The sequence below is a fragment of the Peromyscus californicus genome, unplaced genomic scaffold (genome assembly GCF_007827085.1).
Source record: "Peromyscus californicus insignis strain IS unplaced genomic scaffold, ASM782708v3 Scaffold_6__1_contigs__length_162567912, whole genome shotgun sequence".
Taxonomy (NCBI): Eukaryota; Metazoa; Chordata; class Mammalia; order Rodentia; family Cricetidae; genus Peromyscus; species Peromyscus californicus.
This window is the reverse complement of record NW_026294584.1, coordinates 55353737-55414684: the sequence shown is the minus strand read 5'-3', so window position 1 is coordinate 55414684 and position 60948 is coordinate 55353737. Positions and strand designations below refer to the sequence as shown.

At 41.4% G+C, this 60948-nt stretch overlaps 2 protein-coding genes across 2 annotated transcripts; both read left to right on the top strand.

Moving 5' to 3' along the window:
- The first annotated feature begins 342 nt into the window (after positions 1-342).
- Positions 343-20941, top strand: Tcaf2 (TRPM8 channel associated factor 2). The gene is made up of 8 exons (XM_052721327.1): positions 343-538; positions 2198-2834; positions 13559-14550; positions 14833-14930; positions 15904-16117; positions 16530-16769; positions 17612-17949; positions 19178-20941. The coding sequence occupies exons 2-8, from the start codon at positions 2212-2214 to the stop codon at positions 19430-19432; spliced, it is 2760 nt and encodes a 919-aa protein (XP_052577287.1). The 5' UTR covers positions 343-538; positions 2198-2211; the 3' UTR covers positions 19433-20941.
- Positions 20942-37424: 16483 nt separating this feature from the next.
- LOC128099531 (TRPM8 channel-associated factor 3-like) lies at positions 37425-44858 on the top strand. Its single transcript, XM_052721495.1, has 7 exons — positions 37425-38047; positions 38719-39683; positions 39953-40050; positions 40798-41011; positions 41293-41532; positions 42222-42559; positions 44589-44858. Exons 1-7 carry the CDS (start codon positions 37425-37427, stop codon positions 44856-44858), a joined length of 2748 nt encoding a protein of 915 aa, XP_052577455.1.
- The last annotated feature ends 16090 nt before the right edge of the window (positions 44859-60948 follow it).

Below are 60948 nucleotides of genomic sequence, written 5' to 3'. Positions count from 1 at the left end.
CTCTCTCTCTCTCCAGGTAGGGTGGGGTCTAGAATCAGGCAGATCTGCATCAAGGTGAGGTTCCCATCAAGGTTGCAGCCAACCCGCCGGGTTACGGTAATAGCTCAGCTTCCCAAGGGCCTCGCCTCCGGGACAGCCCCACACCTACCCAGCCCAGTTCCCAACTAGCCCACCCCACTGGACAGCCCTGCCCCTAACCACCCCAGTTCCCTGGTAGCAGGGCTCCTGGAGAAGCTCCGCTCTCCAGACCCAACCAGGTGCCCTTCTGCATGACAGCCTGCTTCCGTGATAGCCCCGCCCTCTACAGCCCCGCCCAAGGGAGGCCCCGCCCCTAGGCAGAACTTCATTCTGACTGCACTCCTCTCGTCTGCCCCTACAGTCGGCAGGCACAGCGACCTTCTTGGCGTGAGATTTTTGGTTCTGGTGTGCTCTAGGGTGAGGCTGGGTGTTCCAGCAGCTGGGCTACGCTGGGAGGAAACCCCTAAAGTGTCAGAAGGCTACCGGACGTCATTTCCGAGAGTCAGTGTATCTTCCACAGGTCTGTGTTTCTTTTAGTTTCGTTTATCTGGTACAATTTTCTAGTTAACTCAGAACTGATTTATCTCCGCTCTTTGAACTTGAGTCGCGAATTTGATGAAGGTGTGTGTTCGCGTGTGCAAGAACATTTAGTTACAGAGTGGTGGGCCTGTCGTTTCAGGACAGATTACCCACGTGGCTTTTGTTTACTTTTCCTGCCAAGCTAGGGAAAAGTAAGAGAACTTTCTTCTCAGGCAAACTTAACAAGAGATTGAGCTTGGGGTTCCTGGTCTATCTGCGGCCTTTTTCTACCCCAGACCACTAAGCGGAATTTCCCACTGTTCACTTTCCTGGGAGCAGTGCCTTGAAGTGGGATGGGAAAGTGGGGTTGGTGGAGCACATACGGACATGCCAAGACCCATACTTCCACCACACGGGGAGTGGTTGAAATGTGAGGGCGCTATAGAGTTCTTAGTCAAGCAAGATGAAGGTGGGAATGCGTTCTGCAGGCTCAGACCAGGTCAGTTCAGCCTGGTCGTGGCCGAGAGCTAAGCGGACTGGACTATGAGGACAGATGAGAGGAGACTGGCAACATGAGCTATTGACAGTTCATAAGAACAGGAGGAACAAAGGAGGCAAGAGGCACAAGGGTCTGATATGCTCGGGTTCTCCCCTGAAGCTTATTTCGGAAGAGAGCCCTGAAAACCCTAAGTGAAGAATCTGGGTCAGACAGGAAAGGAGGGAGCCGAGCAAGGGTGAGTGCTGGCTGTCTAGAACTGAGTCTGCAGAGCTCAGTCCTTCCAGGGACCCTCCTAGGATGCACCTCAGGGAGGCCCTGAGCGTGTATCCATGGTTCCCTCCAGTACCTGAAACTAACTTAAGATATCAGTCACAGCCAATGGAGGGCTGTCCTGTTAGTCATGGGAATGGACAGAAAGTCCCCAGTGGTGAGCTACTCAGATGTGGGGATAGAGAAGTTGTGTGGGACACCTGCTATGATCCATGGCACTTGGAGAAGGGGAAGAAGAGAGAGGGGAAAAACTGAAGGAATACTGGAATGAGCTCAGCTGTCAGCATACAGGCTTCAGAAGAATTTGAAAAGACCTCTGACCAGACAGTTGGGGGTGGGGGCTTGCTTCCCATTAGGGCAGATTTGATCATTTGGAAGCCATTTCCAACAGTAAGGAAAGCTGTCAGAACTAATGCAGTTTCTGACAGGTCATGTTACTCTTTTGTCCGACCGAATACAACAAACACTAAGTCAACTCTTGCATTTGATCCACCAGGCCATTTAGGAACCTGCACTTCCTTATCTACCTCAGGTCCTGTTCGCCTTTCCCTGACTCTACTGCTGCCCTGGTGGGCCTCTTACCAGCATGTTCTTCCCATAGCACTTCAGGTTTCAGCTTCAAGGCCACATTCTTGGGTGGTCTTTTCTGTCATTCAATCTAAAGCAGTCTTCCAATTGACTGGTCTGTATCTCATCATCACATAGCAACTGGAAATTGCTGCACTTTTATTTATAAGCCTACTTATTTATCATCTTTACTCTTCTTATATATTGGAGTCATAAAAGTGGGGTCCTAATAATTTGCAGACTAAATACATTTAGTTGCTTGCCTTTTTTTTTCTAGTTCCTCAATTTATTTTGACCAACATGGGTCTTTGTGTCCTCTTGCAGCATCTGGAAGAACCATGGCAACAGCTCCTGATGCTGCTTTTGAGACCCTCATGAATGGAGTGACCAGCTGGGATCTTCCTAAAGAATCCATTCCCAGTGAACTCCTTCTTACTGGGGAGGCCGCCTTCCCAGTGATGGTGAACGACAAGGGCCAGGTGCTCATTGCTGCCTCTTCCTATGGCCAAGGCCGCCTGGTTGTCATATCCCATGAGGGCTACTTGTTGCATGCTGGCTTTACCCCATTTCTTCTCAATGCAGTGAGCTGGCTCTGCCCCTCCCCAGGGGCTCCCATTGTAGTGCATCCCTCCTTGGCATCACTAGTAAACATCCTAGGTGACTCTGGCATAGAGGCGCTGGTTCAGCCTGAACCTGGAGAGACTCTGGGTGTTTACTGCACGGATGCCTACAATGACAGTTTGACTGAGAAGCTGGTCCAGTTTGTGAAGCGTGGTGGGGGCTTGCTCATTGGAGGCCAGGCCTGGTACTGGGCCAGTCAACACGGCAGTGACAAGGTGCTATTCAGTTTCCCTGGGAACCAGGTGACAAGTGTGGCTGGAGTGTATTTCACAGATGTCTATGGGGATGGTGATAGGTTCAAGATCTCCAAGAAGGTACCCAAGATCCCACTCCATGTCAGGTGAGTGTGCCACTACAACCCCTAATAGATTCTAACACTTTTTAATAGTGCTGATGTTCCTTTTCCAGTGAGTATCCATTTCAATGCAAGTGATTATTGTTATTCAGTTTTCTAACTGCTGCAAAATCAAAAACACGGTCACTAAAATGCCTCAAGGCACAAGAAAAGCTGGTCCTACTGGCCACTCCCTTCTATCCACTTACGAGAAAAGCTTGCTCTATTGCCATTGTTTCTCCACATGGAGTATCTGAAACAGACTGCTTATCAGTGTCCTAAATGAGTCAGAAAACACTGGCATATCTACATGAACATCTACGATTGGGCCCAGCCCTATGCTGTACACTAGGAACGTAGCAGGAATCAAAACAGACACTGTGTGCTACCATGAAGCTTACGAATCAGTGGAAAAAATAAGCAGGTAAGCAAACCAATAGACAAGAAGTCCATCAAATGTTGATAGGAGCCACAAGAAGGGAAGAAGGCATGACTTGAGATATAACAATGAGGAGGAGAATAAAGGCTGTTTAACCTCTTCAGGGAAGGTATATCAGTCCAGTTTGGTTGGAATTCTATGGTGTTTCAAGCAGAAGAAATTTAGCATACAGAACCCATAGTTCAGGTGAGAGAATATTAGAAAACCACATAGGACTGGACCTCAGCCCAAATAGCAGGGCAGATTGAAGAAAATGGTGGCACTACTGGGGCCCAGGTGTGGTGATCACCATATGGATGCTGAACTCATGATCAGTCTGCCAAGCAGCAGTAAGACTCCCGATAAGAGGTCAGTCTAGTGTTAACTGGAGTCCTGGAGAAGACCTGGTGTTCAATAGAGATAAAACCCAAAAAAACCACCAACCTTGGGGCCTTCTTCCTTCCTGCTTCACTGGCTAGATAACCTCTGCCTCTCCTAGCTGAACTCACCAGGGTTAGGGTAAGGGAGCCCGGCAAACACAACACAGAAGACGGCAGAGTACAAACAATGGCCATAAGTGCGAATAAGCCAATGGCCAGCAAAAGGAACCCTATGGTTGGTGAACAGACGGTAGGGTGCAATGGAGAGGAGGACACCCATAAGAGGCCACTGAAACAGACCATGTGAGAGCTGCTGATGACATGTCTAGGATGATGGAATAGAGCTACTGGAAAGAGGTATGGCTGTGTCTTTGCTCCCAAGGTAGGATCCAGCAGGCTGGGTCAATGGACTGGATATGGAGCAAGAAATGAAAAAGAGAAATTGATAATATTGATCATAAGGATTAAAGATGATGTCATTTAATGAGAGTAGAAGGGATTGAGAGTTTAATCTTAGATTTTTGGGGTTTTGAGATATTAATGACTAATTGTGCTTTTTCCATATGTAAAAAAGTTACCGTAGTGGTTTAACAATTTCTGATTTTATATATCTTATGAAGCCCAGGTAGCCAGTCCAGGGTTATGGCAGTTTCTCCATGATGTCCCCAGCTACATGCTTCCCTCTCTGTCCCCATTTTCACTGTGGTTTGTTGCTTTCACCTTTTGTGATGATGACTAGCACTGCCCCAGCTCTCTAGTTACACCCAGGCGTGATTCCTTGAGTAGACACACTAGCTGAGTCTATCTGGTTTTCTTTTTTGTAACTTAGAAAATAATCTATTTTCTTGCAGTCTTGACATGGATCTCCATTGATATTTTAGTGAATAAAACTTAATCAAGTGGTCAAATTTAACCACCAAAGGGTCTGAGGATATTTTTAAAGGGGCATCTCTGAAGAAATCAAAGTCCTTCCCTAACGGAGAAAGGGAATGTCAGTGTTGAGTGAGCAGTTAGCAGTGCCCATGGCCCTCAGCCCCAGGGAAGGAGTGTGAGAGTCCTTCCCTACAGAGAGGGTTGGGTTAACCAGTCACAGAGAGGTGAATCTGATTTGCTCTAAGCTGGCTCTGATTCTCTAGCCAATTGACAAGCTCAGGCCTATGGGCCAGCCCCCTGTTTTTGTAAATAGGGTTTTTACTGGAGCAAGGCCATGACCATGTATTCCCAAATTGCTTGTGGTGCTTTCCAAGTTACAGTAGTCCTTCCAGGAGAAACCATGAACCCCTAAGTGTTGACCTGGCCCTTTAAATGTCTCCTGACCTTAAGTCTCAGCACCATAGTTCTCTCGGTTGCCTCAAAGAATTCTCCCTTTCAACAAAGGAAAGCTGTTTTTCCTCATCTCCACCTACATTTTCCATCTCTACTACTAAACCTGAAGTTTCTTGGTTTTCTTGTTTTAAGTTTCATTTTCTATGGAACTTTAAGTATACGAAGAAATAGAGAGAGCAGTACAATATTCCTCTGGGCAATTGTGGCCCAGTACTGAGAATGGTCAACTCATGCTCAGTCTCATTCGTCTACTGCAAGAAACTAGTTAGCAGAGGAAAATGGAAGAGTAGATGCAGTTCAACCTCAAAATAGTAAGGGCAGACTTGATTGGCTCAGTACTGGAAGGTCCAGGAGAATGTGCTGTGTAGAGTCTGAGAGTCAGCTCTTTTTCCCCATTTTGTAAGATACCAACATAATGAACTACTTGCTTTACTGTAATATACACCCAACAGTTGCAAAATTCAAATGACAGTACTACCAATAGCAAAATGACTGTAGGATTGCTGACTGATGGGAACTGCAAGGAATATTTACTAACATTGCCAAGTTAGCTGTATCAGTTGGCTTCCTAAGAAGAAATATATATATATAGAGTTCCCCTTTGGAGGTTGGGTTTCCCAAGAAGCTGACTTGGACAGAGTCATGGAGTGTGGGGAGTTCCTTAAAAACTGCTCTCAGTGGGGAAAAAGAAGGAAGGAAGGTGGGGCAGAGGGAAAAGGTAGGCAAATAGCAGCAAACATTCCTTAGCAATAAATAGCAGTGATTATTTCCTGTGCCTTTCATCCTCCTAGCATATTTTCCTAGGGATATTATATGAAGTTAGATCAGTGAACTTTGATGCCCTTTAGAACAGTTCCCTTTTTTTGTGCTTATACCACTGGGTACCTGGAAATGTCCGGTTACTTGTTTATTTGCTTTTGCTATTTAACTTTTAGAATTATGCCAAATAGTTCTGTAGTAGCTGAAAAATAAAATTTTAAACCTGTATTCTCTTCCCACATGTAATGCCTTTCTCCCCTCACTGTTTAAATTCATTAATGCTGCATTATTTCTTTATGTACATGAGCAGACATATGCATACATATCAGTATTCTCTTTGAGAAAGCAGTGGCACACTATGAGCTTTTCTTCACTTACTCTTTCTGCTCAATAGTATTCTGAATTATCAAACTAGGTATGGCTACATAACAGAATGCTAAGACGCCCTGTTGTTCTGTTGTGCTTCCGTGTGTAGATATCATATAATCTATTAAGTTCCTTAATGGCAGACATTTGAATTGCCAGTATGAATTTTAATTTTTCCAGTATTTTTACTATTACAGATGGGCTGCAATGAATGTCCTGATAGATGCATCTTTATAACCTCGCTGTGTCTGTAGAATTGGGATAGCTGGCTGATGGGGCATGAGTGTGTAATTTTGTTAGCATTACCATGTTACCCCTATTACAGATTGGGTAAGAAGCTTCCTCAGAGACAAAGACGGGTATGCAGAGTCCTCATCAAGAAGCAACCTCAATGGGGGAAAAGAACAAATACAGGACAGAGGCAGAAAGTGACCTATGAGGCAATATTCAGTACATATTTCTTAGTGATACTGTCACTATTAAGTGAAACACAGTAAGACACATATTGTCTGCAATAGAAGATCTTGAATAATGTATGGTATATACTACAGTTGCAGAGTGAATAATTATGTGGCCATTAAAAATCACATGTTCAGAGACCTCAAAAGGAAAGCAATATACTCACAATACAGTAAACAACATTAAGATACACAATTCTGTTAAAATGATGCCAAATTCATGGAATGGTACATATGCAGGTAGGAATATGAACATGAGAAAACAAATGTGATAACAGGCAGTATATAACTGAGGTGAGTTGATAATGATTATTTTAACGTGTTAAATCCTCACCAAATTCCCTATAATTACAACATTATAATTACATTTCAAATAACTTTATCTTATTAAACCCATTAACATTAGGAAAACGATTCTTGATCACATTAAGATGTCATCCTTTTACCTATGTCATGCTGTTACTTGAATATGAAATGTCCATCACAGGTGTATGCATTAAAGGCCTGGGTTTTTGGTTCATGAGGACTCTGACCTTGCCAGTGCGTTAATCAGCTGACGGAGTCATAATTTGATGGCCTTGTTGGGAGGCGGTAGAAATTAGAATATGGACCACAGCCAAGGAAGTAGAACACTGAAGACATTCCCTGGAAGGGCGTATCTTGTTCCCTGCCTTTTTCTTTCTTTTTTTTGTACCTTCTGCTTCCAGGCATCCATGAGATGAGCAGGGTTGCGTCACAGCATTCTCCCAGCTTGGATGTTCTGCCTCAGCACAGCCTCAAACAGTGGAGCCTGCTGACCTGAGCTGAAACCAAGAGCTAAAATGAACATTCCTCTTTTAAATTAGTTTCTTCAGGTATTTTGTCATAATGACAAAAAGCTGGCTAACACAATTTATGTTGAGTTTTCTATTTAAAATTTGTTATATATATAAATATATATATATATGAGTACAATATGAAGCCTTGATGCATACACACATTATATACATACAGGATGCTTAAGTTAAAAGAATCGACATATCCATTACCTCACATATTTATTATTACTTGTAGTGAGGACATTTACAATTTCCTTTCGGCAATTTTGAAATACACAGCAGTATTTATAATCATTACCAAGGTGTGTGATAGACCACTAGAATCGACTCTTCCTGTCTAATCTAAACTTTTACCCTTTGGCTAACAAAGATATGACTAGATAGTTTTAATCTGTTTAAGACAGTCCAAAGTGACATTTGAAAGCACTGATATGCAAAAAATGCAGGTTGCCAAATAATCAAAGAATATGTTATAATTTCTGTTAATATAAAATCCATATATATTTTATATATGTCCATAGAAAATACGAAAACATTAAAATACCCACTAATTTTTATTAATTGAATTCTAATATGTTAATAAATACTTTCGGAAATAAAAATGACATTAGGTATTATCTTTATAATTTTAGAGAAAAAACAAGACTTTGAAAAGTGGTTTTAATAGGTTTAAGTAATAAACCATTGGTAGTCAGTAGATCTCGATCTAATTTTTTGTTATGCTGGCAAAAATAAGATTTTCTTTTGCAAAGAACTTTAGGTGTAAGTTATTTTCTAATTCATTTCATAAAGATCAATTAATATTAGTAGAATTTTAGTTTTTTCACTCTGGGCTTGCATAATTTTATGCTTTGATATGAAGGATACGTTTGCAGACGTGTTACTGCCTAGCTATTTACTTAACTTTTGGTAGTACTTCTGATAGAGCCAAGAAACACTTGACTGAAGTCATAGTGCCTGAGTCAGAGAGGCCTGGGTCTGAGTCCCAGTTTTTCACTTTTCTTTGCCTGTGTCCATGAGCAAGTTACTTAACCTCATTAAGCATCATTTACGCAATTGGCTGAGTGATGCCATGTATTTGAGTGCCCAAAGCAATAAAAGGAACAACCAAAAATGGGTTTTCTTATTGCTCCTTTTCTCCACTATACAATATTCTCTTACTTGGCTCACATGTAGGTTGTCGAATGCCTGTTAAACCCTACCCATCATTCTTGGCAATGGTATTTAGACCTTAACACAGACAACCACTACAAAAATGATTTTTCACATTGCTGCTTTTCATAACCTAAAAAAAAACAACTAAAAAAAAGCAATGTGACACTAAAGTAATTGAATATTTGGAGTTTTCATTAATGTTCTCACAAAGTATTTACTTGCATGTATCTTTAATCACTGTGCAACCAATTATTGGTGTCATTATACACTCTTACTTTGTGTTCTGTTTAAAAATAATTTGATGTTTGAAAAGAATCTTCTTAATGAGAACTTTTAGCCACAATATAATATCAAAACTTTCCATAACTAATTAATTATTTTCTTTTGTTGAGTGTGCAGAATTTTAATAGTTTTGTACTTTGAGGGAGAAAAAAAAACCCTATAATCATTAGTTTGGCATTCTCTACCAAGGCAAACACTATAACATGTAGCATTAAATGTCTTGTTTTATTAAAAAAAAAATAGGTATCAAGGCATTTGGAAATCTGGCTATTAAAAAAAATCTAAGCAATTAATATCCAGCACTTGACTTTCAAGTTGCTTTCTCTGTCATACAACTCTCAGCTCTTGAGACGCAGGTCCTCCTTATACAAACTGACACTGACATGCTGAAGACAGGAGCCCTCTCCCAGCCCTATTAAATCAGAACTATGTTGGAGTTTCACTTTACCATACTTCCCAACTCCTGGGCACATCACCTGGCACCGTCTCCATGTTAGTCACCCGGCCACCTGCTAATGTCTCTAGCCTACCAGAATGTACAGCTTAGACAAGGTCTGGATGTCTTCTGTCCTGCCCAACGTTTCATTCTGTTACTACCTTGGGATCTTGATTGGTTTTGTTTTCTCTGTCAGTTAAAAATTAAAAGGCAGGACAAATCTCTAGGATGGCAGCTAGCAGCAGGGAAAAATCCCAAACACAGCTGATTGCAGCAGACGGACTCAGCTGGGAAAGGAAGGCTTTTGTTAGGGGTGAAAAAACACACTCATGCCCAGAAATACACAGAAAGAAAGACCCTCCACAGAGCAGAGCAAGGAGGCATCTCCTGGGGGCCTGGGGGTTTTTGAACTCTTTGAAGGATCTTCTTCCCTAGCATAGGGTTGGTCAGTTTGAAGAAAGATACACTAGCAGATCTGCCCACAGCTGCTGTGGATCATACCCAGATCATACCGTGAACTTGCTGAGCCAGTTCCTCAGCAGGGCCACTACTGATGGGAGGGAAAGCCCACAAGGCCTTTGTTTGAAACTGGCATGCCTTTGTCTCTGGTCAGGAGGGTGAGGAAGAAACCAGCCATCTTGGAATTTCAGTATCTTTATTACCTAGTTATAGCTCCTGTCCTAACTGTCTGCCTACCAGGGAAACTAAATCCTAGTCCCTCAATTCTAAGTGCTCAAAATGTGAAAAAGGAGAGGCTAACAAACATTCGTAAACTACATAAATTAATGAAAAACATGAGGCAGAACTATCTATCACAAGAGAAAGGGTGGCCTGTGCCCCGAGTGTTAGCTCTGCAGAGAACTTTGCATTATGGAAGGCAGTATGAAACTGAGTTTCAGGAAACAGAGGAGGACGGACTACACCTTCAAACTCTAAACTCTGAAAAGATCCCTAGCTTAGATTCTGCTGTACTTCTTCTTTCTGCCTTCCAGTTGAGGTTTTCATGAATTTTCCGGCTAACAAGTCTTGGCCAACCACCCCCGCCCCACTCCACCAACCTGACAGGTTCCTTAACTGCAAATCATTGCTGAAAGGTCCTAAAAGCAAGGTGATTGTCCTCTGCACCACCCAGCTTTATCTGCCTAAAGGAAGGGAGGGTCATAAATCCACAAAGGTCTCTCCCCTCCTAGCACCAAGAGCAGCTGATGTACCTGTTTGTAGAAATTCACCCTCACCACAGTCTTGTGGTGTAGAAAGATCTTCACCCAAGGACCTCAGCTTGGTTCTTAGTTCATAGTTTTGTATTTCATATGCTCCATAAACATTGACCATTTCCAGGTAAGAATTTGTGTGAAATGAATGAACCAAGGTACTATAAAAAGCCTCACAACCAACTGTAGGTAATGGAAAATTAAAAACTGTGAATGTGAAATAGCACATAAGCAGGCAGACATGGAAGGTTTTGCTAATGATGCTGTACATGGCTAAGGTACAAGCTGTACCTAGCTAAAGACTGTATTAGCTTGCTAGAGCTGCTATAACAAAGTGCCGCACATTTCTGGCGCAATAGAAATTGATCATCTGATAGATTTTAGAGGCTATTATCTGAGATAAAATATTTCTAGGTTAATCCTGCCTGGTCATGTGGGAAAAACTGTACAGTGCCTTTCTCTGATTCGTGTATTTTGATGGCAATCTTTGCTGGCCTGTCCCTTGGCATCTAGAGGCATCATCTTAGTGACGTCATTGACACTTGGTATTCTTGAATGCATGTTCAGTGTTCTGGTCTCCATGCTTTATAAGGACTGGCCATAATGAGACACCCTACTTGAATATGGTTTTATAGCTAGCTATGCTGCCATTTTCCCTCAAGGTCACATTCTGAGGTGCTGCAGTCTACACTACAACATATGAATTTGGGGTGGGACAGAATTCAGACCATAGCAATGATCAGTATTATGTTCCTTGTTTACCAGGTACAGAGTCCCTAAAAAAATCAGATCTTCTTAGTGTATTTGTATTTGTTAAATAATCACTAACATGTTCAAGGCTTACCGGTATATATCAGACACTGTATTAGCTAATGCATTAGTGATCTCTTTAAACTCCCAGAAGTAGATGAGAAATGATGGCTTGGAGAAGGAGAGTAGTTTGCACATGATTGTCTAGTTACTTGCCAGAATACAATGATTACACTTTGACAAGTCAAAATACTGGGTGACCCACTTCCTGGATCATAGCAGCTGTGTCCAAGCAAAAAACTCCATACCTTCATGTAGCTGATTTCTGTCATTCCCACTCCTTATGCCGAAAGCTTTCTGCCCGCAGCTGAGATTTCACAGAGCATGACCTGTTTTATTATTAGTTCTTGTTGCTCAGGCTCAGAATAAGCCTTGGGCCTCTAAAAGAAAAACAAAAACAAAAACCTGAATCCTGAGTCCACATGACACTTGTGTTTGTTTGAAAATGAGATGATGAAATTGAGACACAATTTTTGCTTTGTTTTGCACTGATATGGAATTAAGGAGAAACAGCACAAGATGTACTTTCTTCTGTAGACTAATTTCTGAATGGTCTTATTAAATAAAAAAACACAGAGCCAAATATAGGGGTGAAAGCCTTAGAGATCAGGGATATAGGGAGAGCCACCAGCCAACCTTAACTCACCAATCCTGCAGCTCCTAAATGCGAGTTACTTCCTGTCTACCCACACCTTTATATGCCTTGCTTTTCTGCCCTCTCATTGGCTCTTAACCCAGCTACCTCACTTCCTTGTCACTGCCTGTCTGTACAGATCTCCAGGTCTCTATGGTTGGTACTGGGATTAAAGGCGTGTGTCACCACACTTGGCTCTGTTCCCTAGTAAACACACAGAGACCCTGCCTGCTAAGTGATCAGATTAAGGACATGTGCTGCCTGACTTTGTTTACTTAAAATGGCTGGCCTTTCCCCCTGATCTCCAGGCAAGCTTTATTTATCAAAGCACAAATAAAATATCACCACATCCTTACAGTAATTAAATGAGCTAACTAATTTTACTTTTAGAAATATTGTACTTTTATTTAAAAGTATGTTGTTTTTAAAGTTGAAATGATAAAATGATACAAAAATGATTTAAATGACCTATAACTCTAATAGTCAAGATGATCCCAGAAGACAAATTTTGACAAATATGGGGTAGATTCTGTTTCAATGTCTAGTTTATGATTTTTGGATCTTAGCATTTTTAAAATTTGACTTAGTCTCTTGAGGGTCTAATTTTTACATTCCATTAATCCTCTCCCAATACTGTCTAATTACTGACTTACTATATAATGTTAACATGATTTATTTAATCCATTTCTTATTGTTTGATGCTTAATGTATCTAGAAATTGTGCTTTTTAATTTTTGAAATAAAAAAAACTTTAAAAAATTTGTTTTTTATGTTGACCACTTCTAAGTAAAAAATGGTAAATACTATCAGATTTAAATAAGAATTTTTAAATATTTTTTGTACTTATTCAATGAGTGTGTGTGTGTGTGTGTGATGTAATTGAATGTGTGTGTGTGTGTGCATGAGTCTAATGTGCATGTATGTGTGTGGGGTTGGGTGCACATGTCTTGGTCAGAGGACTTTCAGGCGTTGGTTCTCTTCTTCCAGGGATTGAACTCAGGTCATCAGGCTTTGTGACAAGAGCCTTTACCCTCTAAGCCATCTCACCTGCCCTAAGTAAGAATTTCTAAAAGATATATGGCTGTATAAATTAAGTAGAAGTTTAAAAAAATTACTTGTAACATATCCCTGTTTCTGAGCAAACCTGTGGAGAGTCCAGTGTGATGTTTCTACAGTCTTATTTCTGATCTTGTATCTGAAGACTTACTCCAGGGGAAGCATTGGAGGAGTGCTGTCTCCATCCAATATGCTAGATTTTCCAGCTTTGTTTACATGCTTTGATAATGTTCAAGACATGAAATTTGAGCTAGAATATTCACTGGTTGACTAATGTCAAGAATTCTTGGAGGGGTTCATCTGGAGAATGTGGATTTGGGTATGTATGAACAAGATCACTGCCTCTCTTTTCTTCACATCTGTGATAACCTCAGTTATGAGAAACACTGGTGTTTTGTGTGTTGCTAAGCAAGAGCAAACATGAACAATGATATGTGATTAATGGTGAGACAAAGAAAAAAATGCATTATGTTGATAAGACACACATTATTAAACCCCATAATACTATTGGTAAGAAAGGAAAATTGGTGTGAACTATGTCATCTTTCTCTCCTTGGTGGGCTATAGTGAGTGACTCATTAACTGAATACAGGCTCTTCATCTCTCTCATCTTCTTCCCAGGTGTTGGGAGGAGCTCGGGCATGACCAGGAGCAGCTGCTGGTTGGGATCTCTGAGTTGGACATCAAGACTGGAGGTGTCCCCTCACAGCTGTTGGTGCATGGGTCCCTGGCCTTCCCTCTGGGGCTCAATACCTCCCTCGGCTGCTTCCTAGCAGCTGCCCACTATGGCCGTGGTCGTGTGATACTGGCTGCCCATGAGGCCATGCTCTGTGCTCCTCAGATGAAACCATTTTTGCTCAATGCTGTACGTTGGTTGGCCAGAGACCAGAGAGGCAATATTGGGGTGAACAAAAGTCTCAAGAATCTGCATTCCCTGTTGTTGGAGCGTGGCTTGAGTTGCAGCCTGAAGTCTCATTTGACCAGTGACATGTGTGTCTACTGCTGTGGGGCCTATAGTGATCAGGATGCCAAGAAAATACAGGAGTTTGTCGCTGAGGGTGGGGGGCTGCTCATTGGTGGCCAGTCCTGGTGGTGGGCTTCCCAGAACACAGGCAGCTCTGCCTTGGCAGGTTTCCCTGGGAATGTCATCCTCAACACCTTTGGCCTCAGCATCCTGCCTCGGACCCTCAGCCCAGGCTGTTTCCCTGTCCTTCCTACAGAGATAAGGAACTACCACTTTCGAAGGGCTCTCTCTGAGTTCCAGGCTGTGTTGAACCACAAGGGTGGGAACTTGGAAAAGAAGTATTTGGCAAGGTTGGGAGTAGATGCGGCAGGCTTCCTTCAGATTCCTGCACAGGGGATTCCTGCTTACATGTCTCTGCACCGGCTGCTGAGGAAGATGTTGAGACAGGCAGGCCTCCCAGCTGTGAGCAAGAAAAATCCAGTTTCCGGTCACTCCTGTGAGGCTGCAATGCTCCATCTGGCCACAGAGCTGGCACATTCTGGGACTGATTGCTCCCAGCTAGCCCAGGGTCTCGGCACTCAGACCTGCTCCTCCAACCTCGGTCCCTCAGAGCATCCCATCACTGTGGAGATCAGTGGAACCAACCCAGGTATAGAATGGACAGGGAATGCTCGGAGTATTCTTGGCCTGGGAGAAGGTGGGTTTGGTTAACTTTTCAGAACCTGGAAGGTTCTGATCCTCAGAATGAATAGCTCCATGCTGTGCTAGACAATGGGAGCTGGGATTGTGCTTAATTAAGGCCAAGGAGGAAAGGGTACAGGAAGTGAGGATGGATGATTTGGAGTTCATGGAAGAAGTTGCATCTGTGGGAGGCTCCAGGTAGAGTCAGGCCATGTAGGAACACAACTCAGCCTTCTCTGTGACTTGTCAGGTAACGGTGACACCTGGATGAGCACTGGGCTCTACCTTCTGGAAGGTCAAAGTGCAGAGGTCTCTCTCTCTGAAGCTGCTGCCTCTGCTGGCCTGAAGGTAAGGCTAGACACTGGGAACCAGCACTTCCCAAAACTTAGCCAAGACTCTCCCACACCAAAGAGTGGTTTTTATCTCCCTTACTGAGTTTATGCAGCAGGAGCCCATGGGAGGGTTATTCTGCCCCTCTTATAGATGGAACAGCAGAAAGTCCAAGCTATGATGACCCAAGCTCATTCCTAAGCCTGATTTCCATATGTGGCAATTTTACCTACTTAGAGGGATAAGGAAGAGTGACCTTATTACTTATCAGTACTCACCAGTTTTCCTGGTAGCAGAGGCCGAAGTTTGACCTCTTCATTTTGACACCCCTTTAAAGGGTGTGTTTCGTCCCATTACCTGTATCATGAAAATATATGACCTCCATGCGGAATTTAAATTCTTCTGCCCTCTCAGTTCTAAGCATCATTTCCTACTACAGTTAAGGGCTCTTCTATCGGCATTCTGAGATAACAGAGTTATCTGCTTCTATCTGACAAAGGCAAAGAGGCAACCCCACAGAGCATGGAAGGGTGAGGGGGACAGGAGAGCAGATGAGTTCTCTGCCTCCTGGCTCAACTTGGTAGCATCTGGATGGACTTGTATCTGCTCATAATAGGTAGGCAGCCTGAGATGCCCTGCATCATACAAAGTATCAGAGCCACTCTGCTGTTTAAGTCTGATATAAGAGACCAGGATTCTGCCTGGTAGTGAGACTCCACGAGTGCCTACTCAGTTACACCTAGTAATTAGACAATTCATATCAAATGGAAATTCACTATTAGACTGTTTTACACCCTTAAATAAACCTTAAATTTACTTTTGAGTCCAAAAGACTTCGGAGTGCTGCAGTCTCATAGACTACATGTATCCTTCACAGAAAAGGGAAGTTAGGATTTCATATATAATCACCACCATCCATATGCCCCTAACAAAACCCTGCATGCTTCTTGGGGGCTCAAATTCCCTTCATGTGGTACAATTGTCTGTCCAGGTACAGATTGGATGTCACACCGATGACCTAAGTGAGGCCAGGAAGCTGTCTCGAGCCCCTGTGGTAACTTACCAGTGTTGTATGGACAGAACTCAACGGTCAGTCTCCTGCCTCTGGGGTGGTCTCCTCTATGTCATTGTGCCCAAAGGCTGTCAGCTTGGTCCTGTCTCTGTTACTATCAAGAAGGCAGTGCCTGCTCCGTACTACAAGCTAGGTGAGTGGACTGGGCATTGAGGGAAATTTGAGCTCCAGGTGCCTTGGTGACTGTGGGGTTATTATTGAAGAGAGAGAGTATAACAAGGATCACTAGAGGGGGAAAGGTAGAACTGTTCAACATGAGTCTACAGCCAGGAGGTAGGATCAGCCTTGTCTATGGAGACTTTGGGTACAATGGAGAGGGGTCTAGCAGTTTGACCTTCACCTGCAGCCTATGGACCTGAATGATAGCAAGTCATTGGTTCAGTGCTTTCCTTCTAGAATTTCACTCCTCTCTCTCTCTGTCTGTCTGTCTGTCTGTCTCTCTCTGTGTGTGTGTGTGTCTGTCTGTCTGTCTGTCTGTTTCTCTCTGTCTCTCTGCCACTGCTCAAAGGGAAATGGGCGGCAGGTTCCATGCTATATATTTCCAGGTAAAACATCCCTAGAGGAGTGGAAGAGCTGTGTCCAGGATAACCTGTGCCCCTGGGGAGAGCTGGCTACAGACAACATCATCCTGACGGTACCAACTGCAAGCCTCAGGGCTCTGGAGGACCCAGAGCCTCTGCTCCAGCTCTGGGATGATATGATGCAAGCCGTGGCCAGATTGGCAGCCCAGCCTTTCCCTTTCCAAAGACCTGAGAGAATTGTTGCAGATGTGCAGATCTCATGTGGTAGGTGCTCCAGGGGAATGCTCTTACTGAGCAAACTCCATTTTGTTATTATTTTACTTTTCTTGTAGTGCCCAAGAATTGTAAAACATAATTTTGCTATTAAAATGCAAGGAAAGAAGGACAAAAAAAGCTTGGACCATGATAGAAGTAAAAGATGTTTACAAACAAAAGGTCAATCAGTGACATCTTACAAGATACAATTTCCTAAGATAGCAATCACACCCAGAAACTCAATGCTGGGAGGCCACCAGTGTCTGTCAAGATCTTTTCAAAAAGCATATTCAAAGTGGACTACTTCCTTCAGGCAAAGCCATAACTGAAAAAGAAGGGGGAGGGTGAATAAAGGTATGAATGCCAAGGACTTTGCAGAGAAGATACATACATGTAGGGAATCAGTTCAGAGTCCTGCTCCCACATAGGGAGGATAAATTTTTATCTACAAAACTATCTCTATTATGTCATGCAAATCTGGTTAACAATGCTGATTGGTGGGGGTGGGGTGGGGGGACTGACATTACCCTAGCTTCTCTAGTCCAGGCTCAGGGCATCATGCCATAGACTCACAGGCAAAGGAAGATCTTGAAAACAAAGCAGCAAATCCCAGCAAGGACAGTTACTGTGAAGTATCTTCCTACCCTTCAGAGTGAGGACCAGGACAATACTTAATTGGGAGAATCTGGGAAGGGGTCAATTACTGTAGAAAAGCCAGATGCTTTCCAAATGGCACAGATATCTGGAATCACTGGGTACAACCATGATTGTGAAGGAAAAGCTCAACAGTGGAAGGAGGAAGTTGAGGCAGACCCTGCTTTCACACTCCGTCTCTTTCTTTGCATCACCAGGCTGGATGCATTCAGGATACCCCATCATGTGCCACCTGGAGTCTGTGCAGGAGCTCATCAATTTGACATCCATGAGAAGTACGGGCCTGTGGGGACCCATCCATGAGCTGGGCCACAATCAGCAGCGCCATGGATGGGAGTTCCCTCCCCATACCACCGAGGCCACCTGCAATCTCTGGTCAGTCTACGTGCATGAGACAGTTCTGGAGATTCCCAGGGCTCAAGCCCACCCCGCACTGAAACCTGAAGAACGAGAGAAGAGAATCAAAGACCACCTTCAGAAGGGAGCACCCCTGGATAACTGGAATGTCTGGACAGCGCTGGAAACATATCTGCAGGTACTTAGCACAAATTCAGGGAGATGGTGCTGACAGACTCCTCAGTCATGTAGTGTCCTGCCTCCTAAGAGCTCTCCAATTCCTGCATGATCCCCTAAAACCTGGGACCACCACCACCACCCCTGGATGTGAGTCACCGGTGGTACCTCTCAGCTTATATACTTGTATGATAAAAGTGACACCCATCCCACTTCCAGAACCAGGATGTTGGAAGATGCAAGGAAATGGAAAGTATTCTGAGAAATTACAAGGCACATTTTTCTGTGCTATCCTGAACTTTGACTGAGAGGGAAGGATCTGAGTCATATTCCTGACTCCTCTCACTGGCTTTGCCCTTCATCTCTTAATAGCTGTTCCATAATAGCCGTTGTTTGGTTATGTTTTGTTTTCCTTACTTTTATGGGTTACAATGACAGGGACATGTCTACAGGGCAACTGCATTACAAATAGGTATTGTAAGAAGAAACATATCTACTAACAAGGTCCCCAGGCTTTGAAGCAGAAGCATTGTTTGAATAAATAATGACCAACCAATAGGAGAGCAATGAAGTCATAAAGTTAGTCCATTTCCTGTGGATAAGCATCTATCCCTGCCCCCTTTCAAAAAATGTGCTTCCAATTTTCATGGCCGGTCATCAAAGCTTCTGACCACACCAGACCTTTTGCCCTGTCTACTGCAACCCTGTGCAGAGGGCTTATCTAGTTCACTTGTCACAGAGGCTTGTAAACCCTAAGTTAAGAATCCAATCAACTTGTTCAAAAGCACCTACCTAAACGACAGATCAAGAACTTAGAATCAGGAGTTAGCAGCAAGCCCTGGCTTCTTAGATTGCTACACTCTAATGTTTCCCTTCACTGGTTTTGAAGAGTGAGATGTGGTCTCAGTTGATGAGCAACCCAACTCAGTCCGGCTGGAGAAAGCACTTAAGATCTGGATAATACATTAAAAAACAAAGCTAATAATAGTAACCGTCTTTTATTGAGTAACTCTTTGTACATTAGGGTTCTAGAGAGCATCGTTACTAGATTGAGGGGTAAAATTTGGTTGCCAAGAGCCACTGAGATCCAATAAGGTAGATTTATATGGAGACACAGGATGGGAAGTGGGACAAACAAGAGGTTTGAAGCTGATGGGAAGCAGTCCCTGATATACCTATGACCACGCACACAGGCAGCAGTCAGGCTCACAAACTCAACACCTTATTCTTCCCTCTCTTTCTCTTTCCAGCTCCAGGAGGCCTTTGGGTGGGAGCCATTCATGCACCTCTTTGCTGAATACCAAAACCTCTCTGGCCTCCCCAAAGACAAAGAGAGCAAGATGAACGTATGGGTGAAGAAGTTCTCTGAAGCCGTGCAGAAGAACCTGGTCCCTTTCTTCGAAGCCTGGGGCTGGCCTATCCAGAAGGAAGTGGCTGATAGCCTGACCTACCTGCCTTGCTGGCAGGATCACCCTCTGAAGGTGTACATGAGTACGGAGGAGTAAGGGCTACAGAGCAGGTGGGGCAGGGGTGGGGGTGGGGTGAGGAAGGACCCTGCCACACTGCCAACTTCACCACTGTGTTCTGGCTTGAGGCACTCACTGCCTTAACTATTTTTTCCTCAAGCATTTGTCTTTAAAATATATTTTAGGTTGTTTTGAATATCATTACAGGCTTTCTTTAGAGCCCAGAGCTGCTTGTGATAATGAACCTAGGGAATATTCCTTTTCACATTCCATCAAGCACATCCTCAACTCAGGGACCATCTCCTTAGATAGTAACATTCCTTAGGTATTTGGCAAGTGCTTTGCACATGAAAGGCATTAAGGAAATATGTGCTATATGAAAGAACACGAAGGTCTCCTGACATAGACGGAAAAGTCAGTCCATTGTCCTAGGAACTGCGTACAGCAGTTTCTGAGTTATGTGAGCAATATTCCAGCAGACTTCCAAGGAAAATACAGTTAACATCACCTCATCATACAGGAGAAAATGACATGGATATTAAACAACTTCTGCAGTCAAAACTGCAAAGAGGAGGTGTCAGGGTTTGGCAGATGTCCGTAACAGTGATAGACTGTAGAGCTTATCCTCGACAGATTTATAATTGTAACAAAAATTTGCCTAAAAGATAGATGCAAGTTTAAAGACCTCTATTTTCCCCTGTGCTAATTATTGCATTTTGACTAAATATCAGATTGAATCTCTAAATGGTTTTGGTGTCTGATTTTCTCGTTACCTCAGCCTAGACTCATCTGCCTTAGGGACCCAGCCTTGGGAAGGTATTTGAACCAAGGCATTTCAGTTCCCCAACTGGTGATGTCTTAATCCTGATGGGAGGAAGGGGTGAGTAGAGGGATGATGCTGGAATTAGGAGGTTACCTAGGAGACAAAACTGAAACCTAAGCTTGTACACACCTCTGTGTAGGACCTGGAGCCCTGTGGTGGTTTCTTCTCATTCCTGCAGACAGACACTAGCTTTGCCTCTTATTTTAATGCTCATGGTGTATTTTTTTTTTTTCTTGTCTGTGGCTGCAACTTCCTCAGGTTAGTCTTGGATGCATAAAAACCAATTTTATGCCTTCAATTTTATTGTTCTAAGTTTAGAAACCATATTAGGAGAAAAAAATTCAAGAATTTTAAGCTAAGACAAAGTCCCAGCACGAGTGTTGGGGGGGGGGGGGATCATGAAGTCCCACCCCCAGCTGAAGAGCTGATGGCAAAGTATAGCCATCAGTTCTTCTTTGTCTACAATACAAAGAGTCAAGCTGGTTTGGAAGAGGTTGATTTACTTGTAGCTGAAGCAGGCGCAGGATCCCAGCTTGGTACATCTGATTCATACCTTCTAACCTCAACTAGTTCCAGTAATGGAAGGTGGTCCAGGTCAAGCTGATGAATGGCAGGTCACAGACTTCTATTGCATAGACTGGAAAGCAGACATTGCTTTGGTATTGCGGACAAAAGCTTGATTAGATTGCCCAAAGCTTCAATCATTGTAGTTAGACCAAGAGACAGTTGAGGGATGGTAATTCATTTTCTTTCTTTCTTTTTTTTTTTTTTTGGTTTAGAAATTTCATAACAAACTTGCATTACACATTTTGAAATTTCATAATGTAAGCATATTACTCATAGTTATAGAAATAAATTTTAATGATTTATTTGCTTTTACTTTGTAAGCATTGGTGCTATGCCTGCGTGTATGCCTGTGTGAGGGTGTCAGATCACTTGGTGCTGGATCACAGACAGTTGTGAGCTGCCATGTGGGTGCTGGGAATTGAACCTGTGATCTTTTTTTTTTTTTTTTTTTTTTTTTTGGTTTTTCGAGACAGGGTTTCTCTGTGTAGCTTTGCGCCTTTCCTGGATCTCGCTCTGTAGACCAGGCTGGCCTCGAACTCACAGAGATCCGCCTGGCTCTGCCTCCCGAGTGCTGGGATTAAAGGCGTGCGCCACCACCGCCCGGCGGAACCTGTGATCTTTGGAAAAGCAGCCAATGTTCTTAACTGCTGAGCCGTCTCTCCAGAACCTAGAAGCAATTTTTGTAAAGAGTTTGAAATAATCTCTTAGAAAAAGTAGATCTGAAAGTGAGTAGAGATGGAGACAGAGTGCTGGAATGGACTACTCTTGTTTTAAGTTCTTTGTTATTTATTTAATATTTCACTTCTGTTGTGTACTACCCTGGTTATTTTTATTTTTATTACAGTTTTGCATACAATACATTTTATTCAAAATTTTCATATTTTTTTATCATATTCTTTCCTCTTCTCCAACTTCTCCCAGGTCCTCCCTACCTCCCCAACTTTATGTTCTTTCTCTATACATATAATAAAATAAGTTGATGCAGTTTTCTATGATTGGATCCCTACGTATATTTCCAGATCTCTCCCTTTCTTCTAGCCAAGATGCCCATGTCATTTATGGACATCATGTTTCTCATCTCTAGACTGATCTCTGCTTCTATATCTTTTTTGCCTCTGTCTACCTGGATTTCTTGTACTTCATAAAAGAGTAGAGACACTTTTGGCTTCTAGGTTTCCTCTGTGGTAGAATGAAAATGAACAAACCAACAAAGCACATGTCCTACTTGAAATTATATTTACCTGTTATTTAAATATTGGTAAAAAAAAATCCATATGGTTTAGTATTGTATTTAATAAAATCTTGCCCTGTAAGGAGAGATGTGCCATCTTGGAACCTGAACTATAGGTGCGAGGGGCACATCTCACCACTTGGGGCCAACAGAGAGATCTTTCCTAATTCATATAAATCTCCTGTGGCTTTAAGGAAGAGACCTCTGTGTATTAACTTGGGTTAATATGCTGTTGCCTTTAAGGTCTCCTCCTCCTCCTTCACCAGCCCCTCCTTCTCCTCCTCTACTTTTTTCTACTTCTTTTTCCCTGGACTTGTCCTCATGCTTCAGGTTTTGATACAGTCTGTTTTTCCTTAAACATCAGTCATCCCCTTGGAATTGACTTGTGTAGTGTCCCCCAGTTCATGGAGACTTTGTCAAGGCAGGGACCATGTCGCTCTTATGCACTCCTGTGCCTGCTACCCCAAGCAAGAGCCTGTCACATACCATATTGGCTGTGAGCATGCCCTGCACTAGCATATCCAAACAAGCCTGCAGCTACAGGGAAGACCAGAAGTGGAACTGCTGCCTGTTCCTGCTCAGTCTTCAAAGGGCCATCCTATCTATCACTGTCCAGGAAAAACACTTCCATTCTTCCAGAGTAAAGTTTTAGAGGTGCAGTTGTCCATTCCCCAAGTCTAGCCTCTGAATGTAGGTTTCATTGTGAGCATGGCTTTTCCCATTCCTTTCTTTTCTTTAATTTTCTGTGTATGAGTGTTCTGCAGCACAGAGCAGAAGATGTTATTGGATCTCTTGGAATGTAGTTAAAGAGGTTGTGAGCCAGAAGAGCAAGGTTTACTTCATGAAAAACATAAAGTCACATCTATACACTCCTACAGGTGCTGAAAGAATAAGAGAACATCACTTTCACATGTTAAGGATAAATTGAGAAAGAAGGGATATGTGGCGTGGTTAGGATTAAAACTGGAAACTCCAGGCTGGAGAGATGGCTCAGAGGTTAAGAGCACTGGCTGTTCTTCCAGAGGTCCCGAGTTCAATCCCCAGCAACCACATGGTGGCTCACAACCATCTATAATGAGATCTGGTGCCCTCTTCTGGCATGTGGACAGAACACTGTATGTGTAATAAATAAGTAAATCTAAAAACAAAACAAAACAAAACAAAAAACTGGAAACTCCATCAAGCCCTGGTCTAAAGAACAAAACTGAGTGAGAAGCACTGTAGACAGTTGGAGAAGGGAAACTCTTCACCCTGGGGAATAAAGAGCTCACTCTGAGGTGCAGCCCTTCAGCAATCACTTAAAATGTTCCTTGCTTCTGCTCCCTCTGCTCTCATGGACCAATGAAGCCAAGGATCCCAGGGAAGAAGCAGAACCACAAGTGAGGAGGACTTGCTATGGAGGGCTTCCTTCTTTCATGTCTTGTATGTAGGTTGCCAGCAGAACATGTGGTCCAGATTAAAGGTAGATTATTCTACCTCAAAAGATCTGAATTAAAAGTTTATCTTCCCACTTTAAAGATTCAGATTACAAGTGGATCTTCCCACTTCAATTGATTTGATTAGGAAAAAAAAATCCTTCACAGTTGTGTCCAGTCATTTGGGTTTTTGTTAATTCCAGATGTAGTCAAATTGACAACCAAGAATAGCTGTCACAAGGGTTAATATCTAAAATATATATATAAAAAAACTCAAAAACTGGAAATCAATAAAACAAATAACACAATTTAAAAATGGGGTATAGATATAAAAGAGAATTCTCAAAAGAAAGGAAACATAAATGGCTGAGAGGTACTAAAAAATACTCAAAATCCTTAGTCACCATGAAAATGAAAATCAAAACTACTTGAGACTTCATCTGATACCAGTCAGAATAGCCAAGATCAATAAAACAAATAACAACTCATGCTGGTAAGGATATAGAGCAATGGGAACACTCATCCATTCTTGGTGGGAGGGCAAAATTGCACAACCACTACGGAAATCAGTGTAGTGGTTCCTGAGGTTCAGAATTGATCTACCTCAAGATCCAGCTATACAGCTCTTGGGCATATACCCAAAGGATACTTCATCCTATTACAGAAACACTGACTTAACCATATTTATTGCTGCTCTATTCCTAATAGCCAGAAATTGGAAACAATCTAAATGTTTTTCATGAAAGAATGGATAAAGAAAATGTGGTATATTTACACAATAGAACATTACTTGGCTGTTAAAAAAATTACATCATGAAATTTTCAGATAAGTGGATGGAGTTAGAAAAAAAAATCATCCTGAGTGAGATAACTCAGACCCCAAAGAGACAAATATAGTATATATTCACTTATATGTGGATGTTATCTGTTAAGTCTTCAATAAGTAGTCGATAATTCATATAAGCACAAGAGTTAGGTACAGAGTAAGGGACTGGGGAGCACTGGATCACTCTCGGAAAGGGAAATATACTAGATGGATGGGGGAGGCTAGAACAGGAGAATCAAATGGGGAGGGGGAAGGTAAAGTTAGGGAGGGAATGTGGGGAAGAAGAGCTAAAGCTAATGGCCATTTGAGGGGCTGCATGGAAACCTAATACAGTTGAAGCTTCCTAAAATATATACATATATGAAGGTGATCTAAATTGAATTGCCTAATAACAGGTAAAACAGAGACCTAACTGGACATCTCTCATCACCAAATGAAACCTCTAGTGTCAGGAATGAGTTACATGTAATCAAGTTGTTGGCCAAAGGGGTCCCATGGCCAGACAATCTAGGCTTATGCTAAGGCTGTAGGCTGCTATCCACAAACAGATAATAAGCCACTATTGCTGAAGTCAACACCTACACAACTCATTGAATATAGAGAAGTTGAGCTGGTGCTTATATAGAGCTTCACACCTACTGACTAACGTTCACAGTACTGGAAGGTACTCAGCATACTACCAAAGGAAAAGGTAAACACCAATCCAGCTACTAATTCTTTAGTCTGTAATGGTGATCTGCATGAAAGATGTGGCACAAATCTTGTGAGATTAATCAGCCAATATCTGATTGGATTTAAGGTCCATTGTAACCTATCCCTGATACTGCTTGAATGTCCAAGAACCCTTGATTAGATAGGCCAGGGACCTAGGGGCAAACCAATTACAATTATTTTGCTAAAGGAACATAGCAATAAAATGACTCCTAATGGCAATCTGCTGTACTCATAGAATAGTGCCTTGCTCAGTTATCATCAAAGAAGTTTCTTCCTGCAGTAGATAGAAATAAATACAAAGACCCACAGCTGGACAAGGTGCAGAGAGTGAGAAACCCTGAAACACTTAGTCTTAAGTAAGACATCTCCTTCAAATCCCACCCCTCACAGCTCAGAAAACTCTGAGGAACAGGAGGAGGAAAGAGTGTGTAAGAGCCAGAGGGGACAGAGACTACCAAGGAAAGAAAGGTCTTCTAAACACAGCAGGATCAATGCACATATAAAGTCACAGAGACTGTGGCCCAATGGGGCCCCAGTGTTGAGAGGAGAAGTGGACACATGCCCCCATCCCTAATCAGAAGCTGTCTCCAATTGCTAACCACTCACAAATGGAAAGTTAGTTTTCTCCAACTGAGTCTCACTGGAGATATAAACCTATTTTAAGGCCAGGTCCCATGCCCACCAGTAGATTCCCAACACAAAATGAACTCAAGGATACTTTTGGAGGTTCGTTTGTTTGTGTTTCATAATGCTTTGCCTGGCCTTACCCCCCTTACCCTACAGGTCTTTGCTTATAAAATATGGTTTCTGATTTTGTGTTTTTGTACTTGTCTCTGCACCTATATGTATTTCTTGTGATTTTTCTTTTGCTCTTTGTTGTTTGTTTTCTTATTTGCTTTATTCAAGTTTGTTTTCTTGCTATTATTTTTTCTTTTTGTTTTTGGGTCATTTCTTTCTTTCTTTTTTTTTCATAAGATTCCTGTTTGTTTTCTAAAGAGACAAAGCAAGAAAGGATGTGGATTTGAGTGTATAGAGAGATGGGGAAGATCTAGGAGAAATTGGGGGAGAGACAAGCATAACCAGGATATATTGTATGGAAAAAAGTTATTTTCAATTAAAAAATGAGTTAAAATTATATATAAAAGAATTTATTGTCCTTTCATGAAGAATAGCCTAAGGAAATGCAATCATTGTTGTTGAGGTTACCTGTGGAAGGGGAGAGAGAAGCAATAACAACAACAAGAAGGAAGCTACTTCCCCTTATTTCTGGTCCATGAGTAGCCCCAAGATGACTAAGTCTCTGTTACTGAATCAGCAAAGGTAGACAGACCTTGAAAATTAGCATCCAACACAAGTGGCCTCACTGTGGAAAACCAAACCATGCAAGGCTACTCACCATGATTAAAAATAGTCTACACTTAGGAATGACATTCAAGCAAAGAAAGACTTTCTTGTTTCTGCAGGGACAGGAACTCCAGCAGCTGTGTGCTTTAGTCAGATGAATGCAAGTTGGATGCAGGAGACAACTTTATCGGGGATGCTGCCTTTAGGATGACCAAGGAATCCCCTCCTCAGTAACGCAACTTTTACTTCTCTTGAATAATCCTTAATAGACCATTTGAATAAGTAGAGTACGTAATCATTAAGAGTCATTCAGAATTGAACTAGTTATTTGTGGATCATATTGGTGAACTATATTAACATAGGGGAGATGGTTGTAACAACAATAACAAAACAAAAATGATCTGCTTTTATATAATTTCACTGAAACTAAACAACCTAAAAATCATATCTCAACATGTATTTTTCTCCCAAGGATCTAGCAGTTTGCTGTTTAAAAATACTTTATGCTTACTTTTCCATATAAGAAGTTATGTTATGGCCCCTACTACTTGAGGAGAAAATAGAGACACAAAGCAAATGAACAGAAAAGCTGCATTTCTGACTACAGGAACTGGATGCCAGACCTTCTGACATGATAGTACTAACCTGCTATCAGATCCGCCATGGCCCATGGTTCTGCCTGCATTAGACCCTGCTCAGCTCCTGGACTGCAGAGTCTGGATTCAAGCAGAAAATTATAACTGGAAAATAAAGGTCATTCATCCAAGGCAAACATCCAAAGTCAGTGGTTCTCAACCTCCCTAATGCTGCAACCATTTAATACAGTTCCTTGTGACATGGTGACCACCAACCATAAAATTATTTTTGTTGCTACTTTATAACTGTAATTTTGCTACTGTTATGAATTGTAATGTAAATATCTGTGTTTTCCCGTAGTCTTAGGCAAACCTTATGAAAGGGTCATTCAATTCCCCAGAGGTCGTAACCCAAAAGTTAAAAACCACTGATTTAGGGTATGATCAACATCCTGTCCTACCTACACTAGTTTAAAACTTCCAAAATTGAGGGCTTTGTGGTGTTTTGGAGAAAGCTGTTCTTAAGTTCAGGGCCTTTGTTTTTCTTAAGGATATTCTAGCTTCACCATTACTGTATTGGATGAGAAAACCTGGCCTTCATGTAGGGTATGAGATCCAGTGAGTGGAAAAAAAAAGCTACATTCCTATCGAGATGAAAGCGTTTTGAGAAAAGAAGTCACCCTAACATAATTTAGAGGAGTACTTACTAATAATTGTAAAGAAGACCTATACGCCCTTTGCTGAATATGATACAACCAGTAACTTAAGAGAATGGACGATTAATATCAGAAAACCAGAACACTGGTATGTTGTCTCACTCAGTGAACCACCAAATCGCCTCCCGCTGGGAAATACTGCTAAAATGAAATAACAAACATAGCTAAGGGGAATCACTTAAGTTCTGTGGTGAATAGGCCCCAGGTAGAGTCTAGAGTGTGCTGCCTGCAGCGTTTTTCTCTCCCCCTTGTGGCCACATATGAACATTACAGTTTCTGCCCTTCAAATACAATGTAAACTGTTTCATCAAGGCAAACTCAGTCTCTTGCCCTAGTGTTAGGTCCCTTTTCCTGAAGCAAATTATTTTTCAATATTATTTTCATTTCCTGTATCTAAAATTCTCCCAAATTAATGTGCTTTAGTTGGAGGGAAACGTTCACAAATATTGTGCTAGAATGGATTTAGGATTTTAGGATACAATAGCTTTGCCTTCACCAATTACATACATACACTGTCTAAATCACATCTTATTAATTTTATATATTCTAAAAATAAATAAATAAATATTAGAAATAACCCAAGAACCTTCTAAGGCTGATGTTGTATGCTTCTAGCTAGCAAGACATCTAAACTGCAAAGAAATATGTGCACGAAGCAAATATGGATTCTCTCACTTAGACATAATCTTCTAAAGAAAACACTGACAGGTTAGCATGACTTTATAACTAATAGAAGTCACTCATTCAATATTTGAACAGACTTCTCCCATCCTCCTCTGTGGGTGAGGGTCTCTGAGGGAGGCAAGAAGGTAGTTCAGTTCAACACAACTAAGTAGCTGGTGTTGTTTCAAACTTCAGGAGTCTGACCCCAAGTAGTTTATTTTAGGTATATTTGGCAAATTTGGTAAAATTAAATTTAGGCACAATTTGGTGAAAATTTTCCTGGTGATAAATAACTCAGTCCCATTGTACACTAAAACTTAAGACACAACTACACCAAAAGTCTTTGTAAACTACATGTAACATCTTCTGTAAAGATGAGTTCTACAGGTTGACTACACGCGACACCTTCCATAATAATTCAGTTCTGTAGATTGACAAGTTTACAATAAGCGTCTGGGGGAGGATCCTGTGTGATCTCAGCCACACAGTGTAAATGTCACCAGGTTATTAACCACTTCCATTCCCAGCCTTCTAGACAAAAGCAGGTTATATATCCCTCCCTTTGAAGGGACAACTTCTTTAACATTCCTGGTTCCCCTGGTGCCTATCTGTGAGCACAGGTCCTCCCACATCTGGAGTATGCATAAATTTGTGACCTCTCACTGGAGAAAGGAAGTAACATGAAATCCAAGATCTCATGGAACCACAGTAAAGGCTACCTTTCTATTTGGCTCACCTCACATGAAAAAGGACACTTAGCCAGATAGAATCTCCTCTTGAGCCAAACAAACAAAATAATTCTACTCTCAGAATAACGTTGAGTATGTATTAGTCTGTTTTTCTTTGCTATAACAAAATACTAGAGGCGGCTACTTGACAAAGGATAGTTGGCATTTGGCACACAGTTCTGGAGATGCAAAGTCAAAGTGCCAAATTGTGCAATGGCCTTCTTTCTGTCTAGGTGTACAGGACAAAAGACAAGAAATACACAGATGGTGTGTGTGTGTGTGTGTGTGTGTGTGTGTGTGTGTGTGTTCTCTTTCTCTCTTCCTTTAAAACTATTAAGAGTCAATAATAGGGAGTTTATCTTAATAAATTATCTAATCCTAATCATTCCCCAAAGTTTCAATTTCTCAACACTAGTGTTAAGCTCCAATCCTTTTTAATCTCGTACAGTAGGTATTAATTTCAACACACAAAGACTTAAAAACATTCAAATCATGTCCAAAGCAGAGCAAAGTCGTATAAATTACTGAGTTATGACAGCTTCCTTTAGGCAAAGCTCTAGTAAGATTAAGTCAACATATTACGGAAACAATTGTATATCAATGATTTTTGAAGCACTATTCACAAGAGCTAGGAACAAATAAAGACAATGCAGTAGACATACACATGGGATTTATTTCAGCCATAGAAAGGAATGAAAATATGTCATTTGCAGAAAAATAGATGTAACTGGAGATGTTAAGCAAATTAGAAGCCAGACTCAAGAAGACAAACATAGCATGATTTTGCTCATTTTTGGTTCCTAGGTTTTATATAGTTACATAAAATTATGCATGTATATAGAGTCTATCAGCTTGAGGGGAAAAGCAGGAAAGCAAAAGCACAAAACAGACAGAACTGTTTAACACTTTAATTTTAGTGTTGTGAAATACACTTTGAAGAAGGAGAAAACGTACTTTTATGAATGTTGTCTTGGTTTCTACCCAGGTTATGCTCTTATAAGTAAAGTATCCAATAATGTTCCTTTTATCATAAAATATAACATGCTCACAAAAATGTATTGAAAGTAAATATAAAACTTAAATGAGCCGGGCGGTGGTGGCGCACGCCTTTAATCCCAGCACTGCGGGAGGCAGAGCCAGGCGGATCTCTGTGAGTTCGAGGCCAGCCTGGACTACCAAGTGAGTTCCAGGAAAGGCGCAAAGCTACACAGAGAAACCCTGTCTCGAAAAACCAAAAAAAAAAAAAAAAAAAAAAAAAAAAAAAAAAAAACTTAAATGAAAATTTTGAAATGAATCACATTAGATTAGGAGATTATAACCAATAACCAGATACCACCACTACCTCTCACTACTTCCCTTCAAGATATAGACCCTCCTGCCACCAGGTAGATCACTAACCATCAGCTTTGTCAATGAACAAAGTTATAGTTTATTTTTAGTTCTGCCTAATAGTCCATAAATGCAGTACCCTCAGTTACTCTTTGTTATTGATAGATATTTTATTGTTTCATTTAGGGACATTTTGCTGTTGTCTATGTGTAACAGTTCCTCTGATGTACACTATAAATAAAATTGATGTGTCACAAACACATAAACACACAAACCTTCAACTTTGATAAAGGCAAGTTTAAGAGGAGTTGTACCCTTTTGGATATCTGAGTTTCCATTGCTCTGGGCTCATGAACAGAATCTCACTAGATACTCTTTAGCCAACGTGGTGGCTACATAGCAGTTTGTCATTGTTTTAGTTTGTTTGCTTGACACCAAATGAGGCCAGTGTTTGAAGTGTGTTTTATGTGATCACTTAATTCTCTTGGGCACTTTTTATCTCCCATTTTAGGCATGATTGTGACCATTTCTGTGTTGCCAAGTGTCTTGTGCTCTGTGCACACACCTATCACCTTTCTTAGACAGTCATTTACTAAAGATAATTTCTTCTTAAATTTAATATAATGGTGAAATCAACATTTTCTGTACTCACATCAGGAGTGAAGGAAGACTATTTATCCAGATTTCTTTGTGAAATTTTATATTGGAAAATCAGTCATGGGCCTCATCCCTGGAAAAGACCAGTTCTCCCTCTCTCAGAAGTCATTAGTGGTCTATAGTATTGTCTGGATATCCCATGTCAATGCTGGGTGGACATGGAAGCCCCTATAGTGCCTCATAAGGCACAGACAATCTCCAAACTAAGCTAGCCAGACTAGTTCATTGAGAGACCCTGCAATATAATGCATATGGTGAAAAATCAGTTGAGGAAGATTCCCAAATTCAACCTCTGACCTTGACATGCACACACACCTGTCCATGTGCACCCTACAAAACATATGCAAACAGGCATGCTCACATGAATATGTACCCCACACATGAAAAAGAAAAAATAAAATAAAATAATTAAAGTAAAAACTAGCCAGAATTTAAATTAGACATATATTTTCATAATTCATTAAAATATGTCCTTCATTTGGTACAAAACACTGAGTGTTGTTCAATAGCAAAAAAAAAATACCTAAAATAACAAATGAATTCAACAAATTAGGCAGTAGGCATATAGATCAATGGATTGGTGGATAGATTCTAGTGAATGAACGTTTGACCTATTGACTTTTGGTAAGTCAGTTTTCATGGATGAATCAGCACTAATCCTGGGAATCTTAGAGGGGCCACAGCTAAGCTGCCCATGACCTATAAAACAATATATATATTGTTTTGTGCCTCTCATCTCAGTGACAATTACCCAACTCACAATTCCCCCATTTGGTCCCATCTGGCTAGTAGTGATATTTCAGTTTCCTAATTAAAGATCAAAGAAAAGGACTGGGTCTTTGGAGGAAATTCTTCAATGGGATTTGACCATAGAGATCTCGCTGCTTTCTTTCATATTTTTAAAGTCTTTGCCTCACTCAGCCATCACAGTCTAAAATATTTACCCATTCTCCTAATTTTATTTAGCAATGAGCAATAAGGTCTTATTTTGCTCATTGATTCAGGTTACAGTCCAGTGAGGAAGCCACGGTAACAGGAACTTGGAGCAGCTAATCGCATCTACAGTCAAGAGCAGAGAGAGAACACATGAATGCTTGCTCACTTGCTTGCTCGTACTCAGTTCATTTTCTCCACTCTTTAACAGTTAAGGATGTACTGCCTAAGGAATGGTACTACACACAGTGGCCCGGATATTCCAGTATCAGTCAGCTTCATTAAGACAGTTCTCCATAGACACGACACAGGCCAACCCAATGTAGATGATTCTTTATTGAGGCTCTCTCCCTAGATGATTCAAGGTTGTGTCAAGTTGATATTTAAAGCTAACACTCCTGGTTTGCTCTGCATATGAGGAAAGTTTTGAGAGATTCCCTTGCTTACCACAGGGAAAGGCTAGCTTAAAGAAGAGGAAGCTGATTCCTGGAGTCATAGCTACCATTGCAACTGAAGAGGCTGAAAATCTCAGAGCTCAGGTCACTTCCGCAAGGCTTATGGAGATAGATCCTCAAGAAATGACTTACAGACTCACAAAAAGCACAGACTCAGTGTCCTTGGAGGTTTAGAACCATCTCGAAGTCAAGCACCACCCTTCCAAGAGGAAACAGGAAGAAGGATACTACTAAAAAGTGATCATACCTCCTTTCTTATGTACATAACCTCCAGATTGTTCACCCTAAGTCCACACAGACGCCTCTTCTCCTCGGCAGACCTGAGCTACAGTCAGAAGATATCCAGGTGAGTGATGTGGCTCTTGCAAAAAATATTAAGTCTGTGTTGGTAAGGCATGGAAGGAAGGGGATGTTACCAACATCCTTTCTTTGGATTTTAGAGTTGAGAACTGTGCCTTGGGCTTGTGGTTACACCATGGTTTATTATGTTCTCTGTTGCTATTAAAAAAATACCTTAAAAGGTGTGGTTTATAAAGAAAATAAGCTAAGTTAGGTTTATGGATCTAGAGGCTGCAGAGTCCAAGATCTAGCAGCCACACTGGTAAGGGTCTTGTGATTTCACCTCATATCAGAAAGAGGGAAGTACACACTAGCCCATGCGGGAGAAAAGTATGAGGAGAAGCCTCACTTTATGCAAGCCCATCATCTTGGGAGTCATCCCAATCCTAGAAAGAATCCTTCATTCCTGCAAGAATGAACTGGGTTCCTAGAAAAAGGCATAAATCCCTCTTGAAGACCCAGTCATCTATTAAGGGCCTACCACTTCTCAATAGTATTACATTAGTAATCAATTTCAACATAAGCTCTGAGGGGGAAAAACATAATCAAACCCTAGCACACAGAAAGATGGTGTGGTCTTGGGCCCACATATTAGTGAAAGGTGTAAGTGTTGGACTTGGGCTCAGCTGGTAAAATGTGTGGCTAGCTTGTGTGAATCTCCCAGTTTGATCTTCAGCACTGCAAAAATTGGGTGTAGTGGTACATGTCTGTAATGTCAGGTCTCAGGAAGTGAAGGCGGGAGATCAGAAGTTGAAGGCTATGATCAGTTAGAGAGTTGAAGCCAGTCTGGGTTAGAGAGCTAGCTTTTATTTAAAAAAAAAAGGAAAGTAGAGAGAGAGAGAGAGAGAGAGAGAGAGAGAGAGAGAGAGAGAGAGAGAGAGAGAGAGAGAGAGGTGGTGCCAATATGGAAGTCAGAAGACAGCTCCTGGGAGTCAATTCTCTCCTTCCACCATGTGGGTTCTGGGTACCACACACAGGTTGCCAGGCCTAATGGCAAGCACCTTAACTCACTGAGCCATCTTGCCCATCCTGCTGACTAAATTTTGAATAGGGATTTGTGCTAGGTCCTTAACACAAATCTCTACACATGTCCTTTCATCCAAGGTACCTGCTCCTCATCCCTCACTTACAGATGCTGAAGATAGCAGATTCCATAGAACATCTACCCTGTGCATGGCCTCCTGTCCCCTATCATTAGGTGGGTGACAGTATGTTTCTGTCTCCCAGTTCTGGACTGGTTCTACCACACCTAGAATTTCTGATAAGATCTCCTACAACTCGAGAAGCCAAACACCATCCTTCCACTTTCGAGCAAAACCAGTAGAGGAATTTTTAAAGCTCTTTGAATACTTAGCTTTACTTCTGAAATGATGCTGAGTGTGATGAGTATTCCTTTTAAAATTTATTTATTGAAACTATCCATTTATGGGCTGGAGAGGTGGTTCAGCAGTTAAGAGGCCCCGGGTTCAATTTCCAGCACCCACATGGCAGTTCCCAATTGTCTGTAATTTAAAGATCTGACACTCTCACACAGACATACATGCAGGCAAAACACCAATGCACATAAGAGAAAAATAAATACATTATTTTAAAAATGAAAGAAATTATCCATTTCTTTTTCCTAGTAAATGTTTCTTTGCCTATGTCTCTGGCTACCTCAATAAAAGACAAAATAATCCATGTGCTCATCAGAGCATTGGCTAATCTGCAGCTACACAAAGAGTACACAGAGGGTAGTGTGCTTACACCTGTTCTTTCTGAAACTTGCATGGGGTAAGCAGGTCTTTTAACTATCTGAAAGCCAGTCACCTTCTAGAGCTGTCAGGCTGAGCTAGTGCTGAAACTGAAGCACCTTGCCTAGCCTTCTTGCTTCTCAAAAGAACAAAGCTCTCCTCTCATTCACTCTTCAACAATCTTGATAGCTAGAACGGTGCCATGCACTTAGGCTGTGCAGTCAAGCAGGGAAGCCTCTCAGTGCTGTACGGATAGCAAAGCAACTCAAAATAGTAAAAAGCATGTACTACAGCAGTGGTTCTCAACCTTCTTAATATGGTGACCCTTTAATACAGTTCTTCACGTTGTGGGGACCACCAACTATAAAATTATATCATTACTACTTTGTAACTGTGATTTTGCTACTGTTATGAATCATAATTCAAATATTTTTAGAGATGGGGGTTTGACAAAGGTTTGAGACCCACAGGTTGAGAAGCACAGTTATAAAGGATTTACTAATAGATTTATTTAGGAGACATTAGGTCACACAAGGGGAATTTAGGTTAAGGAGCACCACCTCCAAAATACCCCAAAGGGAATAGTCTGCTAACCAGGCCTGTTAGAGATAAGCAAAACTTAGGATGCTAGGATGCACCTGTTTATTCAACTACCACTAGGCTCCATGCCCATAACAAAGAAATAGCCATGACTTACAACCAGCCATTTTGCCCATCCCCAAAGTCATACATCTAAGGGCAGCTCAAGAGGGGCAGCACAGAGTCACAACCATCATTAAGTCTAGTCTGCCCTAAGTCCCCTGTGCTCTTATCAGGAAAGACATAATTCTGCCCAGTTGAGCAAGATCCTGGATAACAACTCTTAGAGCAACACAGGTATAGTTAAGAAATAACTGGCAGCAGCTTTGCTGTGTAAACCTCCTATCTGTCTAAACAGCCAGACTTGCAGTCTCCTGTCTCTGAGTAAGTTCTTCAAAGTGTTCAAAGTCCTGAGGCCAAGACAAGATTTATAGATGACAATGTTTGGAGAATACCTAAGCCTACAGTGTATATATCTTCTGTTCAAACCTAACTCCTATTTGGGCCTTAGCCCCAGCCAGCTAGGCACTTTAGCAAAGAGTTTCCCTTCATCTCTAAGTGTGTGGAGTGATCTCTCACTGGGAAGGCATGTTATTCCTACAACAATACCTGTTCACAATTGGACTTCAAAAGGAACCAGAGCCACGCTTTGCGTCTAAAGATCCTGTACCCTGTGCTTTCTGTGAACAAATTTCTGTGCTCAGAATGAAGGCAGAAACTTTGTCACCTGGCTTCTTTTAGTAAATGAGTATTGGAAATCAGCAAAACCAGGGAGAAGAAAAATGGCAGTTTGCAGGAAACGAACTGTTGCAGAATAAAAATCGCAAGTCAGAGTCACATTTTTGTTTCTTGTTTTTTTTTTTTTTGGTTTTTTTTTTTTTTTTGGTTTTTCGAGACAGGGTTTCTCTGTGCAGCTTTGCGCCTTTCCTGGGATTCACTTGGTAGCCCAGGCTGGCCTCGAACTCACAGAGATCCGCCTGGCTCTGCCTCCCGAGTGCTGGGATTAAAGGCGTGCGCCACCACCGCCCGGCTTGTTTCTTATTTTTTTAAATAGAGTCTTTATAGAGGAAAGAATGAAATATAAAGCTGAAATGTCATGGCAAGGCAGATCCCAGATTTCCATTTCCAGGCTAAAGGGAGGGTTCCAATTTTCCCAGGAGTGAGGTGCCTCCTCTGGTTGCATTTCTCTTGGGCTAACAAAGACCCTGACAAATAGTCACTTAGAGGTGGAAGGATTTATTTTATTCACAATTTCAGGTACAGTCCATAATTCCAGAGGATTCACAGGGGTAGGAGCTTAAAGATGTCATACCACATCCCTAGTCATGAATATAGAGAAATGAATACATCATGCCTACCACTTGCTAGATGAGGGCCCAGCTAGCTTCATTTGTTCTTACACAGTCCAGGACCCAACACAGGAAGTGGTGCCTCCTTGGTTCTTCCCACCTCATTTAACAATCACGACAATCAATTCCCAAGCAAGACAACCGCTCCAAGACATGCTCACAAGCCAACTCAATCTGGATAACTCCTGATTTCTTTTTCAGGTGGGTGTAGGCTGTGCCAACTTGACAGTAAAAACTAACCACCAGTGAGGGCTCCTCACCAGGAAAGCGCATGGGATAACTGGTGTAGTCCAAGCCTGAAATCTTAAGATCCTGGAACAGGCTAGAGGCACCAGTAGTGGAAAGAGGTGGAATTGATACATTGCAGAGTTTGATGGTGGGGTGTTGGATGGAGAAAGGAAGTGGGTAAATGTGATTCTAAAAATTTGCTGCTTCCCATCATTCTGAGCAACTGGGGAGAATGATAAACATCCAGGAGTCGGCTTTTGACAGATGCATTGCCCGTCTCCAAACAAATCAACCTTTGCATCAAACTTCTCAAGGTTGATAGCATCTTCCTTACACGGAAAGAAATAAGTTCAAATGTTTGCTCTTCTGGCAAAGTAAATATGAGCTCAGTTCCTCACAAATAAGAATTGGAGCTGATAACTGTAATCTGCTTAGCAAAATAAAGGATTTATGTGCATTGAAGAGTTCTGGGCTGGGGTAAGCCATGGGGATCTTATAAATGAAAACTAATTACAGGGTCTGGTGGGTAGCATAGAGCTAGAAGAGAGGTGAGCTAAGACAATGGAAGAGAGCCACGGGGAACATCTGGGTGAAAGTGAGGAAAGATATAGCAAGAAATAACTGAGTGATGAAAATACATCCTAAGAGTGAAGCTCCTCAGAGGAAATGAAAGGAGAGTTAAGTACTCTAATTTCTTCTTATGCTTGAGTACAGGCTTTCTTGTGCAAGACACTGTAAAAGAACATTTATTGCTTTCATTCATTTAGTGCCTGTTCATTCATTCACTATCCTGAGTCTCTGTGTCCTCTGCAGCAGCTGGAAGAACCATGGCAACAACTCCTGATGCTGCTTTTGAGACCCTCATGAATGGAGTGACCAGCTGGGATCTTCCTAAAGAATTCATTCCTAGTGAACTCCTTCTTACTGGGGAGGCCGCCTTCCCAGTGATGGTGAACGACAAGGGCCAGGTGCTCATTGCTGCCTCTTCCTATGGCCAAGGCCGCCTGGTTGTCATATCCCATGAGGGCTACTTGTTGCATGCTGGCTTTACCCCATTTCTTCTCAATGCAGTGAGCTGGCTCTGCCCCTCCCCAGGAGCTCCCATTGTAGTGCATCCCTCCTTGGCATCACTAGTAAACATCCTAGGTGACTCTGGCATAGAGGCGCTGGCTCAGCCTGAACCTGGAGAGACTCTGGGTGTTTACTGCACGGATGCCTACAATGACAGTTTGACTGAGAAGCTGGTCCAGTTTGTGAAGCATGGTGGGGGCTTGCTCATTGGAGGCCAGGCCTGGTACTGGGCTGACCAAAATGGACATGATAAAGTGCTCTCCATTTTTCCTGGAAACCAGGTGACAAGTGTGGCTGGAGTGTATTTCACAGATGTCTGTGGGAATAGAGACTTGTTCAAGGTCTCTAAAAAGATACCCAACCTCACACTTTATGTCAAGTAAGTGATGTTTCCCTTTCTTGTTAAGTATCAGCCCAATCAGTCTATTTTAAAGCGAGCTTTCAGCTTAACAGTGGATATGTTGGTTATCACTGAGTAAAATAGTTGTTGTTGTTTCTGTTTTTTCCAGTATTGGGGTTGCAACCAAGGCCTTGCACATGTGTGGTGAGTGCTCTACCACTGAGACTCATGCCCCAAGATAGGCTGTTCACACACTCTATTTAATACTGTTAATAATTCAAAGGAGCAACTTAAATATCAGAATAGGTAGCAATTCACTCTGGGAAATTCCACTAGGATAGTTTCCAGGTGTATTTCAAGCTTCATTGTGTGACAGATAAAGATCTTGTGTTGTTAAATGTCCAGTTAAAACCGATTTGAAGATGCAAGTACTGCGATTTGAAGATGCAAGTATCGCTCTTCTGTTCACTCTCATTTGTTTGTTTCTTTTTTGAAACAAGGTTTCTCTGTGTAACAGCCCTGGCTGTTCTGGAACTTTGTAGAGCAAGCTGGCCTGGAACTCACTGAAATCTGCTTGCCTCTGCCTCCTGAATATTGGAATTAAAAGTGTGCAGAAGGTTTTGTACCCAAAGCACTGAGGTCCTGGACAACCTCTTCTGCCCTACCTATACTCACTTCTCTTCACTGACTTGAGAACTGTCTCTTTCCAGGTGTAATGATGAGCTCAAGTATGACCAGCAGCAGCTCCTGGAAGGGATGTCTGAGATGGACATTGGGACAAGGGCAGTCCCCTCCCAGCTGCTGGTACATGGGCAGAGGGCCTTTCCCTTGGGAGTTGACAATTCATTCAATTGTTTTCTTGCAGCTGCCCACTATGGCCGCGGTCGTGTGGTGTTGGGCGGGCATGCACGTTTTATTCTTAATCAAACGATGCTGCCGTTTGTGCTCAATGCTTTGCACTGGCTGATGGGGCATCAAACAGGCAGGATTGGGTTGGCTTCAGAAATGAAAGCACTGAAGTCTATGCTACCAAAAAGCAGCTTCCAGTGGACTGAAACCGAACTTCTGACCAGTGATCTGAGTGTCTTTTGCTGCTGCTCATTCACTGATATAGACGCCAAGAAAGTAGAGGAATTTGTTGCAGAAGGTGGAGGTTTGCTAATTGGCGCAGACGCCTGGCTATGGGGCCGCAGGAACCCAGACTCTAACTGCATGACTGAATACCCAAATAACATCATCCTTAAATGCTTTGGCCTTGGAATCATAAGCCAGATAGTCAATCGAGGATCCTTCCCAGTCCCAAATTCTAAAGTGATAAACTACCACATCCGTACAGCCCTGGCCCAATTTGAGTCCATGATCTACAGCCAGGAGAGCATATTACAAGAGAGATGGCTGGGGAAGCTCCTGAAAGACTGTTCCTACATGTTTCAAATAACACATCAGAGGATTTCTACTTATGACTCTGTGAAGAAACACGCTCTGAAAATCATCCAAAACAAGGGCTTCCCAAGTGTGAGTGAAGAATACCCAATCATAAATGGCAGCTCCCAGGCCTTTCTGCTTTTCCTGGCTTATGAACTATTCAAATCCGGAGTTGACATATCTCAGTTACTTCCTCCTCCCTCCTTACTACCTTCCACAGAATCTCCCATGACCATTAAAATCAGCACAGGTAAGGAATGGAGTGGGGACCCTGGGAATTCAGGACTAGAGAAACAGGGGGCTGGCTAGCATCAGCATTGCTACATGGTGCTTTCTTCTCAAAAGTCCATCTTCCTTCTTTTCTATGAACTTTTATGAAGGTAAGTTGAGGAACACAGGCAGCTTGGGTGGCTAAAGAATGGTCTGGGAGATCTGTCGCTCTGTTGGTAGAGTAGGGACTCTGGGTGAAGGTGAAATCATGAATGGAAAGACTACAACCTTTCTTATGACTCTCATCAGACTACTGCAATTCCTGGGTGAGCACTGGACTCTACTTGCCTGAAGGTCGGGTTGCACAAATGACACTTCCCAGTGAAGCGACTCAAGCCAACCTGAAGGTAAAGCATTTGGCTCCCTGTTAAGTGAACTTTTGACACGCCCGGTGCAGTTTCACGTCCTCTTCTAGTAACTTGTTCGTTCATTTGAGACAGGGTCTCTCTATGTTGCCCTGGCTGTCCTGGAACTCACTGTGTAGGCCAGGCTAGCCTCGAACCCACAGAGATCCTCCTGCCTCTCTTCAGTAACATTTTAGATTCTCCCAACAACCTCACCAGGAATATAGGTCAGAAAACACCACCCTTTATATAGACAAAGACAGTAGTCATTGCAAAGCTGAATCTTGGCACATAACAGAGGCTCAGAAATGCACTTCCTCTTTCCCCTCCCCATCTTGTATTTACTGTCAAAACTTCTCTCACTGGTTTTCTCTCTTGGAGTATCTGAAATACTGTCCAGATGTTTTCCAAGCTTCAGTTCCATAAACCACTTCCATAGTCCTCTCTTGCAGAGACCCGAAGGAAATGGCAGTGTGCTCTCTGAATCAATATTTACCTTGGAACTAATTTTATTTATTTATTTTTTTAAATCCCTAAACTCTACAGAGAACCAAGAGTGGTTATGAACAGGAAAAGGTGCCCTAGAGAAAATGTTTAAGTAGTAGCAATATTCTACTTACACACATGACACTTGTCATTCTGAGGTTCTCTTCTTGCCAACTCTGCCAGGCTTCTTACATACATATACATATACGTACAGAGGGGAGGTGATTCGGTCATTCTCATGATGACTTATGCTCACTATGATAGGTCCTCATTGGTTGCCATACGGACAACGTAAGCGAAGCAAAAGTTTACCACCGTCCCCCTGTGATGACGTATACATACCACTTAGATTCATCTCAGAAGTCCATCTCCTGGCTCTACGGGGGGCTTCTCTACATCATTGTTCCCCCCAAGTACAATCAGGATGATGTGTCTGTCACCATCACTGGGGCTGTGTCTGCTCCATACTTCAGGATAGGTGAGTAGGAGGCTCAGTTTCATAATGGGACACAAAACAGAGGGAAACCTGGAGCAGGAGAAGGGACTTGGCTTGAGAGAAGGCAGTGGAATGATTGGGGAAAGATGAGTCCCAAGACAGAAACTGGGCTAAGAAATATGAACACCCTCTTCTAGGAGGTCTAAAAGGAGCACAAAGAAAGACAAAGTGAGATTTATTACCAAGTTATCTCTCTGTGTGGTCTACAGTTGAAGGGGTACAATTGAAATCCAGAAAAAGTGGTATGTAATCTTTATTTCCAGGTGAGACGACCCAGGAGGAATGGAAGAATCTTATCAAGTACAGCGAAGCTCCCTGGGGAGAACTAGCCACAGACAATATTATCCTAACGATCCCTACGGAAAACCTCATGGTCCTTCAGGACCCATACCCGGTGCTCCAACTCTGGGATGAGATGGTACAGGCTGTAGCCAAGCTGGCAGCCAGGTCCTTCCCTTTTGAAAGACCTGAGAGAGTTGTACTTGACAAACAGATTTCACTTGGTAGGTATTCTATAGGAATGCTCTGAGAGTTGAGCTTCAACTGAACTGACATAATTTTATAGAGCTCAGTGGAGAACATAGTCCATCATCATTTAATCTTAAAAATGCAAATAGTTACAGGACTGTAGGAATGAAAAGCAAAAATCTATAGATTTTTCACGAGTCCTCATGGAAGATAATTGAATAGTCAAAGATGGGTAAGAGAAAAGACAAGAGATGCATACTTAGTAGCTCTCAGCAGAGTCAAGGAGACTTGTTAATGTTGAATAAAACAGGAGAAATAATAGATTGTGTAGGGAACAATGAGAAAACTAATTTGCATCTGCAGACTTTCAAAATGATTCCTCAACATTAAGACTAAACTGGAGGAAAACCTTACTGCTTTCCCTCAGTGTTGGACACCTAGACACAAGACCTCATGACATGCATGCATCACCCATCTAAAAATAGAAAATAATGGATCACATTCCACATACACCCACCCTTCACAGTGAAATGCAGATGAGTGTCAAATTCTGTCCAAGAAAAAGAGAAGAAAGCCTGATGGGCTGCAAATAAGCTTAGGTAGTGAGCAGAGCCAAAGTGAGCTTACTCAGTGTATTTTAGGGCCTCTGGGATAGTGGAGATGCAGTCTACAAAATGTCATTACATGTATCACTTCATCGCTTATTTCCCCTTATTTTCCTCAGGTTTTCTCCATTCTGGATACCCCATCATGGGCTACACTAGTATAGCAAAAGGCATCATTGATGAGGTCACAATCAGGTCACATGGTATTTGGGGTGTGATACATGAGCTGGGCCACAACCAGCAGAAGGGTAAATGGAATTTCCCACCGCACACCAATGAAGCTTTGTGTAATCTCTGGGCTGTTTATGTGCATGAGACTGTTCTAAATATCCACAGGGATCAGGCCCACCCTTCTCTGAATCCTGAACTTCGAAAGCAGAGGATCAAAGATCACCTGTCCAAGGGAGCACCCCTGAGTAACTGGGTTGTATGGACAGCTCTAGAGACTTATCTCCAGGTATGGAACAGATATTCAGGGAGGTGGGAACCACCAGACTCCCTAGTTACCCCAAGATCCATACACAGTGCATGTCCTCCCGAGATATGGGAGAGAGGCAGAGGGTGTCATCTTGCTGTGGGTCAGGAATTGCAAACCTGATGTGGATAATATGTAGATAACTAAATGTGTTTCCTCTTCTCTGCCACATAACTGTGAAAATAAATAAAAGTGTATGGACTCACTATGGGAAATACAGTGCAATTAAATAGCTGTACTCAGAAAATTTGCAGTGAAACTCAGCTTTGCCAAATGCAAATAGTTTCTCCTGACCTACATGTTAGCTTAGGAGAAATTAGTGTCACCCTACTCCAACAATGTATTATGAAGATAGATTGTAGGGACAGTGACCTGGTAACAAGTTATTCAAGATGTTATCTTCTTAAGCAAACATCAAACATGAATGAAGTCAAGAGGCTTCGCTGTAAAATAAATAATGTGCAATATTTTACAGCATTTCAAAATTCTTCCCTTCTATGTCCTTGCCACCTGTGGGAAATACATTGAAAAAAATATTCACATAGTCATATTACATGTTCAAACTTCCAGGGTAACAGAGACGAGCTGCTTGCTGTTGATCTAATTAATTCGTGAAGACAAACCTAGAGCCTAGTTTCAATGTTTGGGCATGAAAGCACTCTGTCTCTGGGCTTTCACTGCCTTTGTGATTTCAATGAGTCTGAGATAACTTCTGGACTACATCAGCTTCCTTCTTAATAAGCAATCTGTCTGAAAATCTACAGGATCCAGTCATGGTGTCAGTCAAAACCTTGTCATTCAAGTTCACTTTAAAGCCCCCTGGGCACAGACTGCTGCTCTGGGGTCTGGGACTGAATTTCTGGCCAGGTAGCTGCCTCCCACCACTATTGATGTTCCACATTCAACATCACAAACAACATTCAATTCTCCAGCATCTTTCACTCCAGTCCTCCAGTACTTTCTTCGCAGTCTCCTTCTCTCTACACTGGATCCCAAATGGACCTATCTTGCAGAATGCTGCCAGAAAACACTTCAAACCTAAAACCCACAATAGCTCTTAGCCCCTTCAGGTAAAGCACCAAACCTCCTCCTTCAGGTTCCAGTTCTCACCTGTTATTCCATCTGCTACAACTACAAACATTTCATCTTCAGAATGGCTCACCATGGTTAATCTTGCCGGCATTTACTAATGATGGGGTTTTTTGTTTGTTTGTTTTTTATTCAAAAGAGTTTTGCCTCCCCCTCTTTTTTTTAAATCAAGAAACACCCATTGAGCTTTTAATATCAGCTTCTTTGGTGCTTCCAGTAAGCCTTCCTTTACAGTATCTATTCCCTGCCCCACGTCCTAATGTGGCTTGTGCGCATGCTTCAGGTATTTGTCTAAGCACGCATGCTCACACAAGCCTCTGCAGCTCCGAAATCCACACGGACCTTCAATAACAGTTGGTTATAGTTAGTGTAAAACATTTCCTAATGACCTAGGCTGTGATCAGAGTTGAGCAAGAGTGAAAGGACCAGCTGGTGCTCATTGAAATGTTTTAACTATTGCTCAAGGCTATTCCTAAGGGTCACAGATTCAAAGATGGCGAGGCAGGAATCTTTGCTTTCTAAACCTGAAGCAGGAGAGTCCCAGCTAGCCATCTTCAGTGTTTAGCTGCACAAGATAAAAGGGTCTAGCTCACCTCAGGCAGATTCAGATCTTCATCATTAAGTTTAGCAGTAACAGTAATAATAACAATGCTGAAATTAACTGCTGCTTACTGAGACCCTGATAGGAATCAAATGAGTAACAACACAAAAATCCCTCTGACATTGTCCTGAGGCAGCTTGAGAAATGGCACCTGTCACAGGGATAGGGTTCTGGAGGAAAAGGGATGAGAGACCCACTGACAGATTAAATCCACAGAACAGGACGGCTTATAACTAAAACCCACAATGTGGTTTCATGCATGTGTTCAGCGGGTGACTTGCAGGTTGCATATGTGATTCTCCTATTTCTTTCTCTTTCCAGCTTCAGGAGAGCTTCGGGTGGGAGTCATTCATCCAGATCTTTGGTGACTACCAAAGCCTCTCGAGCTTTCCCCAAGACAATAAGGGCAAGATGAATCTGTGGGTGAAGAAGTTCTCTGAGGTTGTGAAAAAGAACCTGGCCCCTTTCTTTGAAGCCTGGGGCTGGCCTGTCCAGAGTGATGTGGCTGAAAGCCTGGCCTCTTTGCCAGAGTGGCAGGAAAACCCCATGAAGATGTATGCAGACGATGGTACAGAAAGAAGAAACAACTGAAGCTCTATCTGGGAAAAGATCATTTATTGGATGCAAGAGAAAAATCCTCATGATTCAATAGAATTCAATTTTAGGGACCCCCCCCACTTCAGTCATCAGAATCATCTTAATCTTCATCATTTTTTGCAAGGCATTGATTCAGTTAGACAATGACTTCAAAAATTTGCAATAGAGATGGCTCAATCTGTTGCTTCTAGATCAATTTCAAGCTATTTGATTTGTCTCTTGACCTTCCTGTTTAGCATTTTTCATGCCCTCTGTGTGTTTACAGAAGCTGCTCAAATCCAGAGACTTAACTGAAGAACTATCCTGTGTTGGTTCCACTGGGAGGATCTTTGTTCTAGTCCTAAAATTCATGCACAGTTATCATTTGTCTGAGTGGTTTGAACAGAGCGGGTGATCAACAAATGCTTTGTCAATACAAATGATTGTTGTGTTTGAGAGTTCACTTGCTTAGCCCAGGCTAACCTTTGTGCTACAGCAAAACTACCACTTATGAACTGTCACAGGCAGACTCTGCTTCAAGTTCATGTGTTACTGGAAGTTAAAGTCTTTATAAAACAGGCTAATATGTACACACACACACACACACACACACACACACACACACACACACACATTGAAATATATTCCATATATATAACAGGCTGATATATATTTTTCATGGAGATATATTCCATTAAGGCAGTGGGTGATACTGATTCATACATATGAATATACATACATCTTTACAATATAACTGAGAATTATTCCCTTAGCACAGATTTTCTCTCTTAGCATGTGGATTTTTACCACAAATAAATAACCTCACCTCGTCCACACAGTGGCCACACAGCCTACCGAATATCAGACTTTATTTATTTGGAAAATAACTGAACAATTTGCTGTAAATTATATCTGATATCCTAAAAAAGTTTGTATTGATATCAGAGATAGACTAAGGCCAAGGTTTGTGACATACAAACCGCAAAATCTAGGCAAGATATTCTGCAGTTTGAAGTCAGAAACTTATGCTAGATTCCTGTGTTGAAGGATCAGTGTCTTTGCAACTCCACGGTGCATAAACATTGCTAAACTGTGTACATAAATATAGCTTTCAGAACACATGAGGAAACCCAAATTTCAAAGTCGCCAAGGAGTGATAAAGCAGAATTTAAAATAGATCATTAGGGTTGGGGAGATGGTTCCGCAGTTAAAGCACTTACCACACAAGCAAGAGGGCTAGAGTGGGGTCCCCAGAGCCCACAGAAGTGTCAGGTGGGTGGAGTGGCCCATCTGCCACCTCAGTTTTAGTAGACAGAGAGAGAAGATCCTTAGAGCAAGTTGGACAGCAAAAGTAGCCTTATCAGGCAAGCTTAGGGTTTAATTGGGAGACTCTGCCTTAAAGAATAAAGGTAGAAGGAAAATGGGAAAGATTCCTGACATCAACCTATGCCCTCCACACTCATGTGCACACATACACACACTCATGCACACACGTGGGACACACATATGAAAAATGAAAAATAAGTAAAATAGATCATGGGATTTAGCTCCACTGCCCTTATCCAAAAGTATAATCTATCATAGCTGTTCTCTTCATAATGCCAGGGACCCAGGGGATGCTAAAAGAGATATGTATATAGGAATTCTTTATGTTTCCATCTGTTTTGTGAAATTTCCTATGGAGAGTGCCTTTCATTTCTGCATGATGGAAATGGGTGGTCAATCAAGAGCTCCTAATACCCCATCACAAAAGCAGGCATGAATCCATGGATGGTCAACCACAGCTCTCAACTTGCTGGACCCAGTAACTTTCCTACATCTGCTCACAGATTTAAGTAGACTAGCCAATCACTGCCCTTTTCTAATGAGTCACAAAAACATAGTTAGGAAATAATTTCTTCCTGAAATCATGGTTTCTATGAATCATATAAGCCTAAAATTGTCTTATAATAGCACTATATTTACACAAACAGGACTTATGGATAAGAAAAAGATGAGTTATCAAACATAAAGAACTATGTCTCCAAGGATATTTTTTCAAGAATCTTGATTTAATAGTGACTCAAGCTCCATGACAGGACTCAAAGTATCTTGTTTCCTAAGTCAATAAAGTGCTGCCTTTGCTTCTGCTGATTTGAATTTCTTTCACCTGTCATCAGAAAAACCAAAGTAAAATATTGTCCCTTTATTCCAGTACCCCTCAGCCTGCTGCTTGAGAAGAATGGCACCTGGCTTCTTTCACAGAACCTTCTGTGGAATATGCTGTCCTGGTTCTACATATATTTTTTTTTAACTCATAATAGCTGGGCTCCAGCATGTGAATGAAGATGCTTAAACACAAGTTAATTTAATTCTGATGGTAAAGTTGGCCAAGGATCACCAAGAGTATCATTTATTCTCCTCATTGTTGTGACTGAATATCGCACAGGAGTAACTCAAAGGGGGAGAGGTATAATTTTGTTCATGACTTAAGAGAATATAGTTCTTCGTGTCAAGGAAGGTATGGTGGTGCCTGGAATTGCAGGAGCTTGCTATCTATGTTGTTTATATCTCAGCAAAGCAGGAAGCAGAGAAAACAGGAAGTAGAAGTAGACTATAGCCCGCAAGGTCCATGCTATCCCCAGTAGCCTATGTCTTCTAGGTAGATCCAAAAGTCCCAAACCCTCCCAGAAACAGCGCCATCAGCTGTGGGGCAAGTGTTCAAACACATGAGCCTGTGGAGAGCACATCTATATCCATATTTTTGGAGTCTGGGATGTAGCTCAGTGGTACTCACTTGCTTAACGTGAAAGGATCAAGGGATGGGTGGGATCAAACCTAGGGCCTGGAGCATGTTAGACAAGTGAATACCACTGAGCTACACCCCCAAGATTCCGTCTTAGAAGAGAATATATGTCCAGCTATGTATGATAACTAGGTACGTTGTTTATCTGTAGTCACACCATGTATCTGTGAAATACTTTTCATCACTCTTACAATTGTCTCGTTACTTTCTCTTACCAGACAGTCCATTTCAGTAAGGCAAGGGTGACGCCTATATTTCTCAAAGTTGATTCTTCAATATATAACACAATACCAAACACATAAGAAAGCTTTCTGTAGGTACTTATGGGCTATATAAAATTGTAGAAGACTAATTAAGGATGCCAAACTCTTGTCCTTATTTAAAAAAAACTTCTATTTTATGAAATGCAAAGAGATCTTTACAAGGAAATCACAATACCACTTTAATTTTTCTCCTATTCTCTTCTACCTAGTAACAGGCAATGTAAGTTTTGATTCTATTGATGCTCAGATGCAGGATGACAAAGAATATTTCACTGATCTACCCTTTCCCAATTTCCATACGCAAGAGTTAGTTCTTATGAGAATGGCTTCAGCAATGTTTTGTAGGAGATGAAAACGGAAACTTCCAAGAAAAACAATCAACTTTTGAATACACTCCCTAGTCTTCACGTTTCAGGGCCTCTGCGTTCCTTCTTGCCGCCCTGTTTCTGTTCTCTGTCCACTTGAATCTCATTCAACATTAACTTTGAAGAAGCTCTTCTTTCCTCTAGAGATTACTGTCAACCCCTCTCCGACTGTGTGTTCTTGAACTATGCTTTATGAACTTTGCTATAGGTTGGGAGGAGCCCCACATTTTTGCGAGCTGAGAAACTGGGGCCCTTTCTTGTCTCTCCTCCAGATGGCGCACTAAGCCCAGGCTGAAACTTCAGCGGCACTCCCACCCCTGGCCGCCCCAGCCTCAGATTGAAGAAAAAAAACGAGATCTTTTGTAAAAATTCTATCACCGTGTTGGAAAAGCAGAAGAAAGAGGCGCCAAGAAACCAAAATCCTTCCCCAAGCAAGAAGCTACAAAGAACAGGAATAACCATGAAAGGTCTCTAAAGCACAGAAAAAAAGAGGGCGGCATGCTGCTGAGGGAAAAAGATATCAGTGGTCACATCAAGAGCTAGATATCGCATGCTGCAGGCAAGGTGAACCTACTGGTGTGGCAGTGAGGGCAAATGAACACTCTCTTGATCGGATCTGAGACCAGCAGCGCAGGAGGACTCCTGCCTGGCATTTTAAACATGGTCGGTCAAAACCCATGCCTAGGGAAGTCATGGGCCCTGGCGGAGAATATAATATTTTTCTAAATAGCCATGTTGTCAAATGCCTTCTAAATATTTCTGTTTCTGCCCATAGCTTCTTCCAACCTTGCTCAGAGAAGCTCCTATTGTAGTGGGTAGTGGCTAGTGCAAAGAGGCATTACTGTTCAAAGTGCTTAGGGTTAGTGACTGTTTGTGTTCACCTGAATCAACCCTTCCACCCCAAGGCTCAGGAAACAACATGGAATGGGGTATGGAAAGAATGTAAGTGCCAGAAGATGAGGGGCATTGTGGCACGCTATCCTCTGGACAGGGCATGGCTTTTGCACGCATGCTCAAAGCACCTGTGGTTACCTACAAGAAACTTGCATGGGATCAAACCAGCTAAAACTTGGTAACTGCGGAGCTACTGAAAGTGGAGGGAGGGAGGAAGTTGAAGCAGTTGCTGAGGGAGGGAGAATGTGACCACTGCTAATTTCTCCATTCGGAATGACTCCACGCCCATGCGCACAAGGGAAAGGCTATTGGGACTCTGTAGGTTAAAAACAAATTACAAACCACAACAGGAGGTCATGAAGTTGGGCGGGAGATGTCTATCCTGGGAGAAGTTGGAGAGGGAGCTTGAGAAGTAGATATGCTCAAGACACGTTGTATGTATGTATGTATGGAAGATTCAAACAATAAATAAAATTTAAAATAAAAAAAACTGCAGAGAAACTAGGTAGGAGAAGCAGGAGAGGTCTCAAGAATGTAACTATGGCACCATTTTTATATATCTACACAGTCACAGAATTTATAAATTACAAAGAAAAACATTCTATTTTTGTTAAGTTTGTGGCACGCTATCCTCTGGACAGGGCATGGCTTTTGCACGCATGCTCAAAAAAAAATTAATGTTTACATTTTTCTACAGAAATTATCTGACATTTTGTTTTTAATTCACTCTCTCACCCATCTTTTCCATTTTTCTCCCACTCTTGCTGACCCCCTTTCTCTTCCCAAGTGGTTCCCCATTCTGTTTTCTCCCTCTCCAACTTCCCCCTCCCAACTTCATGGCCTCTGTTTGTAGTTTTTCATTCATTAATTGATATTTTTAGTCGATTTTCTGTTCTGTATATTTCATTAGCCTCTCTTATACCTCCATCACCTCTCTGTCTTCATACTCTCTAATAGTTCCCTTCCTCCTTTCATGGCTTAAACACACACACACACACACACACACACACACACACACACACACACACACAACTACATTCTTTATGAGAGATAGTACACCGTGTTTTTCTTTTTTAACCCTGGCTTATTTAGCTTCATATACTGATCTCCAGTGGAATTCATTTTCCTGTGGTTGAGAGAAGCTTGTTTTTCTTTAGAGCTGAATAAAATTGTATTATGTATGTATGTGTATATATATATATATATATATATATATATATATCTCACATTTTCTTTATCCATTTATCTCTTGATAGACATCTAGGCTGGATCCTAATCTTGACTGTTGTGAACAAATCATGCAACACTTAATATTAATGTGCAGTGCTTTACTGACTGGGAGCCCTTTGGGAGCTGTCTTAGCTTCTTTTCTTGTTGTGTGATGAAAATACAGTGATAAAAGCAACATAATGTAGAAACGGTTTGTTTTGGCATACATCTCCAGGTTATAGTGCATCATGACAGGACAACTGCAGCAGCAGGAGCTTGGGGGAGCTGGTCAGATCACATCTGCAGTCAAAAAGTGGAGAGCATGCTAGGATGTGAGTACTACCCACAGTGTGCACGTCTTCCCACCTCGCTTAATGTATTTAAGATAATCCTCACAGGCATGTTGAGAGGTGCATCTTCCAGATGACCCTAGATTCTGCTGTCAGGTTAACAGATAACAATAGCCATCACAATGTACCCAAAGAACAGTATAGCTGGCCATATCAAAATTCTATTTTTAGTTTTTTGAGAAACTTCCATAATGATTTCTATGAGGAAGAAAGCAAATTGTATTCTTCCCAGTGGCATGTACGGGTACCTTTCCCCATCTCCTCATCCGCATTTGTTGTCATTGATTTTCTTAGTGATAGCCATTCTGACTTAGGTGAGGTGGATCTCAGAACAGCTTTAATTTGTGTTTCACTGATGCCTAAGGATGCTGCACACTTGTTCAAACAGTTATTGGCCTTTTGTCTTCCTTTCTTTGAGAGCTGTCCACTGAATTCATTAGCGCATGTATTGATTGGCTGATCTGGGGCAGTATTTAATTTTTGATATTCCTTATAAATTCTACATATCAATCCCCAATTCAATATATAGCTGCAAAAGATTTTTTTTTCCCATTCTGTCTGAAGGCTGTCTCTTTGTTGTGCTGATGGTCTCCTTTGACAGGCAGAAGTTTCAATTTCATGCAATCCCATTTGATCTTGGGATGATTTTTCTGTAATATTTACAATGTTTTAAAAATATCCCTTATTATGGCTGTATTTTAAATAGTCTTAAACCTAGGGTTTTCACTAACAGTTTCTGAGTTTCGGGTTTTATGTTAAAGTCTTTGTTACACTTGGATTGATTTTTTTTTTCCCTGCATCTGGTTTCATTCTTTCATGTGTGTAGAGCCAGTGTTCTCAGCACCATTTGTTGGAAGGGTTTTCTTCTAATGAGTGTTTTGACACCATTGTCAGAGCTGTAGCTGTGGAGGGTTATTTCGGGAGACTTCATTCTATTCCACTGATCTACATGTCAGCTTTTGTGTCCAGGCCATGCTGTCTTTGTCACGAGGCTCTGTAATGTAATTTAAAGTTAGGTATTGTGATGTCTCCAGCAGTACTCTGCCTATTCTACATCCTTTCTCCTTCCATATGAATTCAATTTCTGGGAAGAATTTAATAGGAATTTCAATGGGGACTGCTTTGAAGCTGTCGGTCATTTCTGGAACATAGTGATTCTTCACAATATTAATTCTGTTAGCTCATGAGCATGTTTTTTTTTTTTCCATCTTCTGCTGCCTTTTTCAATTTCTTTCTTTACCACTTTAAAGTTTTTCCTTATAAAGGTATTTCATCTCCTCAGTTAGGATGATTTTTATACATTTAGTTTTTTTGAAGTCCTATAGTGAGTAGGATTTTTTTTCTGATTTCTTTCTCAGTAGGGTAACTATTGACTTATAGAAAAGCTACCAGGATTTATGTGTTGGTTTGTGCACTGCCATTTTGCTGTGTTCATTGATTCTACGAGTTTTCTGATGGGGTCCTCAGGCAGGGTCATTTAATTATAGAATCATCCCATCTTCAAATAGATGCTTTCAACCGATCTTTCCCTACTTGCATTACTTTTCCCTACTTTTATTTCTTTCTCTGATCTTATTACTGAGGGTAAGACACTGAACAGTGTAATGAATAAGAGCAGAGAGGGTTAGTACCCTTGATTCATTTCTGACATTAAAGGAAATGTTTCCAGGTTTTGTCCATTTATTATATTGTTTGCTATACATTTTCCTATATCGCTTTACTTTGTTGATGTTGATGCATGTTCTTCTTTTCTCGATTCTCAAGGTTTTTATTCTTAAGGAAGGTTGAACTTTGTCAAAGATTTCTTTTGCATCTATTGAGATGAACACATGATTTCTATTTATGCTCTGTATTATATTTATTGATTTGTTGTTGAACCATATTGACTTCCTTGGAATGAAACCAACTTGGTGGTGTTCTTGAAATCAGTTTTCAAGTATTTTATTGAGAATCTCCATGTGTATGTTCAGCAGGAATATTAGTCTGTAGACTTCTTGCATTTTTTTCCTATCCTTATGTGATTTTGACAGTAGGGTGATTCTAGCTTTGTAGAATCAACTTGGTAGTGCTCCTTTGCTCGCTGTTTTATGGAACAGTTTGAGGACACTAATGTTAGCTATTCTTTAAAAGATTGGTAGGCTGTTTGTTGCAGCATCTAAAACTTCCATTTCCATTGTTAGTATACAGAACATAGGCAGACTATAAAGGGTTTTGCATATTAGACTTACATTAACTTCCTGTTCATTCACCTCACTAATACTACTTTTTTTGTTATTATTCCATTCTTATAGATTTTTTCATGTTATCTAAATACATAATTATTTCAACTTCAAAGATTTTTTAAAAAAATTGTTTCTTTCATTTTCTTGTGAGTGCCTGTTATAGTCTTCTATTTCTTACTGTATTCAGTAGAATTCTAGTGTTGCCTACCAGAGCTGTGAGGATGGACATCATCATCATGTCTCTGATCTTCAGAGCAAAGCATCTAGTCTTTGAACACCATGGGAATGGCTAGATTTTATTCTGAGAGGAAGAAGGCAATATTGATGTATTGATGGCTGAACTGTGAGATATGACTTCAGCTCCAAGAGAATCACTCCAACTGCTTCCAGAGGAGTAGAGAATTCTCCCTTTAGGGGAAGCAGAGGCATGAAGTGAGACCAATAAGGAAGTTATCTCCAAGTCCAGACCAAACCTGGTAACACCTTGCATTAGGGAGACAACAGGAAGGATGTGTAGAAGAAACTGAGTTTATTTCGAACAATTCTATAGGGCATTCGAGAAGGAAGTAAGCCATCCCTGACTCCATATTATCCAAATTTTAAGTAGTTGTATAGCATTTATAGCTATTTATGTTTTATTATATAAACACCATCTATTTTTATAAGAAATTATACACAATCTAGTAACTGTTGAGTTTATTTTTTTAATTTTTACACAATTTCAGATCAACTATTCTCTCCACTCCATGCTAGAAAGATTGCAGGGATATAAGGATAAACAAAGCATTCTGCGTTTTGCGACTTCAAAGGCCAGTAAGAGGCTTTTAGTAAAAAGAAATTGCTTTTCATTTTATTCTTTTAAAATTTCAAACATGTATATAATGCAGTTTGACCATATTCACTCCCTCATTACCTTCTCTTATCCCCCCAATTCTTTCTGGACCCTTCTTTTTGAAATGTGCCCCTCCTACTTCCATGTATTTATTAGTATCTTTTTGATGACCCAGAGTTTAGTTAGAGTTGCTTTAGCAAGGATGTGGGGTTATTAACTGGAGCATGGGCAATTTACCACTGAAGGAACTAGTTCTCAATCCCCAGGAACATTTACCTGCCAGTAGCTCCACAGGGAGGGGCAGGGTCTCCTGAGGCTCCCCACCTGCATGCTTGCATGTTAGGAGGCTGGATCTTGTACAGGTCTTGTGCAGGTAGCCACAGGCACTGAGAGTTCACAAGTGTGACGGCCCTGCCATATCCAGGCAACAGTGTTTCTCTGTACCCGCCCCCCCCCCCATCTTCTGGCTCTTGAATTCTTTCCACTCCCTCTTCCACAATGTTCCCAAACCTTAGGCATGTGATTAAAATGTCCAATGTAGGGCTGCATGTTTTACTTAACTTTTTATGATGTTCCTTGACCACTAGGCAGTCAGAAACTTGGTCTATCTTGCTTACCACTGGATTCCAGAACCTAATGAGTACTCTGTTTATGTACATTAAATGCTAAATAAATGTTTGCATAAATGAGTGAAAGGAAATGGAGTTGGTATTTTTAACAAGTCTTTAAAACACTCCCTCTTTTCCAAACTATAATTCTACTTTTAGAAGTTTATGTTGAGGAAAACTGAACAAGCTCAAACATTTGTCACTGTATATATTCATTAAACTGTCCTATTTTAATAGTGAAGAAGTAAATGCACCCCAACTGCTCTACTGGAGGAAATTTGGGGGCATGACTCAAAAGGCTCAAGGAGGACTCTGCTCTCTCTTGGGTCTAGAAGACCACTGACTGGCACCCACGGTCTAGCTGACCTGTAGGTATAGGAAATTTTCAGCTACATGGCAGGGTTATCTTAGGTCACTTCTAACCATGGATTCTAATTACAACTCTTAAAATCTCAAGGGCTTAATTTTAAAAGTTTTACAGCAGGCTTTGAACTGTTCCTAGGGCCTCATTATTATCAGCTGTCTTCACCATGGGCCTGTGTGGAGGGTGTTACAGGAAAAGAGAAGTGGCTAAGAGAGAGAGAAGGAAGAAACATATATAAGGCACAGAACCCCAGGGAGCAGACTTTTAATTAAGACCCAGCTGAACAATTTGCATCAGCGAGTTTCACCCTGTGAAGGAAAAGAGGAGCCTTAGGAAGGGTTGCCTGGTGTGGGCTTGCTCCTCCCTCGGGGGTGGCATTTACAGTAGACATCACAGCACAGATCACAGCAGTTACCAGCATCTTCCTGTGGGGACTCCTGCCTGAGTGTGCCGACATGAGCTTATTGGAATTGACAATTTGTCCAATTAACAAAGTCTAGGTTTATTCCACTGTGTGCTGGGGAAACCCAAAGAGCTTTGACCCCACCTTTTTCCCTCCTAAGACAGAATTATTTTTACCTTGTTCAGCAGGATTCAGAATTCCAGTACTCAATCTTAAGTATATGTGTCCCCTAATCTAAGAACTCCTGAGCTAAAAGTTACTTAAACTTATTTTGTGTATTCATTTGTATCAATAAGGACACACAGAGGGTGTCTGCAGATGAAAAAAAAATAGGATGCTTTGTTTAATGTCCCCTATTTCAACTCTACCTGAACCACTAGTGGATCTATTTATTTAACAAATACACACTGAATTCTCTTTATGCAGCACACAAGTTAGCCATTGGAAAAGGCTGCACACAAGCAGAAACAAGAACGACCTGTTTGCTTAAGATGTATGCTCTGGATAGGAGTATTCTTGTAGGTTTTCCTGTTTCTGCTTCTGTGTCTGATTCTAAGAACAGTAGCTGGCCAGGACCTAAACTTTCATGAATCAAACAGGACCTAATGTAAAGAAGACGATGTAGCCCCTCTTTGAGTTTCCACAAATTCTAATAAATGGAGAGAATTCTTGTAGGGAGAGGTTGTTATGATGTTATTGTGATGTTTTGCTGAGGATGCTATGATGGTAATGTATGTAGTATATCTCTCTGCTCATGGTTCTTGGTTAGTAAGTGACAGAAAAGAAACTCTTGGGTCACTTCACAGGGAAGGGATTCATTAGAGAACATTTGGAGAATGCTGTGCCTGAACTGCCCACACAGGCTCTTGCTTTGGATGCTAGTTCCCAGAGGGTAGCTATGTGTTTGGAAATCGTGAACCCTTAGGAGGTAGTACCTCACTGAGGGAAGCAGGTCACGTGGGGTAACTGTTGAAGCTCTCCTCCTAGCTTCTGTCATGCTTCGCTTCCTGGCATACCAAGATGTGAACAGCTGTCTGTCTGTCCTCTGTCACACATCTCTACTACCATGAATCCCTGCCCTCATGCCTTCCTCACCAAATGGATTGGAACCATCTGAAATAGAAAACCAAAAATAAATACTTGTTGACTTTGTTTTCCTTGTCAGTTTTTTGGTCATAGATGCAGATGTGACTAAGGCACCCATTGTTGATAGAGCATGTGGGGAGCTGAGCTTGAACCTGCCACCAACCAGCAACTACACGTTCAAAACCACAGAGGGAAATGCTACGAGGAGAGTTTGGTTATAATGCTACTGATGTAGCCATTGGCCACTTGAGGCGACTAACAAAATGGATCATGACTTTAAGCTATCTGTGTGTCATCTGTTTCAGATTCAGCATCCTGGTGGCCCTGGGCTGACTGGCTGAGCTTTAGCTGTAAGAGTTGCAGGGAAAGATATGTATTGGGATTTTTAGCTATTGTACTTTGAATAAACACATTGTTTTTCACTCATTTAGGGTACCTTAAACAAAATCAGGTATAAATGACGAGAGGGAGAGAGGAGAGGAGAGGAGAGGAGAGGAGAGGAGAGGAGAGGAGAGGAGAGGAGAGGAAGAGAGAAGAGAGGAGTGAGAATATATTCTCATGTCTGGTTAAAATTAAATAGAGTGAATTGAGAGAAAAAAAAGATAGTCTCTATCATGAAAATGATCTCTGAGCTAATTATATCACTTTGGCTTATTAGAACTCAGTCTTATTCTTCCTCTTGATAAACTTCTTTATAACTTCAAAGAAAATAAATTGAACTGACATTTTCCTCCTTTTGACTCAGAAGTCAAATTTTCTCTCGATATACCGGATTATTATTCTTTTAAAAATTTTTATCTTTGTGTGTGTGTGTGTGTGTGTGTGTGTGTGTGTGTGTGTGTGTGTGCGTGTGTGTTCACCTGTGTATAGGTATGTGTGTATGAGTCAGAGCCCCTGGAGCTGGAGTTACAGGCAGCCGTAAGCTGTTCCACATGAATGCTGGATCCTCTATCAGAGTAGATGTTCTCCAACTGCTGAGCCACCTCTCCAGCTCCTTCATACTGGGTTCTTTACAATTAAATAAATATCTTATGGCCTTAGCAAACCAGTTCTTCTCTTGGTCCTTTATCCTCTACCTTTCCTGCTCACTCCTGCCCCACCCATAGTGTATCAAGAGCATTTTAATTCTATTGTTTCAAATTCTTTACCTCCCTGAGCCCACCTGACTGGTTCTAAATCTTTGTTTTCCTGTCTTACCAACAGCTTCCACTACCTTCACTAGCCATAATTTTCTAATTAAGATTCAATAACGTATACCTATTGATCTATTTCCTGATCACCTTTGAAAAATCTTGTATAATATTAGCGGGACCAGCCTTAATATTATACATCCCAGGGGCTCAGGAGAGAGAACTACTAATGGTGAGGACTATTTTCAGGAAATAGAATCTCAGCACACCGAGCTCTACTATAGTCTACTTGCTTTAATTCCTCTGGCATAACATCCTATATACACAGCTTCAGTTCTGTTCTTGTGCCTAGCTCCTTTCTTGTCTGATTTCTCTCTATGTTTATCTACTGTCCTCTCTAGGTTCTATCTTAAGATTCCTTTATCTAATTCTGACCCTTCTAGATTCTCATCCATCTAGTTCTTTCCCCTATCAGCTCCTCTCCCATCTCCTTTTCTCTCATCTGGCTCTTCCTCATCTCCCATCTCATTCCTCTAGTACTCTCTTCTAGCCCTTCAGTCTAGTTCTTCCCCATCTCAGTTTGTTCCTCTCAAGTTCTTACCCATTTAGTTCTTCCATTCTCTTTTTTCTTCTCTGTCCTGTGCCCTGAAAGTCCCAGTATAAAAAGGGAGGGTCTGAGCTAAATTGTGTAAAGCTATTGCTTAATGTCCACCTCACCTAGGTGGTGTCTCCTTGTCCAATCTACCTTAAGTCAGGAGACTTGCATGTGGGCTGTTATCACTGTTAGTCCTTGAAAGTTGGGCGTCAACCTAGGCGGTGTCTCCTGTTAGTCCTTGAAAGTGGCTAAGGGAGATAGATATCTGATTCCAGAGAAAGCCTTTCCTGAGGCTGTTTTCCAAATTCCTGGAATGTGTATGTCCAGAGAGTGATCAGTCCACACTGTTAGCCCTTCTAGGGAAAAGTCAACTGGGAAAACTATGAAGGCACACATGATTTTCATAACAGAATACAGCTGATATATAACAAGCCAAATAACACCAAAAACTCCTTGGAATTTGGCTTCCTCTGGAGGAATTCACTGATCCCTCCAGGTACTTTGCCATAACCAACTGAGTTCTTATGATATATTCCTGCGGACTGCAGCAGAAAAAGTAGTTCTTTCTCAGTTTAGTGACACTGTAATAAGTTCAGGCTTTTGTCTTATCGAAGGGGTCTAGTCCCTGCCATCTGCTTGCCTTAAAGTGGTAGCCTATAGAATTATTTCCTTAACTAATGCCACATGGCCCAAATTTTTGAGTGTAGTACATATTCTGATTACTTCCGATTTTGTGTTTTTAGTGCTGACATCTGCACTGAGATCTAAATTATATCTATTAAGCTGCCTACCCAAGATTAATCTAACATCTCCTCTTGTCTTTTTTGCTCAAAGTCTAGACTCATATATTAAAAGTTTGACTTTTTTCTTAATTTTTGTATCAACATTTCCCATTACCTCGTCTGAAGGTGTCAATACCAGTGATAGCTCAAGTCAGAAGCCAGAGTTCATCCTTGATCTCTGCATCCTTCTCCCTAACACACTCCACTCATCATCTAGGGCTATTAGTTCTGTCTCACAAGCAGAGAGGATCGCACTTTGAAAAAAGCATGAACGCTTTGTGCTTTCCTTTCCATTTTTCTTTTCTTATCTTAATTCATTGTCAAACACGTCTAGGAATTTGCTGATGGAGCACGGAGAGTAAACATTATATTTTTATTGATTTTACCATAAGTGCTTATGATATTTTACTGATGAGTATAATTCTTGGTGGAGGTCTCTGGTGGACATACTATTTCTTTTCTTTTTTCTGTTTCTATTTTGTGGGGTTTATTTATTTGTTTGTTTGTTTGCTTGCTTGTTTGTTTGTTTGTTTGTTCTATGCGTTTTTTCACATCATGTATCTTGATCCCATTCATTCCCAGTCCCTTCGAATCCACCCTCTACCCCATTTCAACACTCAGGAGAGCAGCCCTGCACCTCGCCAGGGCAGCACAATAGAGCCAACCCCATTAGTGCAGCTGTAGGTGAGCCAGCCCTGAAATTGTGACCATGAGAGAGCTGTCCCCATTTCCCATCTGGCAAACCAACCCTACAGGTGCCCAGGCCCAGATCCAGGGTTATGACTTGGCTCACCCCAACATCTACCCCATATATAATCTGCTGGAGCACATGAAGGGCCCTGACCCACAGACCCAAAGCTGCAGGATCTCCACAACACAAGGCAGCAAGGGGATGTCCGGGAAGAGTCCTAGTGGGACGTACTATTTCTTACAGGGAATTTCTTTCTGTTTTATTATGCCATAAATATATAATCATGAATGTAGATTGAATGTTTTCAACTTGAGTTCGGCATGATCATAATTTCCCTTCTTAGCAGGTAGAATAATAAAATAAGGAAGTCAATCCATTACCTAGAGAGGAAAGACACTGACATATAGGAGAAAAATCATCATTATGGATGAAAAACATCAGAAAAAGATAGAAGAAAAATCAGCAAGGAAATTAGATTTTGAAAAAAAAAAGAGAACTTTGGGAATGAAAATTTTAATGTGTCAAGAAGCACACTGGATCTAGACACGAGAGCTCGTTCTTTTAATCAAGCATGAAGACAGAGACAGGAGGATTGCTCTAAGTATTAATTAGTCTCGCCTGGGTTATATAGTGAGTTCCAGTCTACTCTGAGCTATGGTGTGGGATTCTGTCTCACAAAACAGAAAACAAACAACCGAAAATCCAAGCTGAACTAAAACCAAGCAAACAAGCGAGCCAACAGTGGGAAGCGTCACCGATAGACTCAGTCAAACATAGGAGAGAATGTGGGGCATGGAGTCTAAATCTGAGAAATTCTGGAATGAATTTAACAAAGTGTATTTATGACTCGTATACTAAAAACACCAAAACAACAAAGAAAGAACTCAAAGACCTACTCATTCAAATTGGCAGTATTCCCCATAAATTGAAGGTTAAAATATTTTGTTGTTATTTAGAGGTAAGATCATGTATCCCAGGCTGGCCAATGATTCACTGTCTAGTGGGGGCTGGCTCATATGTGTGATTTCCTGTTCTCCACCCCCTGAATACTAAGACTGTGTTTAAAAATGTTACATCAATTTCCCCATAGACTTAATACAGTCTTAATAAAAATTCCTCACAAGACTCTTTTTTTAGAAGTTGACAAGCTAATACTAGACTTTATATGGAAAAATCAAAGAAACAAGAAGAGCTGAGATGATTGAGAAAATGACAAAGTGGGAGAATGAAGAAGAAGCATCATATTCAGACTTTGATCAATCAAAATGTAAAAGTCAAGGTTAATACACGAAGCCATCACAGTGTGGAGCTGGTGAAAGGGCAAACACACAAATCATTGCAGTGAAATCCAGTCCATAGATAGACTCAAACATATATAATTCATGTATTCTTGAGAAAAATACAAAAGAAATTCAGTGAAATTCAATCTTTCAACAAATGGTTCTTAAAGATTTGAAAACCCATGTCAAAAAGTAACTTGGTTGATACCTCACACCATGTACAAAAACTAAATCCAAATCTTGATA

What these genes read in the sequence shown, in the direction of transcription:
- Tcaf2 (XM_052721327.1), top strand. Translation starts at nt 2,212, where the DNA reads ATGGCAACAGCTCCTGATGCTGCTTTTGAGACCCTCATGAATGGAGTG. An exon ending in GATCAGTGGAACCAACCCAG is followed by an intron (nt 14,551 to 14,832) that starts GTATAGAATGGA and finishes GTGACTTGTCAG; the next exon opens with GTAACGGTGACACCTGGATG. An exon ending in CTGCCTCTGCTGGCCTGAAG is followed by an intron (nt 14,931 to 15,903) that starts GTAAGGCTAGAC and finishes TTGTCTGTCCAG; the next exon opens with GTACAGATTGGATGTCACAC.
- LOC128099531 (XM_052721495.1), top strand. Translation starts at nt 37,425, where the DNA reads ATGGCAACAACTCCTGATGCTGCTTTTGAGACCCTCATGAATGGAGTG. An exon ending in GACCATTAAAATCAGCACAG is followed by an intron (nt 39,684 to 39,952) that starts GTAAGGAATGGA and finishes GACTCTCATCAG; the next exon opens with ACTACTGCAATTCCTGGGTG. An exon ending in CTCTAGAGACTTATCTCCAG is followed by an intron (nt 42,560 to 44,588) that starts GTATGGAACAGA and finishes TTCTCTTTCCAG; the next exon opens with CTTCAGGAGAGCTTCGGGTG.